At 39.7% G+C, this 70,376-nt stretch overlaps 6 protein-coding genes across 6 annotated transcripts in view; all 6 read right to left on the reverse strand.

Annotated features, from left to right (window-relative positions):
- Positions 1-15,627: 15,627 nt before the first annotated feature.
- Act79B (Actin 79B) lies at positions 15,628-17,472 on the reverse strand. Its single transcript, XM_064692948.1, has 3 exons — positions 17,387-17,472; positions 16,356-17,323; positions 15,628-16,240 (listed from the first exon to the last, which is right to left on the reverse strand). The coding sequence occupies exons 2-3, from the start codon at positions 17,278-17,280 to the stop codon at positions 16,035-16,037; spliced, it is 1,131 nt and encodes a 376-aa protein (XP_064549018.1). The 5' UTR covers positions 17,281-17,323; positions 17,387-17,472; the 3' UTR covers positions 15,628-16,034.
- A 3,891-nt stretch (positions 17,473-21,363) lies between these two features.
- On the reverse strand, positions 21,364-38,015 carry P5CS (Delta[1]-pyrroline-5-carboxylate synthase). The gene is made up of 12 exons (XM_064692949.1): positions 37,696-38,015; positions 31,207-31,371; positions 30,461-30,601; positions 30,289-30,396; positions 30,047-30,214; positions 29,768-29,956; positions 28,312-28,507; positions 26,408-26,649; positions 24,224-24,481; positions 23,936-24,161; positions 23,121-23,399; positions 21,364-21,712 (listed from the first exon to the last, which is right to left on the reverse strand). Exons 1-12 carry the CDS (start codon positions 37,780-37,782, stop codon positions 21,450-21,452), a joined length of 2,322 nt encoding a protein of 773 aa, XP_064549019.1. The 5' UTR covers positions 37,783-38,015; the 3' UTR covers positions 21,364-21,449.
- Positions 38,016-42,135: 4,120 nt separating this feature from the next.
- On the reverse strand, positions 42,136-49,919 carry Chs2 (Chitin synthase 2). Its single transcript, XM_064692951.1, has 10 exons — positions 49,833-49,919; positions 49,511-49,749; positions 49,255-49,424; positions 49,055-49,181; positions 48,686-48,892; positions 47,642-47,817; positions 47,010-47,576; positions 45,823-46,072; positions 43,677-44,906; positions 42,136-43,459 (listed from the first exon to the last, which is right to left on the reverse strand). The coding sequence occupies exons 1-10, from the start codon at positions 49,871-49,873 to the stop codon at positions 42,312-42,314; spliced, it is 4,155 nt and encodes a 1,384-aa protein (XP_064549021.1). The 5' UTR covers positions 49,874-49,919; the 3' UTR covers positions 42,136-42,311.
- Positions 49,920-52,313: 2,394 nt separating this feature from the next.
- On the reverse strand, positions 52,314-56,327 carry LOC135435758 (organic cation transporter protein). Its single transcript, XM_064692953.1, has 6 exons — positions 55,798-56,327; positions 55,474-55,723; positions 54,289-54,392; positions 53,459-54,228; positions 52,815-52,996; positions 52,314-52,760 (listed from the first exon to the last, which is right to left on the reverse strand). The coding sequence occupies exons 1-6, from the start codon at positions 56,061-56,063 to the stop codon at positions 52,560-52,562; spliced, it is 1,773 nt and encodes a 590-aa protein (XP_064549023.1). The 5' UTR covers positions 56,064-56,327; the 3' UTR covers positions 52,314-52,559.
- Positions 56,328-58,616: 2,289 nt separating this feature from the next.
- Positions 58,617-62,628, reverse strand: LOC135435751 (solute carrier family 22 member 7-like). Its single transcript, XM_064692947.1, has 6 exons — positions 62,197-62,628; positions 61,923-62,145; positions 60,628-60,731; positions 59,795-60,570; positions 59,183-59,364; positions 58,617-59,126 (listed from the first exon to the last, which is right to left on the reverse strand). Exons 1-6 carry the CDS (start codon positions 62,409-62,411, stop codon positions 58,944-58,946), a joined length of 1,683 nt encoding a protein of 560 aa, XP_064549017.1. The 5' UTR covers positions 62,412-62,628; the 3' UTR covers positions 58,617-58,943.
- A 113-nt stretch (positions 62,629-62,741) lies between these two features.
- LOC135435749 (uncharacterized) overlaps positions 62,742-70,376 on the reverse strand; it is a 7,920-nt gene continuing 285 nt past the window's right edge. Inside the window, exons 2-7 of the mRNA XM_064692945.1 lie at positions 68,546-68,906; positions 66,049-68,047; positions 65,503-65,907; positions 63,991-65,446; positions 63,833-63,926; positions 62,742-63,769 (exon numbers count right to left, since the gene is read on the reverse strand). Of these exons, the coding sequence (XP_064549015.1) occupies positions 63,429-63,769; positions 63,833-63,926; positions 63,991-65,446; positions 65,503-65,907; positions 66,049-68,047; positions 68,546-68,885 (4,635 nt within the window). The 5' untranslated portion in view covers positions 68,886-68,906 and the 3' untranslated portion in view covers positions 62,742-63,428. The remainder of the gene's footprint in view (positions 63,770-63,832; positions 63,927-63,990; positions 65,447-65,502; positions 65,908-66,048; positions 68,048-68,545; positions 68,907-70,376) is intronic.

The following is a 70,376-nucleotide window of genomic DNA, read 5'->3' on the forward strand; positions in this document are numbered from 1 at the left end:
AAATTAATAAGGGAATGGCTTGACATGAGCAAGCGTTCTTTTATGTACCCTATGCACAGTTCATATGCTTTAAAAAGACATGATATAGATGTGCATGTGGTATATATAGTATATATCCTAATCAGCATGAATAGCTAAGATAAAGTCCTTCAGACTGAGTGGCCGTCTTGGGCTCTTCGAGCTAGAAAAAAGGTATTTTTTAGTCGAGCAATCCCTCTAGAACTTTACATTTAAGAAAGAAATTAAATTAAATTAGAAAGTAATAAATTCTGAAACTGTTAAACTATTTTATAATTAAGAAAATAATATTAAAGTAAATTCAAACTTTCTGCAATTTCTTAAAATTCTTTAACTTTTTCACCTTTCAAAATGAATAACTTCAGCAATATTTTCTAAAATGTTTATTTTAAACTATTTTTTAATCAAGTAAATAATTTTAAAGTATACTCAAAGTTTGTGCAATTTCTTAAAGTTCTTCAACCTTTTCAAACCTTACAACTAAGAACTCTAATTTTTCCGAGTGATGTCTGCATTTGATATTTACTCGATTGCACAGGCGAGCGGCGTTAACGTTTTGCTTAGATTTTCCAAGAACCAAATTGAGTTAGTATCTTGACCTACTCAACGGATGAATTCGTTTGTGATTTGTGTGGCCAGCGGGCAGAAATCTTTGTTGTTCTGCAACTTGCAAAGAGAGCACCGCCAGAGTAAAGAGCATTTCGCGGAGCCAAGCGAAAATTGTCGGGTCGATAAAGCAGTGCAGGCGAGAAAGTTAAGAGAATTAAGAAAGAGTTCGCCAAAGTCGGAAGTTTGATTTGATTTTGGTTTGCTGATTATTTTTTTCTAAGAAGTCGCATCATTAATGCACTGAAAGCGAATAATGGGGGAAATACTAAGTTTTGGGTGTACGAAAAGTCGCAAAAGACCAAACACCAATTAAAGTTTCGCTATGCGGTAAACTTGGCTGCTAAGCTGCGGTTGCGGCTGCTGCTGCCGCTGTTGCTGCTGCTGTTGCTGTTGCTGCAGCTGCCACTTGACCCAGTGCCGCAAGTTTGTTTTCAAAACACAATAATCCGCTTGGCTGGCCGCCCATAAACACCTCGAATTAATTGCTTCGCTTGCAAAGTGTGTGTGTGTGTGTGGCGGCAGCCGGGGCGTGGCCGGGCAGGGAGCTAAATGCGAGTAATTTTGCCAGCTTTTTTTTTTAGATGGCCTCGCAAATGTGGCAATAAATGTCATCGCAGCTGGTTTATAAAAATTTTGAACCTTAGGCCGCGCTAACTTCCCGGCTGGGTGCGTTGCACTCGCCGTGCAACTAGGCGTATGCGTTATATGGCGCATACGCCACGTTGCCTGCTGTCGCAATTTGACCTTTCCTCTTTGTTGCCGTTGCTGTTGTTGTGCTTGGGGTGCGACATTTTTCGCAATTTCATAAAACAATTAAAAGCCATTAGGGCTAACAAAAAGGCATCGCTAGCGTTCACATCTCAGCATCTTCTTTGCATTTTCGCTCCCTTTGTTGTAGTTGTTGCCGTTGTCGGAATTGTTGTTATTGTGCGTTATTATTATTGTTGTTGTTGTTGTTGTTAGGGATAATGGCGTGTCATTTGCATTACGCGTTGCCACAACAACGATGATGCGCTTGTGTGTGTGTGTGTGTGTGTGTGTGTGTTGCACATGCTGCCCGCATCAGGCAGCAAAAACGTGCATTCTCCACTTGCTTCAACTATGCAACTTCATAGTTGGTTGGAAATTTACAGCACAAGACCCGTGTGCTGTCCACACAGGGATTGCACAAGCAGTTGGAGAAAAGCTAAAGCTATTCAAATTTATGTGAATGATGCATTAATGAGATGCACGGAAAGCAGACAACAACAATAATACAATGAGGGTACAGTATGAGAGAGAGACAGGGACAATTAGGGTCTGAACAACGGGAGACTCTTTAAATAGTTTTAATTAACATATGTGGAAGTATCTGCATGTAGGTAAATAAAAATCTTTCTATATTTAATATTCAATTAATTAATATATAAGTTTAGCCTCACAATTACATGTGTTTGGCAGAAAGTCGTATTCTAATTTCATATTTAAGGTTTTTAATTAAAACTTAACCACAATAAACAACAATTTCTTAATCAATTGCCAGCTATTTACTTAATGCTAAAATAATTATCAACTCAACACTCAGATTTAAATAATTAGTTCATTTAATTTCTAAAGCGATTTCAACTAATATTCATGGGCCAATTATTTTATATTTAATGTAATGGAATTAGTAATAAAACAGATAATCATGTCAAATGTTTAATTTGAAATTTGACTTCAATTTAGTTGGCAATAAACTAATTAATTTATAATTAGGTTCGTTTTTACTGCACCAACTAGATTTTTCGATCCACTTATCAATATTAATTTCCATCAATATCCAAACGATTCGCAAGCCCGTCAAGTATTTAGCAAATTTGAAATTCATTCAATATTTGTATTTAAACATTAAATACGGCTTTGGGTCGGATAATGTTGGGACTCTCAAAGCTGAAAATTGAAATCATTTAGTTTTGCGCTATGTTTACCCAAAATGGAACTGTTTGTGGCCAATTGCCATCCAATTTATTATAAAAACTGTGCTGCGCTTTCATATTAAAAACGAGAATCAGATTTGAGACCATTTAGATTTTAGCGCTTTGCTATTGGCCATATTCACGTGATTTGATAGCCACAGAAAATGAAAAAAAAAAACCGAACCACAATTGAATTAAAAAACGTCAAAACGTTAAAATTGGCGCTCGAATTGGGTTTCTGGTTGGCTTCGCTTTGTTTTTGGCTCAAGCGCTGGCTCTGTGTGGATATTGTGGATACTTCTGTTTCCGACAAGTGCGGCAAGTGTTTCTGTCAGTTACGTTAACCACCAAAAAAAAACACAGGACCCACACAGACATCCCCCTTTGAAAATCGGTTATTTATGACCAACAATGTTTCTGGTTTGCTCGCCATAAAATTAATAATCAAATTTTTCGCTGCAAATTAATTGCGTTTCATGTGCATTTATTTCCGCTACGTAACTAACTAAAACTGCATGACGTTCGAAATAATGTTTGTAAAAAAAAAAATTACCACCACTTGAGCCATAAAGCGAGTACTCGATTATTCAACACTTGATGGGTAATCAACTCGCAATTTGCGAAAGTTGTTGCAAATTGTTAAATCGCTTGTGCGATTGTTATAAATGTAATTGGCTGTTCTGCTTAAAGGGGCGTCACTAATAAATATTTAATGATATTTTCGCAAAAGTGGGTTAATTACAGTTTGGATAAATGCCTTGCAGAGTATTTTAAGCATTGCATCGTTTATAAGGGCTCAAAAGAAAACTGAAACCTTAAAACTTTTGAGTTCGTTTAGTTCCAATAGTAATATTTGTTTTTAATAAAGATGGCTACCAATATTTCTCTTCATAACTCACATTCCTTCATTTTTCTCCCTCACCCTCTCCAGCTTTGTCAATTTGATTTTTCCTAAAAATATTCGGCAAATATTTTAAGAACCTATTTAAGATTTATGAAAATCGCATAGAAAGGCGTAAGATAGATGGGCAGCAGTTGGCATGAAGATTGAAAGGAAGACACAGAAAGACAGAAAAAGGGGGAAAAGAAGAGAGATTGCAATACATTCACTCACTATTTCTCTCTCTCTTTCTTAATCTTAATGTCATGCTTTGAGTAACTCTCTTTCATAAACGTCGTCTTTCTATGCGATTTCCATGACCTTAAATATTACTTTTATAGACAGCACTTGGTAGTAAGATTGAGAGGGAGACAAAGTGAGAAATAGGAAATTTACAGAGAGGGAAATAGTGACTAGCTTGTACTCACTCACTCTTTTTCAACTCTAAGGTCATTTTATGCGTATCTCTCTATCATAAACGTACCCTTTCTTTCCGAATCGCGTGATTTTAAATATTACTTATATGGACTGAACTTAGCAATAAGATTGAGTAAAAGACGGTTAGAGAGAGAAAAATATGGTAATAGTGACTGAGAGAGAGAAAGAGAGAGGGAAATAATGATTAGCTTGCACTCACTCTTTCTCTAACTCTTTCTTAATCTTAATGTCAAGTTCCGCGTGTCTCTCTATGATAAACGTCGTCTTTCTATACGATTTTGTTAATTTTCATAATCTTAAATATTACTTTTAAATCAACAAAAATGTATATGTTTAACTGACAAATCTAGCACATATAAGCTATAAGCTTTTGATGGAAATAAGCCATCTTTCCTGCCCAGGAATACTCAACGTCTGACAATTTAAATTCACGTTCTCTTATCATGCCTTGCTTATTGCATTTTATTCGAACTCGTGATGAGTTTAGCCAGCTGCTTGGCTTTCTTTTATCGTTTATTCGTGATTTTCTTTGCGAAACATAAATCATGACCACAACTCTCGCATTACCAACTCGTTTAGCTAAGCTGTAGCATAATAAGTGCGGGAGGCAAACTGTTGCCACATTTTCTTCGACCTTTTCATCTCGTTCCTTGCCACTCGCTCACCTTGTGCATATTGTTGAATATTATAAGAAAGCCAAAGGCACAACAGTGAAAATGCTAACAAGCTGAGACGAACAAGTCAAAGCAGACGGGGGCAAGTGAGATCGCGAGGAATTTGCGTAATTTGAAAATATTGAATATTAAATTTAGGAATATTAATAAAAAGCTGCTGCACAAACTGTATTAAAAGTAAACAAAACCTAATGCAAATATATAACAAAATAATAATAAAAAAAAATTGAAGCCATCAAAAATGTTCAGCGAACACAACAAAGGCTTTCTAACCGAATTCTCGGGTTATTTGGCTGATTGGATTTGGCAACAAAAAAGATTTTCTTTCTTTCTGTTGCTCAGCGCAATTAAACGATGCCCGGGAAATGCTGAAGAGTTTTTCGCGGGCGTCGGGTAAACACTTCAAAAAAAAAAAAAAATAAAAGGGTTTTTGCAATTAAATTTCAAAAGGCAAGCTCAGCGAAACCAACGAGAGACCCTTCTAAAGTGCAACTCGTGGCTTTTTTTTGTACGTTTTAGCACAAAATTGTTTTTAAATAGTTTGAAGCTTCTTGCGCCTTCAATTCAATTCAATTTAGTTTGATTGGTCAATATTCATAAAATCACCGAAAACTTTTCAACTTTTCTGCGGTTTGAAGCTCAACGGCTCAAAAGTTTTTATTGGGGTGCACGGAAATACTTGACTCCCGTCTCGACTAGTTTGCGGCAATTGCGGCTTTGTTCGACTTGCAAATGAAAATAGTTTTGCCCTTGCGAGCCACAAAAAACCTTAACTGAACAGCAACCGGGGGCAAATATTTTCGCAATAGCAATTTTGAATATATGCGGCATGTTGTGCAAGCCAAATTAAAGGAATTCAACAGGGCGAGCGCCAGAAGTAGCCCCCCATGCAGTCAAGTCCTTCTGTCTGTGAAACTTTGCCATTTTTCCACTTCATATAGCATTATGACAGTGCAAAAAGAAATGCACAAACGAAAGAAAGGGCACAACAAACACAATATTATATATATCTATGTATATACAACAACTGTCAGCCCCAGCCATCAGCATCGACGACGAGCTGCAAAGCCAAATTGAGCAACACAACTGAAAAAAAAAGAAGACAGCCTGGACTCGCACTTGGCCAGCAGAATCGACTGCTGACTGCCCGGCGATGCAGCAGTCAATTTTGAAGTAGCCAGCAAAGCCAGCTGACAGCGCTGCAGTTGCCGCTCCTGGTACGAGTCGTGGAAGAATAGTTTACTTTCGCCATTTGAGGAAGTGAAGCTTTGAAACATAAAAGGTTTATTTTTTAAGTTGTTTTGTTTAAACTGAAACAAGAAAGAAAAACATAACGAACTTTGTAGAAATATCCTTGTGTACTTTTCGCATACGATTTTGCAAATATTTGGGGAGAAAAATGTTGTTCGTTGCTCAAGATGCCTTAAAAAACGCAAAAGTTTTCATCTCCCAACCGATTCCTCCTTAATCATATAGCTCGCTATAGTAGATTATTAAAAGCCCATTTTGATAAAACAAAACAGTTTTTCATACAACTTTATTTTCGATCGATCGTTCGCCGTTTGTAACGCCAACTACTGAAAAACGGACCTATACAACATCTTGTCGAATAGAGCATTAGAACTGAGCAACTGAGTTGCATAAGCTGTTGATACTTTCAGAGTATATATTCAATATATGGTTAAATATCTCCCCTTCTATTCCTCATACATTTCAATATTATGATACCCTCTAAAAACATATCTCAATGTAACCTTATGAAATTCTTAAATTTTCCTAAGGTGCCCAACTTTTAGAAATACAGAAGCTTTTAGCAGAGAACATTTGACTTTATAATATAGGCCCCAAGAAATATATAATTTTCTGTTGGGGCTGCCAGACAAACTTATATTTCTCTTATTAAAATTCTGACTGATTGACAACTAAGAATATATGGCTCTTTCTCTCTGAACATAACAATCGGACAAAGTTGAAAAAGGAACTTTTTAATAGACAAAACTTCAGTAAAAGTTTACTGAAGATTTACATTATTTTAGATACTTTTTGATTCTGATTCTGATTCTTTTCTTATATCCCAGTATATGAAGTATCTATAAAATTCTATATACAAATCTTACTCAGAGAAAAGCTACTTCCTTGCTTTACCCAGTTTGGCCCAAGAGCATAATTAACTGAAGATTCGCTGGACTATAGCTCATGGATTACTCAGTCGATTTTGAATACTTCTCAATACGCCCTCTGTAAAGCCGCGCGATTTTATTGTATTAGATGCAGTAGCTTCCGCTTCATCCTTAATCTGTGTGTGAGTATTTTTTTTGTCTCTTCAGTTTGCGAGTATTGCAATCACATAAATGGCGTCGGCTTAAAACAAATCCACATCGATATGCGAGGGGGGATAAGGCTTCGGCTTGAGCTGCGCGTGGCTGTGTTAGTGGATGTGTGTGTGTGTGTGTAACGAGCCCAACCTTACCTTGTTGCGTTTACCGCTACCCGAGGCGCCATCTTCGATGTCTTATGTAAATCGAGCTGGCTTTAAGCGCCAGATGTTCACATTCAACAGCCTGGCTGGCGATTTTATCGTCTCTCTCGCCCCTCGACCCTACGATTGGGCCTATTTAAACCTCGAGCCATATTGACTTGGGTGACACTTTATTTTTGCGCTTTGTGTATTTGCATAATTTTATGAAGGACCCTATTTTAAATATGTTAATTAAAATCGAAGATAGAAAGTAACTTAAATTTAATTAATGCAACAACTGTTGAATCTGTATGCCGAATATATTATACTTGAAGCTGACTTCCTACCTAAGTTTAAAGTTGCTTTAAAGTAGTCTTTATTTACATACATACAAATATTGATATACATGTTTACGTAAATACGTATGTATATGTGAAGCCCAAAACAACAGTTGACTTCTGTCCGCACGATTTCCAACTATTAGAAGGAGTCAGACAGACTTATACATTTATATACACACAAAAACACAAACATACACATACATATGCATGCACACATATGCACATCACTAGCAGATGCGCTGAACTAACATTCGGACTTTCTTATATTCATAGATTTACACAAACATACGTATATACTTACATGTGTATATATGTATGTATGTACATATGTACATATGTCTCGGACACTTCTAGAACAGCAGCATGTGCGTGTACGATTTGGCGCCAAACTTATAAAATGCACATATGTATGTACATACATACATACATATCTATGCACGTACATATGTATGTATGCACGTTTATTTATACAACATATGCAAATTTCTATTATTCAATAGGAATATTGAAATCGTAATGAGCATGCACTTACATAACAATAATTTAAAGATTGCACCTGCTTTTATTCTTTATAAAAATGGGCATTCTTCATTCAAATGCCGGTCGCATGCGCTGCCACACAAGTGCGTACACTATCAAAGATCAATTTAAATTCAGGCACATTACATTTACATAAAAAAAACACACACACATTTCACTTCACTCATTAGAAATTCTCAATAACACACAATTTAAATGCAAAAATAATAATAATTCACCCACGAAAATCGACGCTTCCACTTCTCATAAGACGCGAATACAAACAAACATATGAAAATAAACGGTAAAGCAAACATATGTATGTGCATACATAGGAAGGGGAAGGAATAGAGAATTAGGGCAAAACAAAATAATCTTGTCTGAGTTGTGCTTCTGCTGTTGCTGCTTCTTCTCATCTTCTTCTTTTTGATCTCGGTTTCAAAGCCGTTTAGTCTCTGACATTTGTGGTACAAATACACATGTCTTGTAAGCGCAAATTTGTGACGTCACTGCTTATCACTTTGTTAAGTGGACAGCTTATCAATTATACAATAAATCATTAAATAGGCAAATCTACGAATATTATTTAAGTGTACAAATGCATGGTTATTAACAAAGCAAAACAAAAAAATCTTGTGACGTCACAAAATATTAAATTGATGCAAGAAGCATAGGCAGAGCAAAATGCAGCCATGCATTTTGTTTTGTCTCCCTATCCACCTACATCGCATCATGTATGTATGTATGTATGCTTGTAGGTTTGCCTTACTGTTAATAATTTTATACATTCATTCATATTCTTTTTCGCTCGGCTAATAAGAACTGCCAGAGTTGATTTTTGTGGAAGCAACAGTGTTATATACTTATGTTTAAATAAAATATTCAATTCAAAGTTAATAATAAGTTGTGTTTTTGTTTATGAAGCTGAAAATGTGAAAGTGCGTGAATTTAATATTTGGTTTCAATTATTTAAACACTTGAGCTTGAATGTGTGAACTGGATTTCGACAAAGAATACCCATTTTCTTGCAAAGGACAAGAGCCTACACTAAAGTTGGGTAAGTGCATGCTCATTTCATTTAAAATGCACACATAAAAACATATGCCTAAGTTTTGTGCCAAATTATACATAAATTTGCTACTACATACATATGTACATGCATATAAATATGTATGCATGTATGAATTCCAGCCAAGGCAAACCCAGCAGCTGTTCTTTGACAGTCTCATCGCTGGCCGGTATGCGTACATACATACATGTGTAAATATATAGGTGTGTACGTGGCATATATGTGTGTATGAATGCATAAAAATTTGTCGTTGCGGTCATTCATGATTAGGCTTGTGGGTGAGAGAGGGGAGACAAAGTCTGGCTGAGAGATTGTGCGTCTTAACCGCTGATGATTATGCTTGTCTGGCCAAAGTGTATTCTATGTATGTAAATAAGTATATATGTATGTATGTATGTAGTGGCGGCGCCTAATATTTATGCGATTACATTTTTATACCCGAAAAGCATTAAAAATGTGTGAAAAAAGGTTAATTGGCTTGGCAAATGTATGTAACACATAAATATGTATGTACGTAAAATTTCGAATATACAAATAAATATATAATCGACTCAGAGGAAATGTTAAAATTGTTGAACCACGCCCAATGCATGGGCGTGTCTCCCATGTCTCCGACAGTTTTAAAGGTAGTCATAAAAATTTGGAGGTTAATTGCAATTATCTAGTCTAATGAAGTCTAATGTTTGTAATGAAGACTACTGATAACCTCGACTAGGAATCACTCCAAAAATATTTGGCAAATCGATATATTTGCGGGAATCATGCTTTAAGCTGATATCAAATTGTGAACCTGTATTAGGTAGTCAGCAACATTCTTAAAATTGTGACAAAACATTTATTTATCTAACCATTTAGATTTTAATCAAAACTTCCCCAAAATGTGAAAGCCTTTCTAAGCACGGAATCAGAGAGGAGTGAGCACACGATAACAGGCAGAAAACTTGAAAATAAAACTCGAAATAAAACCGAGGGAACAAGTGTCGGGGAGCTTAGTCAAGCGAGGTGGCAATTCGATGTAGGTATAATAGATGTGAACGAATGAGCATTGAAATACCTGAGCAGGTGAAAGAGATATTTGGGGAAAGCTTCTAATGCAGCAGCTTCACTCATGGATAAACTCTAATGTGGGCAACTCGCTTACAAATTTCGCTTTTAGCCCGCTTCTGTTCGCTGCCCGCTGCCCCGCGCCGACTCATCAGCTGGCTGGGAGGAGGCTCTACACACGACTGCATTGGCTGCTTTAAGGCTTATGGCTTGAATGAAGCGATTATCGCATCTCTGTCAATGTTGGCGCAGCCAGTGAAGTGTAACGAGCCACGGCAAACAACAGCCAAACAAAACCCAGGACGGCAACTCAACTGCCTGCTCAGCTGCCTCTCTCTATCTCCGCGCACCTGTTACTGCCTGCCTTATTTATAAAGGTAGAAAGCACAGCCTCCGACACAGATATGTGTGTGGGTGGGTGGGTGGCTTCAGAAACTTAACAGCAAGCCGCCTTGCCGATAAGCACGCAACCTACTGCAACGTTGTCCCTGATCCATATCCAAGGCAACGCAAAATGCCTCTGCGTTCGGAAAGGACAAGCACGAGAATGTCGACAACATTGATGGTATTCCGTCATTCACGTTTAGTTAACTCCGCGCCACTTCTCTTCCCCGTATTCTCACTGCACTTTTAATTCAATTAATGCCTGCTCATAAGTGAATGCACTGATTATTGAAAGAAAAAAATGCATACCAAACGTTACAATCAATTGAACAGCTCGAAGAGCTGTAAAAGCCGAGACAAATCCTCTCCAGCGTCATTTTTGCTGCTGTGGAAGGCCCAAACGAATTGAATATGTTGCTGCATCAGATACGCAATGTTAATGCGGCTCATGATGCTGATTACAACCAGGCTAATAATGTGCAAAGTTCATTTGAAAATTGTTGCCAACAATTAAGTGGCTGCAAGCATTATGATAATTATCAGATTATTACAAATTATTTATAGCTATTGAGATTTGCTTAAACTGCAATTTATTTTAAAATATTGTCCACATTCAATTAATGGAGCTGTAGATAGATAGACTTACATTATTTATGCTATTAGTTCTACTTGATAGTAGCAATTGAATGCATAGCATAAAATAAAAAGAAAATAGTTTTGCTGAATTGAATATTCTACTTTAAATCAGGGCAACAAATCGAAACGATTCGAGCCTGGAATTCCAATTAAGTTTTTACTATGAACCCAATCTAAAGACAAATATTTGTCAAATAAAAAGGCAAGCCAAAATAAAAAGGGCTTGACTTAAAATATAAAACTTGCTTAAAGTATGACTAACCAGGGACCCAACAATTCGATTCATCTAATCATATTTGGAGAATGCCAATTTTGAGTAGATAACAAATTTAGCCCGCAACTGCTATATGAAAATATGCAATATTTTCAGTAGAATGGGCAAATATAAATAAATAAAAGAATTTTAAATAAAATATTCACAGTTTTAATTGGACTTGAAGACCTGCCTTTAAATGAGCTGCGCCAGAGAAAGCTGTGAAGAGAATATATTAATATACAATATATTTAAAGATAAAAATGTACACTAAAGTTGTTCAAATCATTTGGAAATTTGGCCTAAAAATTGAGCTTCTGTGCTATAACAAAAATCTTTTGCTTCTTTGAAACTGCTTTTGGGTAGATTCGAATTCGATTCGATTCGTCAATCAAATAACACCTGCCTTACCTTTTTGTTTTGACACCTTCTGAATTTCCGTGTGTTTGTTATTTTCCTTTTGGCGCAAAACTTTAAAGTTCTGCCCTTTCGTGTCTGTGGCGGTTTCTGCTTTGGGCAGCATTAGTTACATAAATTTGAATTAAAGTTGAATGAAAATGCTGACGATGTTGATAATGATGATGATGACGGGGACGATGATGGAATCGAGTCGATGTCAAAGTCAAAGTCTGTTACGGTCAGCTTTCGGTTGGGGTTATGTAGTTTGTAGCTGGGGCCCTTTTATATATTAATTTCCTGTTTGCATGTGGTGCACCTCAAGCCGGAAAAACAATTTGTTAGCTTGTCAAAAGCAACGACAGCTCAGCTCAGCTCAACTCATGTCCACGCTACCCAACTACGTAGATGGCCGTGTCATGTCCAAGTCAGGTCCTAGTTCCGTTCCAGACTCGACACTTCCTGTGCGGGCAACTCGTTAACTTGGCTTTAATGTCAATATTTGTGCGCCTCGCTGGCAAAATTTACATAATGAAAATGGCAAATATTGCGATGCGTGTGCTTTGCGCATTAGCAGCAAATTATATTGAGATCAATGCCTGGACCGGAACGGGGCAGAGCCGACCCGGGCCGGGCCGGAAAGGGGGTGGAGCTTAAATTGAGCAAGTGCATTAAATTAGCATAAAATCAACAAGCTAGAATGGCCAGCAAACTGAATTGCCGGCCACTTAAATAATAGTTGCAAAATACAAAACAATTCTCACAAAACGAGAATTGCAAACAAGCAAAACAAACAGCAAAACCAAGCTTCGAACATTGCGCTGGGCGGCAGCTGCAATTAAATTCAATTTAATGCCCCATATAAAAGTGTTAAAAACAACAACAGCAAGCTCGATTGTGAGAATGAAGACTGATCAACTTAATAGATATCCTGTAGCAGCCGTGTAAGACACAGCTGCAGCCTTAAACAGCCTCAACAAAGTTAAAACAATTTCAATTTCATCAAAGTAAAAAAAATATTTAAGTTACAATGAGAGATATTTAGAACTAAACCTTTTTTCCATTTTAAGGAATAATACTTTTAAGGGGTAATTAGGTATTTTTAATAAATATTTCTAATTAATATTAACTTTTTTTACTATCAAGTCTTTCTGTAATTTTTTTTTTAATAATATTGATCTCTAAAGATAGAAATCCTGAATCAACCTTTCACATAACAATAACTTTTTTGTTGTTGCTATTCTTAGTAACAAAATATAAAACTAAATTTCCATTTAAAATAAATACAATACATGAATATACCAATATACCATGCACACACTCTCTTAAACAACTTATCTGTTGATCATCATCAACAAACCTTAGAACAAAATTTTCTTTTTTAATAAATACAATGAATATACCATTAACTAGCTTTGGATTCGAACTTGGATCCACGCTGTTGACCCACACTCTTAGACAACTCATCTATTGACGACTGCGATTATTAAAACTTTTTCGTCATCTCATCTCCAACACAAACATTGAATACTTTCCGATACTGTTTACCCTTTCCGTTTCATCTGCATTGAAATTCAATATGCCCACTTTAGCCCTACCTTTGTGCACTGGGTATAAATACAACATTAGGGACAGCGCCACCCACGTGGGCCAGGATTTCAGCAAAAACTAACGGCTTTGCAGCAGACTTTGAGCCATTTTATTAAATGCGCTACAGTGCAAAAACAAATTCAAAATGCAAGCGCCTGGCATTTGTTGATAGTCCCCACATTGAATGGCCCATAACCAGCTCCTCACCCCCGCTGTGGGCTGGCACTCTGCACTGATTGATTGAGTATCTGGCAACTGGCAACTGGCGAGCGGCCAGCCTGCACAGCCCAGCCTTCCTTTTGCTGACCAAGAGCCTTTTAACGTGACCCTATTGTTGGCCCTAATTTCTGTGATTCCGTTTTGGCTAAATAATGACACCGCACTTGGGTACGCGGGGGGTCATGTTGGGTTAATGGAACAACAATCACAATAGACACACGCACACATGTCAGTCGGCGGGGAGGAAGCAAGGGGAATGATAGACAGACAAATGCAAACTTTCTGGGCACACGCTGCGTATGCGCCATTTGATATCTGTACAAAATGAATGCAATTGACATTTTAGCTGTTGTTGTCCTGGCATTTATGATAGAATTTCATAGAAATTGTCAGAATGTATTAACTCTCAATTGAATGGAATGTTGCATTTTAAGCTAGTATACTGCATGCGAGTACATTTTGTATAGCCTGAGAGTTTATTATGATGTTCCTAAAATCAGTTCGGCTCGGCTTGCCTACATAAATAATGGAAAATAATATTAATATTTGTATACATGTTTCTTTGATTTTTCTCTAACTAATTTATCTGATGTCTTTTATTCGTAGATAAATTAAACATATGGCTCTGCCTTCTTTATTTGTTTATCAAAATGATACTTGGTCTTAAAACAGTAAACGAGATTATACTGTCAAAATTATTGTATTAAGCTTGATCGACTCTACAGAACACAAGTAGTTGATTGTATATTGTTTATAGAATCGATCATAAGCTTCGTTATAAGCCTGTTATATTTATATTTTAATCATATTTATTTGGTATAAGCTATAAGAGAAGCACACTGGAGGCCTGCGTAGAGTCAATCGAAATGCGATTCGGATACTCAAGCATTTAGTCAAGACTCAAACTTTTTTAGTTCGAGTTTAAGCTAAAAAAGCGTGAGTCGGTAGACTCGGCTAAAAGTTCGGCTAATCATTCAGCTCCTGCTGATCGGACTCTCTCCAAACTCGACTATTTGCATTGTGTTCGAGCGAATCGACTCGGTTGCGACAGCTCGAACATGTGGTTCGAACATGTTGCCGACTCGAACAGGTTGAACTTCGTTATAATGAATGTTTTTGAGTTTGGTAAATGATTTATTCGACCACTGCTCAGAACGATACTCATATGCAGGAATCTATTGGCTTTCGGTTAAATCAATTACCCAAGTTTAAAGTCAATGTATTAAGCATTGCAGGACTCTAATTTACACACAGATTGCAAGCAACTAACTATATAAAACTTGCAGTCAGCAATTCGATAGTTTAACATGACAATTAGTTGGTAAACTAAATTAGTTAGTCCCAAGCATCGTTTTCATTAAAAGTTTGGAATTGTCCTGGGTTTTTATAATGTTGTAAAAAGTTTACCTAACATGTTGACCATGTAATTACGCTGTGGTTTTTGCACCTAGCCAACCGCTCAGTTTGTAGCCACAAAAGTTTATGGCCAAGTGACAGGTACAGCACGTTTTTGACCAGTTTACTGTTGCTCTTATGTCTTTAGCGTGTTGTTTCAAAGTGACTGCAAAGTTTAGCTTGCACTTTAGACAAGTTGCAAATATATCACACGCGCACTCAGAGTCTAGAGTATATATGTATGTACATATATTGATATATGTACTTGTATAGGGAGGAAACATAACGAGCATTAAGTTGCAGTGCGCAGCTGGTACATGACAACACAAGACATATGTACACGGTCATATAGTCACTCAGTCGAGGCATAAATCATGGCTAACAACACAAGCGCTAGAAGATGCTCACACACAGGCACACCGAGCAAGTTGGAAGAACTTCCGTGAGAGATGCGACCAAGTTGAGCCGAAAAATTTGACAGCCAAGCAAAGAGCGTGAGCAACTTGGCTACCTACCATAGCAGATACACAGATACACGGATACACGGATACATAGTCTGTACGGATACGGATACGGGCAGATGAAAAGTTTGCCCAAGTTGCTGATTGACGTTTGGGCGTTCAAAGATTCCCCTGGTTATCGTAATTAAAAAACTTTTGCAAACCTATTGAACATGCGTCTGATTGTTTGATGGCATTTCAATGTTTCGCTGTCATTCTCGACACAAACATATATATCGTATATATAAATATATATATAAATATATATTGTTTAATTGTACATCCGATTGTCTTTTATTTATTTTGTCTTGGTCAGCTCCGTAACTTAAAAACAAATGAAAATCCAAATCGAAACTAAATATAAAAGATGCTCTACCTACTCGTTTTGGGTCTCTTGTCCTCTATTTCAACTTCATCTTCTGCTTCTTCAACTAAATGTAATTTTAAAGATACTTTTGCATGTAGCGCTTGGTAGGCGCCCAGATGCAGCTAGCCTAGCCATAGCTAAACATATACCCAATGTCAGATATAAGATATGTATATAAGATGTTCGCATATAGGCTATATATAAACGCCACTTGTTGTTGTTGTTGTTGTTGTTCTCGTTGATATTTGTGTCATTGTTGTTGTTGTTGTTGTTTTTGCTGCTGCTGTTGATTTTATGGCTTGGATGTTTAGAAGCACTTGCGGTGCACAATGCCGGGGCCGGACTCATCGTACTCCTGCTTGGAGATCCACATCTGCTGGAAAGTGGACAGCGAGGCCAGAATGGAACCACCGATCCATACAGAGTATTTGCGCTCAGGTGGGGCAATGATCTTGATCTTAATTGTGGATGGAGCCAGGGCGGTGATTTCCTTTTGCATACGATCAGCAATACCTGAAATTTGCAAAGCATAGTTTAGGTATTTAAAAAATTAGGAAGTATTACAAACAACTTCTCTTTAACATGGTTGATGACTTGCAAGAGTTTCTAGCAGCTAACATAAACTTACCAGGATACATGGTGGTGCCGCCGGATAGCACATTGTTGGCATACAAATCCTTGCGAATATCCACATCGCACTTCATGATCGACTGGTAGACAGTTTCGTGAATACCGCACGATTCCATGCCCAGGAATGAAGGCTGGAACAGAGCCTCGGGCGTACGGAAGCGCTCGTTGCCAATGGTGATTACCTGACCATCGGGCAGCTCATACGACTTCTCGAGCGAGGTGGATGCGGCAGCTGTGGCCATTTCCTGCTCAAAGTCGAGAGCGACATAGCAGAGCTTCTCCTTGATGTCGCGCACAATTTCACGCTCGGCCGTGGTGGTGAACGAGTAGCCACGCTCGGTGAGGATCTTCATCAGATAGTCGGTCAAATCGCGACCAGCCAAATCCAGACGCAGAATGGCATGTGGCAGTGCATAACCTTCATAGATGGGCACCGTGTGGGAGACACCATCACCGGAATCGAGGACAATACCCGTGGTACGACCGGAGGCGTATAGCGAGAGCACCGCCTGGATGGCCACATACATGGCTGGCGAGTTGAAGGTCTCGAACATGATCTGTGTCATCTTCTCGCGATTGGCTTTAGGGTTGAGTGGAGCCTCGGTGAGCAGCACTGGATGCTCCTCGGGGGCGACACGCAACTCATTGTAGAAGGTGTGATGCCAGACCTTCTCCATATCATCCCAGTTGGTGATGATGCCATGCTCAATGGGATATTTCAGCGAGAGAATACCACGCTTGCTCTGCGCCTCATCACCGACATAGCAATCCTTCTGACCCATGCCAACCATCACACCCTGATGGCGAGGACGACCCACAATGGAGGGGAAGACAGCGCGCGGGGCATCGTCACCGGCAAAGCCAGCCTTGCACATGCCGGATCCATTGTCCACAACCAAAGCTGATGCTTCTTCGTCACACATTTTGGCAAAAGATTGTTGAAATTAAGCTAAACGGCAGGCAGCACTACAAAAAGAAAACAATCCCAGACGTTAAATCCTTTCGACAGGCAGACGAGGCGCCACTCACGACGTGTATATACCACAGCGACAGCAATCAGAGTGATTCGCTCTATGGCCGACATCTGCATTTAAATAAGTTCTGTCTGTCATCTCAAAAACAATGGATATTTTTCACCATAGTAACATGTTGATGAATTCTGTCTGAATAGAGCGGCACAGGCAAGGGCAAGGGGATGGGGAGGGCGAAGGCAACGAAGGCATGAAAGCACAGCATTTATTTTGGCGTCCTAAGCGAATATGGGTACATTAACTATGTGTCTTAATTGGCAAGGCTGAAAAATCGGAAATCTAAATTTATTTAAATACTATCTACTTTTTAAGAGATTCTAATATTTTATAATATTTTATAATTCTAAATCATTTTATATAGAACTTAATCCATTAACATGAGCGTGTGTGGTTAAAAGGGATTAGGAAGCAGTTAAGGCTTTAATCGTTGACTAGTTTTTTTCGATTCTGGACACATTTTTGATGATGATTATAAAGGCCGGCCTTGAAATGGTTCGGAAGTTCAACTTAGTTTTTACTATGAGCCCAACCTGAAACCAAATAATTTTTCCTAGAAACCATCTTTATCCAAAAATTTTCAAACTTTTGCGGGACTTCCTGCCCGAAATAGCTTGGGACTTTGGATTTATCTAATCATAGTTTGGTAAAACTTTGTTTGGCTAAAAACTCTTAGCTTTTAGACTCAGTCCCAAAGTATAAATATCGCTGAACCCAACCATTGTATTTGTCTAACCTTATAAGCTAGATGCCAACTTTGGGTAAATTTCATATAGTCCACATTTTGCTTATGAAAATACGTATGGATTCACATATTTTCAGTACAACGGGTAATTGTTAAGTAAAATATTTATAGTTATATTAAAGTTATGAGAATATATGAAAAACGCAAATGAGAATCAAAGCCTGGTTTAAAACTCGATCAATATAAATTAATTCAAACGCGTCATCAATATGATCAAATGTTTGTGACTTAAAAACATTTGGGAAGTCCATGCTATAACTTTATAAGGCAAAGCTTTTGACATATACTTCATAAAAAGTAATGCTAGAAAATCATTTGGATGTTCAATACTCAACCTTCTTAAAGAAACACTTAATATATATTTACTCCAATAACAAGTTAAGTAATGCGTTATCCATTTGCATATCCATTCAGGTTATTCCTGGGAGTGCATTTCCTCACAATTGATAGAAATTTATTTGGGATAAGATTGTTTTTGAACAAAGAGTTCCACCCAGTATACCATTTTCATTTACTCTTGGTAATAGTTTTTTTTGATAAGTTTTTTTTACAAAAGTCTTTGATTGATATTTCTGTAATTGGCTTTAGACAACAAGATTTTCAGTGCCTTAAAATGTAGAAATCTTAAGAAATTCAATTACTAAGAATTGAATTGTTTTTGTTATTAGACATTTAGATAGAGTATTTAAAAGATCGTATAGCAAAGAGCCAATAATTGGCTTGTATCATTTCATGTTCACTAAATTATGCCTGCTGCATTTGCCAGCGGCGATGCTTTCTGAGTTGCATGAGGGCGAAGATGTGCCAGGACTTGTATAGGCATCCGTTGTTGTTATATTTTTAAGTTTTTATATAAATAAATGCAAAGAACTGAACAATGCATACTTGTACCACATACTTGGCCACATCAAGCAGTCAGCCTTTCTGTATATCACGAATTTTGTGCCAATGATGTGACAAAATGTTTTGAGTGCCTCGCTCACTCGGTCCATAGATGGTGCGGCCCGAAATGCCCAAACGACAAAAAGAAAAAAATAAAACAAAATAACAAACAAAATAAATAATAAATAGATATATAGTACAATATGGCACTGTGTGTGGATTACATTAAATTTAAATAAAATGATTATGTGAGTGGCATGCTCGAGAGGGCCCATTCCCATTCAATTGTGTGCGTAGACAGGGGCGTGAGTGCATTTCTCGACAATTTCTCGGTTGTCGGTTGTCGGCTCATATCGCCAGATCTTAACGTAATATTAGCTACGAGATTTATATGCCTGCTGTTTATTATTTTAATTAAGTGTAGCGCAAAATTTCGCTTTATCTGGCAGTGAGTTATTAGCCAAACCAAACAATAGATATGCAAGGGAGGCTCTTTCATGTTGAATAACTGCAATCTCTCAACTGCAATTCCGTGCTTCTGTACACTGTACACTGAACACGCTGGTAATAACTGCAACTGGCTCGCACATCTTCGAGCTAGTTGAAAAGTTGTTCAAGTGCTTGGCCAAAACTATTTGAAAACTACGTGACTGTTGCTACAGGCAGGTACTGCCACTATACGTATCATTGTCTGTACGTTTGTTGCCTTGCCTTTGAGCTCGGCGCCAAAAACCAGTTGAAATTTCTAAAAATTATGTTCGCCTCTACACTTCTGCCAACTACTCATGTCGGGCGCGCGGGCAACCAGACGGATTATGGGTCAATTTAAGAGTTTTCCACTTGTTTTTCCTGTATAATAAATTTCACCTTTTCGTTAGGCTCTGTGGATTCAAAATCTTATTTGCTTGAAAATATTTTAAGTAGGTCAAAAAAGAGCTTCAATTTTTGTTTTTCTAAATATAAATAAACTAGTTTGACATTTAGCCAAGTTTCAGCAATTTATTTTATGATTAAATTAACGTATTTTTCATTGGAATTTTGTCAGTTTCAATGAATAATAATAATCAATACAATACATAATATGCTATTATTTATTATTCTCCCTGCTATTTGCTCTTGCTACAAATAGATTCCAAGAACCTTCTTCCATTTATTTGCCAATCTTCCGGCATTTATGGGAATATGATGAAAATTGAAAGGAACAAATTTAAGGAACAATTAAATTGTTTGATTTTTAACTATTTACATAGATATACAAATTAAATTGTGTGCAAAAATAGTTCTCATTGATCTTGTGGGCGATCGTCTGCCTTTATTAGACAATCCAAAGTATTTTTCATGGCTTGCAATTTTACATTTGGGCAAAATGGCAATGGAAACTTTTCGCATTTCCCTAGCATTTATGCGCTACGGAAAATGAAAATGGCGCTAACCGAGTTTGGCATTAAAAATGGGCGAATTGGCGAAAACTGACCCAAACTCGAACTTCAAAATTTTAGCTAAAAGCGCTGCAGAGAGTCGGATTCGTGATGCGTTGACAGGATGAGACTGCACCTTAAATGGCGTTCCGGCTACCGGTGCGAGCAGCCTTGCCGTGCGGTGCGGTTCGGTGCGGTGTGGTGCGGTGTGGTGCGGTGGTTCTCTTGGGCCATGGTGGCTCTTTGGCACGCAATGCAGCGTGCGGCACTAAAATAAACTTAGCTAAAGTGCCAGACAGAGAAAACTGAAAACTGAGAGCTGAAAGCTGAAAACTAACAACTGAAACTTGCCTCAATGCGCATAAAAATTAAAATACTTGGCGACGCTGGCATACAAAGTGGGCGCTCGCGTTTCTGCTGGTTCTTGGGTTTCACAAAATTGTTCACGTTTTATGGCTAATTTATGATTTTATTTTCTACATTTTCTGCAAAGTATTTATGAAAAATTGCAACTTTAAGGGCTGCTTGAGCCATTTTAATTTAATTTTCACTGTCAACAACGTTGCTGCACAGCGTCTGCTGCAGCAACAACTATAGCAACAGCAACAACTAGAGCCGCAGCTTCCGCTTCAACTTCAGCGTTGGGCGTTGCGTGCAGCTTGTGGGCGTGGCTGGAGCTAAACTTTGCACACAAACTTTGCGCTCAAGACACGCTCTGACAGTTTTCCCTTTTAGCTCTCTACACATTTTATTAATTAAACAAGTTGCCCGCTCAAATAATTTCCACTTAAATTAATTTCTCCCATGTGCCCGCCACTGGCAGCTGTCATCATGCACAGAGCCACAGCCACAGCCACAGCCCGCAACAGCGTTAATTACACCTTCACAACGTTGATGCAGGTGCACGCACAACATGGCCAAAAACACACACAGTTTACTTTTCAATTATCGTTTAAATGCACGTATTTACAGAGTTTGTCATTAAAAGTAAAAAGTAAAAAAAAACATAGCCTATAAAACTAATCAGTGGGCAGCGACTCGTGCAGCCAAGTGCGTTTGCCGCCCTCAACAAAGTCAGCCGCCGCATGATCCTGGCCGTGGAGTATCCATTTGGTGGTCAGGAGACCCTCGACGCCGACGGGACCGCGTGCATGGATCCGTGCCGTTGAGATGCCAACCTCGGCGCCAAGGCCAAACCGGAAACCGTCCGCAAAACGCGAGCTCGCATTGTGGAACACACAGGCGCTATCCACGCTGTGAAGGAAATGCTTTGCTGCGGCATCTGCACGAAATGGAAAATGGAAAATGAAAAACAGCAAATAGAATATGCAAAATATACAAAATTGTAATATGCAATATGAAATATGCAAAGCATGAGTGCATGTTGAATAAAATTAATTTCCCAAATGATTTAAATTTGTTTTGGCAGCGAGTTGAGTTGCTTCACCAAAACCAAAAACCTGATCCCAACCTTGGTTTGAGCCACTGCCAATGACGCCACGCATGCAAATTGCAACGAACTTGACTTGCAAATGCCCGTGCAGTTGGCATGACATTGGCTTTTTTGTTGCTTTTAATTCAATTACCACACAGGTCAGTGGGCAACTGACGGGTCCAAGCTAGTCGAAAGTTTATATGAATTCACAAATTATATGCCACAAATCTAGACTACATAAATATAGAAAACTGCATAGTACATTTTATTTTGAATAATAAATATTACTTTTTTTGCTCGAAAATTGAAAAGTTATCCTGAATTGAACAATTCTACTGAAGAACTATAAAATTTATTTAAAGGAATAATCAGGTTGCACTCAAAGGACAATCTATTAAATGAGAAATGTTTAAATAGCAATATATATACATTATATATGAATATATATTTGGTATATTACTATTTAAGCATATAATCGATTACTAGCATAAGCGAATGATTTAATCATTGTTTAATAAGTTCTGTTAATACTCTATATATATATATCCATTTTTCTATTATACCCTAAAAAGGAGTAAATTGTTTCATTGGGAAATGAATGTAACAGGCAGAAGAAAGCATATAGTCTATATATATCTCTCTGTCCGTCCGTTCGTCTTTCCCTATGTCGATCTCAGAATCTATAAGAGCTAGACACTGAAATTTTACACATATGTAGGTGCCTTCTAGTGCCCTCGAGCTTGTTTCAGATAATCGATAAGCTCCCACGTTCCCAAGCAATCGATCAAAATCGATAACCAAATCCTGTTTTTTGAGCAAATCTCTCAGGTTTGAAGAGCTAGAGCTAGAGCTTCTAGATTAGTATATGCAGTTCGAGTATCTTTCATTTTATAGCTAACGAGCGCGTATCACAATCTGGATTTGGTGTTGATAAAAGAAGGTTTAGGGTATGACTTAGTCGGACACTGCCAACTCCTACTGTTTCCATTCAAATTGTCTGCGGTATGGCATGTTTATCCAAGTCCTGCATTGTCCTGCACTACTTCAATAATAAATAAATGCAAAGCTAGTTAAAACTCTACCTATTTGATAGGGGTACACAATGCGGTCGCTAAACAAATTTATAGCCCGCACATTGGATTGTCATTAGCTTTAGGTACCGCAACCCATCAGGGCTGGCAACTCTGCTGATGTTGGTCAAACAATATTTCAGCTTCAATTGCAAGCAATTGAAATTAATTTTCAATTTTCGTACCATTTTCCGTAACAATGACATCCGTGTGACCGCTTCCGTACGTATGTATGTGATTAATGGCCTCCTCCAGGCTGGGCACAACCTCAATGCAGCACTCCAGTGCACCATACTCGTGCCTGAGGCTCTTCGCCGCGGGCGGTCCAAACGTCAGCTGCTGATTTAGACGCGGTCCCGCATAGATTTTGACCCCCTCACGTTTCAGCATGTTGCAGACATCATTGAAAATCTCACCGCTCATTAGATCCTCGTGTATGAGTAGCGTTTCCATTGCATTGCAGGCTATGTCAAATACCGGGATGAGAACAAAAATGCAATTAATTTTTGTAAATCTAAACGCTTTGATGTGGAACAATTTCTAATTAAAATGAGCTAAGCATTATTTTCGAAGCGGGCCATTTAGGTTTTTCAATGCTGTTTGTCTACATTAAATATGAAAACATGAGTTTTGATCCACATTGGATTTGGAGGATAAATTAAAAAGTGTAAGACATGTCCCATATTAATTCTTACAAAGATTTTCGAAAATAATTTTTAATCAATCGAAAAAAAACAAAAAGGTTTCTTACAAAAAGATAAGATTTCCATCTATTTTTCACACTAGTGAGTGGAATCATTCAGCATTTATCTCTAAAACCGTACGGCAAATGTCTACAAGAGTATTAAATCTTCGGCCTCCCAACTTTCTCGTTTTGCTAACTATTGTAACTATTGTTAGTGACACCTGAATTTCAAATATCAAAAGCGCTTTACTACCACAGAATAAAGTCTGAATTATACAATCCGTAGCAGAAAAGTTATTTTAAGCTACTTGTTACCTGCTGGATAATCGCATTTGGCATCGCGAGCAATGTGCAATGCCTTGCCCAAATCGGCATCCTTGTCGACATAGACATGGCAGACGCCTTCGGCGTGACCCAAAACGGGTATATGTAGGGATTGTTCTTGAATGCTGCGCACCAGTTCCGAGGAGCCGCGCGGTATGATCAAATCAATGTGCTTCTCCATGGACAGCAAATCGCTGATCTCCTCGCGTGTTGACACCTGGTAAAGGTCAGTCGAAAATTGTTAAAGAGAGTCTATGCTAAAGGATTTCTAAAACGCACCAGAGATACAGCGTGCTCGGCACCCACGCTGACCAGCGCCTCCTTGACCAGCTCCATGAGAGCCTTATTGCTGTGCGCTGCCTCCTTGCCGCCCTTGAGCAGCAGACCATTCGCGGAGGCCATGGCCAGGGCGGCCACTTGAGGCAGCGAGTCCGGACGGGATTCAAAGATGACCAGCAGCACGCCAATGGGAACGGTTACCTGCTTCAGTTCGAGTCCTTCTGCCAGGCGAGTGCGGCGCAGGACGCGACCCACATTCTGCAATAGAATAAAAAGCCATTTGACAAGTCAGCAGTTAGTACATTACACATACGCCATGTGTGGCCATATAAAATAACTGAGTATTTATGTGGCCAAGGCGCCCAGTTGCCAATTCTAATCCCAGGCGTCCATTTTGAGGCATTGCAGGCGCACAGTTTTACATAAATCAAGGCGTTCCACCATACTGTAATCTTTATTTATATTTAATGGGCTGTTGCTGCCCTCATTTTGCAACCCAGCCCCGTTTGGCGCTATAAAAAGCTGCTGGAAATTGGCTGCAGATAACGTGCAGATTGCGAGCGGGCAGCCCAGGTGATACCGCCTTCCTCAACTCTGTTGTGCCGGGACAGCCAAGCATGGACCTCATGCCTGGTTGCCCCAGCCCCAGAAAAAAGCCTCAGCCTGAAACTCAACTTGTGCGCCGAGTAAATTTGGTTATATGGTCATTATTATTGACTTTGGCATCGTTGGGCGCAAAAACTTTAAATTATATTTACAAAGGGCAATTGGATAAGTCATGCCTAGCTTGAGTTCGAGTCAATTTACAAAATGTTTATTATGCACCGTTAATATGAAGCGTGTAATAACTGTTTCTTTTCGACTTTGCGGCCCCTGGGAAAAGTCTAAAGTTGAAGCTACTTTATATGTTTCATTATTGAAAATTGAAAACTGTAGCTGCAAATTTTAACTTTAGCACAGTTTTCGGTCTTACAAAAAAGTTAAATTATTATTTTTCCATTTTATATTTATATATATTTTTAATATTTTCTTAGATTTGATTGTAATTCAGTTTTTAATTCAAAAGCATTTTTTTTCTTACTCAGCTTATTTTTTTTTGTCTTAAGTGCAGTTCAAAGTTCTGTCTCAGGCAATGAAAACATCTTTTTTTGTTGGCAACTCTAGCTGGAGTTCATCAGCAAACTTCGGCTAGATCCGACTCCATCTTCACTCCCGCCCCCTCTCGGTGCACCTTGCCATATCAAAACACAGCTTGCTGTATGCTGCCCGGAGGCCAAAAAATGTACGCGGCATTTGTTTGCCGCACACGAATACTTTTTCCCATCCATCTAACCATTTATTGAGTGCGTTATGGGGTTTTATTCACATTTTTTTGTTGTCAAGGTTCTCTTTTTTCATTTTTTTCGCTTTTTATTTTATGATTTTTGCGCTGCTGCCATTTTGTGTCACAATTTCGCTGCCTGTTTTACAATATATGTAAGTGTATGTGCTTGGGGAAAAAGTTTTGCCGGCAAGCGGCGAAAAAAACTTTTGCGTTTCCGCACAATCACATCCAATAAAATGGCTGGCTGCAAGAGCATAGGGAGCAGAGCCCGCACTCAATACTCCATCAACTGTTGCCACTGCGTGCTGTGTGTGTGTGTGTGTGTATGCGCGGGTTAATGTCACTGCCAAGACACACACACACACAAACAGCTAAGGAGTATACTATATGGAGCTGAGCTGTCTTTTATTTCCACTTGCTTAGCTCTTTTAGTGCCCTCTCGCACGCCCAACTCTGTTCGTTCGGGTGTCAATTTTTGTTGAAGTGTAAAATTGCTTGGAGATTTCATAATGTTGTTAAAGCTTGAAAACTGTAGCTGCATAAGGACAACAGTTACCAGTTGTTGTTGTTGTTGTTGTTCTGTGTCATTGTTGTAGGTCATAAAATGACCACTTTGCACACAGAGGCCAAATCCCAGGGCACACACAAACACACACACACAGGCTGGATGCACAAACTAACTCAATTTTTCAAAAAGTCAACAGCATTTTGAACAACATTTTCCGACAGCCAAACAAATGCAATTTGCCTGAACTTTTTCAACGGGCTTGACTTTTTCCCTGTGTACTGTTGGGAGCTGCGATTTTTTTATTTTTTTTTTTTTGCCAATTAATTGAAGCTTTGCTTGAGGTTTCGCTCACCTTGTGACTGTCATCGGCAATCTGCTTGAGGCCAATCGAGAGGTTCTTCAGTTTGGCCGAGTTGAGCGACAGGCGCGACAACAACGGCTTAGCCAGTCCACTTTTCTGCGCCTCTTCCAGGTCCTTGGCATTCGCCTCCAAAATGAATTTCTCGCGGCTAACCAACAGATCCGCCAAATTGCTGACAGCCAAAGCGCGTTCTGCGGCGCTCAGCGCCTGCATTTGACGACTGCCTATGCGAGCTGTCGAATAAAAGAGTTGGGCAGGGTTAGATATATATCAACAGTTGGAGAAAGTTAGTTTTAGCGTTAATGAAACGGGCGTTAAAATTAGCTTTTTACTATCAAGACAACCCTTAAGCAAGCCAGTTAAAGAATACGATCTATAAAATCTGGCTACAGTTAAAAACTTTCGACCTTAAACCAGACAAAAGTTCGCAAAGCAAGTGCAAAAACATATAAACATCGCAAACAGTCGTAAGTAGGAGAGTAGGAGAAAAATCATTCTCGAACGTGTTGGTCTTAGTTTATTTGGGCCTTGCCTTGGTAAACTTATTGAGAATTGCGACCGCGCCTTTCTCTAGTTCGAGTCGCGAGCTGAACAGTCCAAATTTCTTTTTGAGTATGCAGCCCTGGTTAGCAGAAAAGTTGTAATTTGCTTTTAATGCGGATTGAGCATAAACTATCAAAAAGAACACGACGCCAGCTATTTCCGCTTAATGCATTCTCCACAATAACCCGACGGCTATTTACAGCTGTCCGAAAATGAGATTCAACAAGTTGCAACTAGCTAATTAACAAGCACTTTTGAAGTTGTTTGCCAGCGACGTATTTCAGCTGTCTCTAATAACAATTAAATTAAACTTGCTAACTAAAAATTGCAGCACAACATGCCAGTCCAGTCCGGCCAGGACCAGTTGGCGCCGCGGGGCCAACGACTAGCACTTAGTGCATTGCCACTGGGTGACGACGACGGTAAACCTCAACGGGCAGCCATTGTGACCTCGTTTCTCAACAGCGTCTACGCTCAGCAGCTACATTGGCGTATACTAAATGGCCACTATGTCAGTCAGGCACTTTTTGAGAGTGTTGCCTGCGGCATGTTAGCCCGAGCCGGAGCTCTCATTGAAAGCCACTTAACACTTAACTAACCCGACTGGTTGAGACTTGGCCAGGCTGCTTGTCAAGTGTCAACAAACCAGCCAACTGTATTGCACTCTATTTAACCAACTAGCTGAATCATTCGTCACGGCAAAAACATTTCCAAAAACCTAATTTATTTTACTTGGCAGCATTAACTAGAACTTTGCTCAGATTTTGACTCTCTCTCTCACTTTTGTGATCATTTGCATTTTAACTATTTAAGAACTATTAATGGCCTGGAAGATAGTTTGGCGATACTCTAGGGTAGATTTGGAAGAATGTTTTGCAATGTACAATAGAAAAAGACAATTGTGTTGTTATTTAATTTATCTATCGCCTATTTAACGCTCAGGTGATATTGATGTTTAAGTTATAAGCAATATGCCCTACAAGTAGCCCACTTCTTTTTCAAAGAAGAAGAAAAAGCGATAACAAAGCGATAATTAACCAATATTGCTGGCCTGATGCGAGTTGTTTTTGTAGCTAACATCGAACTTTTTGAGAAACTATCAAATTGTTTTAATATGTTTTCATAGGAAAAGTTTGAATGAACCATTTTCTGGTATTTGTCTGGTTGTCCTAGTCGAGCGCTTTAAAAGTTATGTTCATAGTTAATAACAATATCCTAGCCCTATTTAAGCCTCATCGCATGCCGTCTTATGCTTTTGTCTTGTCATTTGTTCGCTGCATTCTCTGCTGGCTTTTATGCATACACAAACGCATTGGACAATTCTTTCAGTCAGTCTTTATTATACCACTTACCATTCTCGGCCATCACCTCGACGGGCACTGTATTGCTGCCCTCCGTTGATTCCGTAAAGAATGTGCCAACTTTTCTGCCACCTATAATTGTCTTAATAGCCTTCTCTTGCATGCCGTTGCATATTACAACGCTGACGCCGCGATCCAGGGCCCAGGTTGCTGCCTTCACCTTGGAGTCCATGCCGCCGGTGCCCACCTAAAGAATGCAGAAAGTATTATAAATAGTTAGCCAAAGTGTGAAGGATGCAATAAACAAACAACCATAATAAATACCATTAAGTTGCAATACGGAACAACTGCAGCTGTAATGGCTTCCCCTACCCCTTTCCCTCGGCCCATTCCCCGACTTGTCAACTTGTTCAGAAATTATTGCGCGAGAATAGCAAAAGTTTCTAGGGTGTCAACGCGTTTTGTCTCTTAAATATTTAACTAGATTTGCACTAATGCAGGCAACTTAGAAGCAAAAAACAGATAGCATTCATTGTAAATGTCTGTCACTTGTAATAGGATATAAATAACGAATGGAGTACTTTCAAGATGCAGTGCTATAAAATGCATACAAGAAACCTAATCGTATTTGTCGTTGAAGCACTTGGGAAGTGCATGACACATTTCTTCAACTTTTGAAAGCATACAATTTAGAGAGATTTTACAAGATTGTTTTTTGATTGATTTAGATTTAAGAATTGAATATTAACTGCATCAAGCAATTAAGCTAAACTTCTAACTATTCGTTTGTTGGTTTAAAAAGACTTTCTTGTTCCTCGCGTAATTAATATATCTTTGTAGTTCTTCTATTATCTACTTTTCTTAACTTTTTGAAAATTTGAAACAATAGAAGATTAATTGAATAGCTATTCAAACACAATTCGGAGCTGTGACTCATTTTGTAGTTTTTCTTAACAGTAATATTCACTAAAATCGAAAATAATTTCCATAAAAAAATTAAGAATTTCCAAAATTATACTATATTTACTAAAAAAGTACAATTAATTTGAATAAAAATTTTCATAAAATAATATTTAATGGTTTATTTTATTCTAAATATGACAACTTGCACAAAAAAAAATGTTTTTGACAGCTAAAAATTCTTATTCTGGGTTATTTTTACTAATTAGGAGAACTTTTATTTTCAACAAGAAAAGTTTTTGATTGTAAGATGTTTTTAAGACAACTTGCTTAAATAAAAGAAAACATTTTTTGCTGTGTGATTAATTATAATTAGTTAATCAATCAATAACATTCGTATTGTGATTTTCCGACGTATGGAGGAACGTTGCTCAATTTTAATTATATATATTTTTTTGTGTACGCTTTTTATCAAAATATGCTCCTAATACTTCTGCCCAAATTAATATGGGCAAGTGTTGATTATATTGCAAATAAAATACTAACAAAAAGTAAAGCCGATTATCAGAAACCTGCAGTGGGACTAGACAGCCGAAAGGCCACTCACCTTTGACTTCTTGCCAAACTCGATGCTATTGATATCGTCGCTGGTGTAGGTGTGCATCAATTTGGCGCCATCCTCCCAGGGCGGCTTATTATAAATGCCATCGACATCGGACATAAGGATAAGCAGATCCGCCTGCACTTCAGCGGCCAGCATGGCCGACAAGCTGTCGTTGTCCTTAATAGGAATGCCCTGCAAACAAACAGAGCGAGGGAGAGAGAGAGAGAGAGAGGGATCTTAGTCGAGCTGGTTCACAGTCAAGTGGCGGGTTGAAGTACGCACCTTTCTGGCACCACCGGCGGGCTCATCGTCACGTATAAACATCGGTGGGGAGACGGCGTCGTTCGTGTTGATGATGGGCACAATATTTAGGCTAATTAATTCGGAGAGCGTCGAGAAGAGATTGTTGCGTGTTTCCTCGTTGTAGAAATCCGGCTTGGTCACCAGCACCTAAACGCATCATATATCAGAGTTTAAGTTTTTTTTAGTGTCCGTCATTCAATTAGGGTTAGCTCGTTACCGACCTGTGCAATCTTAACGCCATATTGCGCAAACATCGCATCGTAGAGTGACATGAGACCAGATTGACCCACCGCAGCCGCCGCGCGTGGCTCCAATGTGGCGCCATCGAACTAATGAATAGCCTCAAGCTTAGTGTTAAACTCTAAATTGCAGATTGCAGTGTGTATGTATCACCTCTTTGGTGTCCTTGGGGTTTAGCGTTTCGCGCATCGAAAGCGACATCAGCAGCTCCTGGGCCAGTTTCTGTTTACCAAATGCCACAGCGCCGCTGGTGACCATTATGACCTCACGACCCTCCAAATGGCACTCGGCAACCTAGAAAAACTGTACTTGTTAGTTGACATTAAGTGACATAATTGGGACAAGAGTTTTAGAGCAAAGATGTTTTCTTAGATCAAAAAGGAAGTGGTGAACGATGTCGTTATTTTAATGGAAATTGTACAGCAATACAAAAAGAGTTTGCCCTGACTGGTAACTGTCTGAGCCGTACGAGCTAGGAAACTACAATATTAACTAAAGTTTCCTTTTGGCTCGAAAGTGAGCTCTAAGACGGGAAAAATCATCCCAACTTGGTGGACAATTGCTGTCCAAGCTTGAGCAACAGCAACTCAGCCATATAAATGTACTTTGCAAACGTAACGTCAAGCAGGCGTAAAGTTTAAATATCTGAGCGTCGGACTAACAAGCGGAAAGTCGCCGGCTCAAAGCAATTTTCTATTTTGATGTTTTTGTATATAATTTGTTATGAGGTTAAGAAAAGTGAATATAATGAAAATGGATGAGTGTTAACAATAACAATAAATACATTTTCATATGCTTTGCTAGACGAGTGGAGGGAATTAAAGCGACTTTGCTTCTGCCGGGTAATTTCTTCTGCTTCTTGTTGAATTATTGCATATAATATCTTATCGCGCACTTACCTGCTCCACAATGGACGCCAAACGACCAAGTGCCAATCCATGATTGTCCTCGCGTGTGATCACCGCGCTGCCCAACTTGACGACCAGGCGACGGGCATATTTCAGCTGACTGCGTTCCGTAAACTGCGGATGGGCCTTCTCCAAGCGCTTCTCAATCGACAGCAGCTGCAGGCAAATAAAGACAAATAAGGCAAATATTAGCAAAAATCATGAGCACAGTACGAAAGTCAAAGGCGACAGCTCGAATGCACGGGAATGTCACTGGAAATGCAGCCTTGGGTGTGAGGGTTGTCGGTTATCAGTGTAACCATCGGCAAACACATAATGAGGTCGTAAATTACGACAGCAAAGAGCTTGGAAATAAAAGCAGCTAAGCGAGTTCCAAATGGCAATCCAATTAATTAGTCGTTCGCCCAGTTCCTGACTCTAATCTCTAATCATCGAACTTAATCAGTTTTGTGTTCTCGTGTGTGTAAATCATAATTATAATTGCCGTTAAGTCGGGGCTGTAAAAATATATGTATATGCATAATAAACAGCCAGCAACAGCGGCATTTACAGCTTAAACACCTAATTATTAAGTATTATGTGTGTTAATTGGTTTTTTGGCTAACGGTGCGTATGCGTAATATGCGCTCACTAATGGAATCCAGCAAATGCATACTGCAATTGCAATAATTGTTAATGAATTTTGCACTCGATATGCTTCGCACTCCTTATATAATAGCCCTACAGCCTACTCAATATAATTGAGCTATAAATTCATTGGCAGAAAACATGGAAAACCATTTGTTTTAACTCGGCATATGACACGTCAGTTTAAATCAAATACAGAATATAGACAATTGTGTGTGCTGCCTTCCGGGCAATAACAGCTAGCTCGATTGATCCCTGACAGTCGGAAATATCAGCTGAGCAAATGTTTCCGTCAACAATCACACGGACCGACACTTAATAAAAATAAAAACAACACAGCGTATGATTTATATATATATATATTCGTTTGCTGCAACAAACTCGATGCTGCAAATGCTTTATAAGGCGGAAAAATACGGAAAATCAAATTTAATATATTGGTCAACTAAAAAGATTGAAACTTGAATAATTTCGTGCGTTTTCCAATACTGGATTTCGATCAATTTATTCACAAGAAAGTGGGGTATCATTGGCAGGCCAAAAATTAATTACCCTCTTCTTCTTAGATAAGTGAAAAAGTTAAAGTTGAAAATGTAGAGATGTGAAATAATTATATAAAAATGAAAGGATAGGACCTACAATATCTATGGATTGACTTCTCGCTTATTCAAATATATCGATAAATTTATCGCTTATTTCTATATTGATACAAACATCGCTTGACTCTAAACTTAAGTATTTATTATGATCTTTACAATATATATTTATATATATTATTGTAACCCTATATAAATTAGATATTTCTCATATGTAAGGAGCACAGTGAATCTAGTAAAGACAAAATTTGGTCAAGATATGTGAAAAAATCAATAAGAAACTTTTATGCAAATTTATTCCTATGTCAGCTACATACATATGTATGTATATCATTTAGTGTTACGATCTAGCTGAATGAGTCTTATCTACAGCCTGCAACGAAAACCTCAATAAAATATTTACCCAATAAGTTCGGAGACATATACGCATATTGTGACGAAAATTAAAATACCCTGTACAGGAATGGCTTTGTCGTGACTGTGCGACTAGAAAATGTTATTTATTTAATAATTTTGCAGCTTATCAGTCTTTTTTATCAAAAGAAAATCTGCCCTTATCTAGTTGTACGCTTCCATTAAAGCTCTGCTCGACCATTAAGCAGTTCCTTACACGTTTGTTTTTTATTTTTAACAGTTCGCAATTCAATTTGTTTATTGATTGTTTGATCAGCGCCAAATGTCGTCGCCATAGCCCTATGCACACTTGAGTGAGTGTTAAATATTTTGTTTAGTCTTTATATTGATTGGCTGTGCCCAGGCGCAATAAAAACCCGGCAAATTACTTGTGCTCACATATTTTATAACGAAATCAAAGGCAACGGCAACGGCAACAGCAAAGGCAATGGCAAATTCAACGCCAATTATTGTACAATTGAACTGTAAATTAAATTGACGCGTAAATATTTTTATTTTTTCTTTACATTAAAACGTCAACATTATAAAGCTGTCAGCTGGCCGAGTAGTAAATGCCGTCCATAAAAATGTTAAGACGATCTAAAGGTGTCCCACACTAAGCAAAGCGAAATGGCAACAAATATTTATTTGGCTCTTTGTGTTTTCTACTTGACTTTTACTTGGCTATTGACCGTTTCGCTTTATTCCCATTGCTCAGTTTATTTTGCTATCATTATATTTTGCCAGTCGCCCAATATATTAACAGCAATCAAGCTAATACAATCTATTGTCTGGCTGTCAACGGGCATTTGCCTGATACATTGCTCTTTGACTGCAATTTGTGCTTTGATATAAGATATATGATAAATGAGTTGGGCTTGGATATTAGTAAAGATTTGTCTAGCATTAAATTCCCCTGCTCTGTCTAAACGCAAATGAAAATGCAGGAAAAAGCTCTTGGCAAATTTAACCAATATATCTTCGAATATGATCTAACGATAGAAAGTTAACTTTTTATCATGTTTTAGGATTAAACACGCTTCCATATCTAATGCAATTAATTTGCATAAATTTAGATCTGACCTTGGGCCATTGTTTAGTCAACTCAGCCGTCTGCTTCAATTCATTTGTTTATTGTTTGTTATCAAAATTGTGAGCAACGCATGTTGCTCAAATTGATAACATTTGTAGTTGCGTCTGGCAAGAGGTAATACTTGCGGCTCTCTGAAATCCAATTATCAAGCAATTAAATTGTTGACTGCCCAAAAAGTTTGGCTGCTCGCCGGCATAATTTACTGCGTAGGCAGAAACCATAAAACCAGCAATAAAACTTCGAAAAGAAAAAACCAGACTATGCGAGTAGGAAAAATAAATGGTAAGGGTTTGAATAATTAGAATATAAAGCAAATACAGTGGTATATATGAAAACTTTCTAATATATATATTACATTTTTTTAAATAACTAAAAAAATATAACACCTTTAACTTTATGAGTAGGGTGACATATTTCAACTAGCGAAGAGTACTCAACAGACACATAAGTAATTAATTGTAATAATTATTCATAATAAAACAGCTTTCCATAATAAGAAAATGTAATTATTTTTTTTGCGATTTGCGAACACGAAAAAAGTAGATTATTAATTTTAAAAAATAAAAAAAAAATAATAAAAAAAATATAGGAAAAACTCATAAAAATAAGCAAGGAATAAAAAAAAATAAAAAAATGTTTAAAATTTGTTGAGAGAAAAATACAATTTTTGAAAAGTTTTGTAGCACTTCACGTTAGATGAGTTCTCCAAGTAAGTCAATCACTTTGGCGATTAGACACTGAGGATCCGGTTTCGAATCCCATGCAAATTTGTATATTTGTATATGGGACATATTCTTAGCCGAAGGGCAGAGAGTCCCAGAACTATATCTTTATAGTTAAGAACTATATAAAAATATATATTTAGCAGAGCTGTATAGAATTATCTAAGAAAACTATTAAGCTATATTTTGTATACATAATCTTTGTCTTATGGGTTTCATTGTTCATCGTTTTGCCAACTAATGTCGCTATTTCCATTTATGGAAAAATTCCAAAACGTTTCTCAGCTGCCTCATCAAAAGACCACAACAGCTGTTTGATTCACGTGCTGTACACAATTTCTGCGCTGCTTTGACGCTTGCTTTTTGGCCATGATTTACGCTTGTTACGTACCATGCCATGTTTTTGTGCTCTCCACTGTTTCGCTTTTTTATGATGTACAGCACAGACACGCACAGGCACACACACATACACACACGCACTGGCCCCGGCTGCTATGGCTCGAACTGGCCCATAACTGCCAACACGTGTCAAACTGGGGCGACGATGACGCCGGCAAACTAGTCAGGCCGGGGCGTTGTTGGGGGGAGCTGACGAACTGACGACCCTGACCTAGCCAAATCGTTTTGAGTGTCAAAGGCAACGCTGGACTCTCCGGACTGCGGACATCGGACTGCGGACTGCGGACTACGTACTCCGGGTTCCGGACTACGGACTACGGACTACGGACTTTGGACTTTAGACATATGCAAATGCAGCTGTCGACCCTTGCCCGGGGCCAGGGCCGGTTGATGCATATTTAAAGGGATTTTAAGTTTATTGTAAAAGACGGCATTGAATTTCCACAGGCAAAACAAAGCCGTTTGCCATTTCCCCAACACTCGCTAACCCTCCAGCAGCACTCTCACTCTCTCTCTCTCTAGCTTTTTTTCTGACTGTACGTGCGTCAGTCTTGAAATACAATATTTACACTTTACAATTTATTTTAACACGTATACGCCGCACTGTGCCAGCAGCTGTCATGCTGTGAGAACGCTTTTTGTGACATTTTATCAGCTTGTCATGCACACAATATTTTTTCACGCTCTGCCACCCGCCTTCCTATTTATATGTTTTACATGTCCTTCAATCCGTACCCAAACTGCAAATGATTTACAGCATGCTGCCCCCAGGCCCAAGCCCTAAACATAAATCGATTTCAGCTGCCCATTCAATTAGCTCAACCCGAGCACTTTGATAGCCCACTTTCAGACCCAAGAATCCTTTTTGCCTTGCCAAGCTGTTGCCACTACGATTAGTCATAAAAAAAAAACAGCAACAACAACAAGTAATACGAAGCTGAAATCGTCAACTACATTTTGACGGTTGTTGGCTCTTTTATTGAGCCGACTGAGTGCTGATTAAATTTTAGTGCCAAGGAAAATTTTATGCCTAATCTATGAGTGTGCGGTATCCCCAATCAGTCGCTTACATAACATCAATATTGCAGATGGGCATAAAGAAAAAAGGCAAACATTCGACGCAGCTCTCCGTCGTCTGTTGTCGTCATGGGTCTCGAGGGTCTGTCATCAGCTTCAATGATGCCAGTAATTTTCCCTCATATTTAAATCAATTTTTTTTTTTTTATTTTTGCAAAAGAATTATCGCCTTATCAGCTCGCTCATGCATTTAATTCATAATTATGTTTGAAGACTTTCTCTTTTCATTTATTTATATTTTTTTGTATACACATTGCCAGAGTCTGGGGCATTAAGCGACTGACCTACGTTGCGCCGGCTTATATTCAATTTGTGTACAGTTCTGTTGGGCTTTGCATTGTGTTTGGCAATGGAAATCAAAGTCTAACAATTTTATGAGCTCTGTTTGATAAGACCAGCGCAGACAAATTCAGCTGTAGGCAGCCGGGTAATCACATGTTTATATACATTATTTTTCCTAAAACCTTAATTTGAAAATAAGTTATTCGTTTTTTTTAATAATTAATTATTGCTATCAATAAATCAATAAGCTAGAAAACGCCTTTTCGCAGTTTTAAGTTGGCAAATAAACAAATAAACTGACAGTTGACTATCAAATGTGACGGCCCAGATTACAATCAATGCCTAATCGAAAGTAGTCTTTAAGTTTTCATATATGCTACTCTATATATATATATATTGATAATAATAAATAATACAAGATAATATAGAGTAGCATATACATATATATGCTACACTCTCTGTATTATTTGAAATTATATTTTATATATGCATTGCTCAGTATATAATTACTTAGAATATTTAAAAGTCAGTTCCCTTCGTCAAATCTTGTGACAATAAAGAAAATTTATTTTGTTATTACTTATATAATGTTTATTTATTATTTAATTAATTATTTAACTATTTATTTAATTTAATTTATTTATTAATTAATTTCTATTTATATTTATTTATTTATTTGTTTATTTATTTTATTATTTGATATTTATATATATATATTATTTACCTATTCATAATTTATTATTTATTGTTTTTTAGTTAATAATTTATTTATTGATTAATTAATTAATTATTTTTTTTATTTATTATTAATTTATTTATTGATTTGTTATTTAGATTTAACTCTTCACTGCTTGTTATTTATTAATTTATTTAATTACTATTTATGTATTTATTTATTATTTGTAATTATATAAGGCAAATAATTATTATTATTATTATAGAGGCAAACACTGACTTCGCCATACTCTGTTCTCAGTGCAAAGCCTAATAAATCGGTCGAAAAGAGCTTTCTTGAAATTACAATGACTCTAAGACTTTGGCACCCAATTTTAAACTGTGGCTTTATATCGATTTTTGCAATTAACAGTTCAAAGTGTACATAATTTAAGCATCCTCTAGGTTGGGCTCTAAAGGTGTGGAGTCTATTGAAAATTCGGAGTGTAATTTGTATTTGTATTTTGCGAAGCGAGTATACAAGTAAACTGTTTGAATCCAACGTTTAATAACTACTTCACGTTTATATTTTTAAATTTAATTTTAATTATATGTATTATATTATTTATACACTCACTGGCTGTCTGGGTCCATGGCTACTGGCCGCCCTCCAGGCATTGCTTGCAAAACTGTTGCGCAGTGCCTTGCAGCTATTACGCAGCATTTTGTCTCGTTGTATGTGTATATCTCTCTATAAGCGTTAAATAAAGTTAAATTATTGTGTGAGCAGCGTGAAACAGGTCCGGCAGCGCTTGAACGAACACAGAGTATTATGTGTACTTAATCCTGAACAGGATTTGAGTACACGATTATCACAGAAATGCGGCGAAAGTAAGGTTTATGCGAAACAGCGAACGGAGCGGAACGGAACCGTACCGTCAAACCCACCGAGTTCTACTGAAATTGAGAATTGTTTTGGACCCGTGCACGCTCCAACCAAGTGACGGGATCCAAACTGACGGACTGCTCCGGTTCAGACTGCTTACTGATAATGAAGCGCAAACATGTGTAATTGTAAGTGCTCATTGCGATTGCGATTAAAATTGTTAGGGGCCAGCCCCTCCACGCAGCTCTCTCCTCCAGCGCCCAGGGTCGTGGCTCTTGTTGTGATTCAATTAGAAATGTTATCAATCACAGGCACAGCAACACACACACACACACGCACACACACACACACACAGTCTCTCTCTCGCACAGACACATGCCTCAGCTGAGTTTCAGATTATGGCAAACATTTACACTTTGAACACGGAGCAGCTCGTCGGCTGCTTATCATATGGGGCATGGGAGAACTTGGCTGTTATCAAACTGTTCTGTGTTTGCTTAAACTGCATTGTTATTGTTATTATTGTTGCCATTTGCAGCTTTGTTGCAATTCCTGTGTCACACGTAATGTTCAATAATTGCAGGTTACAAATTAAGTTTCAATTACTCAAAAATAAACGTTGTCTGCAGACCAAGAAAATGAATGAAAACCTTTTCTTCTCCCATTTATTTATAATTATATTTAAATAATATAATATGTTCGCTGGGTTGTGAAAAATGTCATTAAATTCTTCTGGTGACTTAGTCAGGGCAATTAAAAAGTAAAACGGAAAAGTTAAATTGAAATTCAAGCTATTTGACCTTACTTGGAAATTGAATGTGCTTCGAAATATTCTTTGAAATATTAATTAATTTCCATTTAAAATGCTGTACATAATAGTTGACAGTAAAAACGGTTTTCTTCTGCAGCAGCAATTTTTTATGAATTATTTAAAATGTACTTATTTCAATACTCTCATAAAAACAAACACATTTCTAAGCCCCTTAATTACTTTTGATTTAATCAACAATGACTTTATTCGCATAATATCTGGCATTTGTGTATGTTTAATAACACATATCTCAAATAATTAAAAAGGACATCACATAGAAAAACACAAATTATTATTGCGACAATAGAAAAAGTTTTTGCAACCAAAAATGTCACTCAACTGGCAAAAGGGCAATGCGAACGCAAAAACAAATTTGATTAAAAAATTAATTATCGTACATATTGTAATATGAATAACAAGTTGTGGCATTTGTAGGGTCAGCGAAGGGTTGAATCTGTAGGCCAAATAGAGGTCAGTAACAAAATAAACTTAATTAACTTATAAAAAAAACTGCGAGACTTGTTTATTCAAAAAGTGCACTGCGAGGCGGCAGCACAACAGGATAACAACACGAGAGTGCAATGCCGAGAGCATAACAGGCAACCGGACACGGTTCGTAATCAGTGCACATTGTGTGCAAATATCCTGCAGCTTTCATTTAATTATTTTCATTAACAACAACAACAACAGAGAACAGTTGTTGGACAAGTTGGGTCAGAAGCTGTTGACGGCCAACTGAGCCGCATCAACTCAGAATTATATTCATAATTAAATGACATTAAAATTAACAAAAGCAAAAATAAAGTTTTTGTTTTTTGTTTTTAGCTGCTAGCTTTTCCTGTCGTTGTTCTGGATTTCCAATTGCATAGGAAACCCCGTGAAATACAATAATGAAACCCAAACCGAACCAGTCTGCCGCCTGGGGTCAGATAAGTGCAAAATTATGTACCCGCCTGCGGGTTGCATAGTTGCTGGCGCAAAAAAAAAGAATTAATAAATAAAAAAAAGTGCAAAGTTTTTCAATTGAATTTTATGTATTTTATGGGCCGATGCCGTTTCCGTGCTACTTTGTTTTATGGGTTCGTCGAGCGGTTTTTTTTTTGGTGCACCCGAGAAACTCGGCTACATAAATATGAAAATGTGAATTTTGTGTGCTTGGCCCCAGGCTAAAAGGGGGCTAAGAAAAATAATATTAAGCATACGCCGAGTCGGCCAAATTCCAAACAAAAATATGCTCAATTCTATAGATTTTCTACTTGGACAATATATAATAGCAAAAATATGAAACTTAATTGGATATAAGCCAGAATTTGTTCTATGCAGATTCTTTATAGTTTTCTATGCTTATTTGTTGTGCTCGGCAAGGCCAAAAAAACCCATTGAAGTCTGAAATTGTTTGCATTTCATGAAATGTGAATGCTTTAAGCCACTGTCCGTATGCCAAACTGCACTATTGAGCTTTAGCTTTTGAATTTCTGCTAAAGGCTAACCAATATATATATAATATATCTGTATAAGCGAGCCATTAAATTGGAACGTGCTGCTATTCGTTGCGATTGGAAATTTTTTTAAAATCGACCTTTCTATCTCTATCTCTGAGGCTATGCACTAATTGATATTCTCATTCTATTTTTTTTTCAAAAAAAGGTACAACATTTTTAATTTGAAACGAATTTGTAATTAGTATTCCTTACTTAGTGCTTAAATATCTTTACCGAATCAAGCCGATTGCCTTTAATACACTTGCAGTGGGCATTACAAATGTGTCAAGAAATTAAAATACTTCTTTCTATAGATATAGATACATACATGGCATATTTCTCGATCGGTTAATCATTTAATTAAACTCTTAGCTGTAATATCTCTTCATATAAGCAGCGTCTTGTTTTAATAGATATTACAGCCAGTTGCTTGACATTTTTGCTTAAATCATACTATTTTCATAATTTGATAAAGAAATTTACATAAAATGTTGCACATTTCTAATCAAATCGCTTGAGAGCGAGCTGAAGGGTATTTCAAATTCGATACACCGAAGACAACTGTTGTTTTTAGTCCAGCTAAGGTATGCCATTTTACCTATAGCATTTCCATCTCTTCTTTCGTCGGCTTTTATATGTATATACCACACACTGTCCCTTCCGCCTTTCGATACCCACAATTCACTCGCCGTCAGTTGGTGCCTCGTTTAATGTATGCGCATTGGCAAAGTAGCTTCCTGTCCTGCGTTTCATTCTCTTAGCTAACAAAAGAAAGTAAGTAACGCCAGGACGAATATGAAATACCCTTTTTGACATATTATCATGTTTCACTTTGAACAAAAGCTTTACTTCAGACAGATTCTTCCATATAGTATAGTAGTCCCATTTGAGGAGAATATTGAAGTTCGTATAGCTGGGTTTGGTCAAGATGTCTTGAAAAATTAAAAATTCCTATGGCAGTTATATGATATATAGCCTGCCTATATATATAGTCGATGCCAACCTTTGCTCTGTCTGTAACTGAGTAGTTAAAGTTTCATGGCAAACTGAAGTTTCCGTTAAAATTTGTTTATATTTCAAGCCGAATTTACCCTTAAATTGAAAACTTTTATATGGCTTTTTCTAAGAAAATAGAAACTCAGCCTAAAACCTAGAAAGGGCGCCTTTCTTATAGAAAAATAGTTTCGTGGAATTAAGAAAAATAAAATTATAAATCAATCTAAAATGTAATAAAATTATCCTCTAATTAAGAAATTCTATCTGAAAATTGGAATATTTACTGGAATAATACGAATAATAGCTAAAAGCTAATTCTTTTTGTAGAACAAATATCGTTTATAGATTTAGGTAAATATCTAGCTGCCGGCTTTATATATGCAGAGAAATGGGCACGTACCTGGATATATCGACTTTATTATATCTTATGAAACCGAAAACGTTTCATATTTGTTACACATTGCTTGAAACAATTTGAATACCCTCTAGAAGAGCATGACAATAAGAACATTCACTTAAAAAGCAGTTATGCCAACACCTAGGTGCAACAAGGCACCGCCACACACACACACACCCACACGCACGCCCACACACACACACACTCGTGTGTGGGAGGCAGTAAAAAGTTGTGCATTGCAGCAGAAACTTCATCAAATCCCAGCTAATCACACTTTGATTTGCATTTTGCAGCCAGAGGGGCGAACTTTCTTAGATGGCGGCACAAAAAGCGCAGCCAAGGAGCACACTTAACTCTAAGCGTCGCCGCGACATTGATGAATGACGCCCAACCCAACCACCCACCACCCGCCCATCCACTCACCAGCCCCCCATCTTGTAATTATGCTAATGAGGCGAAAGACGTTCCGCTCCTGCAGCATGGAAGTAAGCTTCGCTGACTGCCACTTGAGTTAAATGCAATTAATTATATTTTTTGCCGCAGGGCTTTTAGGTTTAGGTTAGGTTACAGACTCCTATAGTTAGGCTACAGTTAACAGAGATAGATAGATAGTTAGACGTATATTATATATACTCGTATACATATAGCTTGCAGATTCACATGGGTAATACTGGGTTTGATTTTATTCTGTGTTGCCATTATTATAGATTTGCATGTTGCTGCTGCTGAAGCTCACTTTTTTTTGTGCATTGATCACCAGAGGCGGTCGCTTGCCCGTTTTGGGCGTGGGCGTGCCGCCGGGCGTGGCAGCCGCATTGACCTTGGCCACAGAGCGACGCTCCTGGAACAGTTTCATGGACTTGCGGCTTAAGGGCAGATTCTTCATGTTCAGCTCATCCTCGCTGAAAAAGCGCTTCTCAAAGTTTCGAACCAAATCGCTATAGTCGCTCTGCTGCTTATTCCGTGTCTCATGCAGCCTGAATATGGTCTGTCTGCGGGCCAAGCTCTCGCGATGTGCATCGTCCGGGCCCAATTCCAGTTCATCGTAGTGATGGGCATCCACATCGTCGTCATCGTCGAACAGTCGCCTGGGGCGTTGCAGCCGACGAGCTATGTGCACCGCGCTGCCATTTAGCTCGAGGGCGGCATCCTCATCGCTGAGCTGACCATTGGAGCGAAACCAGTCCAGCTGTGTGGTGGCCAGCAGCTGTGACATTGTGGCGAAGCGATGGAAGAACATGGCAATGAACTGTATGACCAATATGAAGCCAAAAAAGATGACAAAGCAAAGTCCAATGGGATCCAGTTCCTTGTACTGCCTGTAGATGCCCACATGCAGATTGTCGCGATCGAAGGACACAAAATCTGTGGGATCTATGGGCCACTTCAAGTGCAAATAGTCCTTTTTTAGCTGCAACAGAAATACGATGAGCACAAAAATCGCATTGACCATGACGAACGCAAAGGCAATCATATTGCGCAGCTCCTTCAGATCATCAGCCATGGTTTGCTTTTGCTCCTTGCTCAGCTCGAGTGGCTTTAGATACTGCTTGATCAAATCCTTCCAAAACCGTTGCTCCAACAACGATATTTCACCCAGCTCTGAGTCGATGAGCAGCGGATCGCTTAGCCAACCGGGCAAATAGTTATCGGGATCATTGGGCGACTCCTCGCCATCATCTCTGAGCACGGGCGCTTCTCGCGTGCCCCAACTGACATCGTTCATATTGAAAACCGAATAGATCATGAGCAGCATGTACATCGAGGGTATTGTTATATAATAGATAACACCGCACAGCAAAGCCCAAAATTCCTGAGGATGCATGAGACCTACATGAGAGGAAAGAAAGTTAAGTTCGACTCTCTAGGTATCCATAAAAGTGAAATATGCATAATCTATGTATATTATATTAGAGCGTACGATATAGGATAATATATATCTATGATCCGACCTCAGACAACGGACAAATAGACCTTAATATACCTATATATTTTACGGAGGCACTTTCCTCTGCCAGTTTCAGAATGTGTAAGGCACAAAGCTTACCTGCAATTGTGATCTGAACGGCAACCAGGAGAAAGAAGAGCGATGCAGGCGCCAGCGGACCATCCTCGAGCATTTGAACAATGATGCCGATGAGCACAGCCATCATGACCAGGCAATAAAGAGCGCTGATCACAAATGCAATGAGAAGCTGGAATTTCTGTTTCAAATAAACGCAGCTGAGTATAAAAATGAATATGGGAAAGAAGTTCCATAGAAATGCCGTCCAAATGTTAATGGTAAAGACGGCAACCAGCGCGCCGACCATCATCAGGAATATGGTGCCAGGGCCGAGGACAGTGCCAATCATGAGCATGGCCTGGTACATGATGTACAATGTGGATATGGAATTGTTCTTCTTCACCACAGTGCTGGCATCGGCCAGTATATCAAAGATATTGGCAATTGTCGAGGGCACCCAGCGTCGGCGTTGATTGTAGAACTCATTGAAATACTCCGGCGAATGGGTGAATGCATCGGAGGCAGCGCAGTATTCCACGCGAGAGCCCTGCTTTAGCAGCAGTGTGCAGAGCCAGCGATCCTCGCCCTGATCGTATTGCACCATCTTCATGGCCTCCGAGCTGACCAGGGTGTAGCGTTTCATGACACTGTTCTCCATTAAGGCGCTGGCGCGGAAAAGGCTAAAGCAGCCCGGACTGCACAGGACACAGCCAATTACATGCTCTGTGGCCTTTTGCAGCCAGTGTCCAATCGCATACTCGAATTTTTGATACCACACCATGGGCCCGCGACCGACAGGATGTATGCGTCCGCAGGCAGCGCCCAGCTCATCAATTGCCTTCATGCGGTCAATGAGCAGCTGCACGGCACGCGGCTGAAAATCGATATCCCCATCGAGCGCCAGCAGAAATGTGTTCTCCGCAATGACAGCCTTGCGACGTGCCGACAGCTGCTCCGTTTCCATGATGCGAAAGCCCAACAGGTAATACATGTACATGACCTGCGACCAGCGCTTCTTGTGTCGTATCTTGTCCTTGTTCTTCAGATGTGCCACCATTTTGGTGCGTCCCGGCAGTGTCCAGACCAAACGGCCTCCATACGGCGTTTCAATCTTCAATGGTGGCTTGATTTTAATATTAACCCCATAGATTTCGAAAGCAGCCTTGTCTATAGTTCGTGTCAGCGTTTTCACATACTCATTGAGCGGAGGATTCCGTTTGTTCTGACAATGTTTTTCGTCCAGTACAAAAGCATCGTCAAAGAATATGTTAGCTACAAAGTGAAAGATAAAGAGGGGGTTAAGGCTTGACAGTGTGGATTAGCGCTCTGTTTCTGTTAATTCAATAGAATCAAACTCGAATGCTCAATCGATTGAACTGCAAACCGTTAAGCAGTGTTCGAATAACTCATTCAGCAAACTCGAAGACATACATAAACAAGAAGTTTGACCTGCTTGAGTTAGCAACATGTTCCAGCCACGAATGTCGACCTGCTTGAGTAAGCAACATGTTCGAGCTACATGTTCGAGCTGTCGCCGCCGAGGCGCTCTGACTTGTGTTGTGCCAATGTAAAATAATACAAGTATGCCTAAACACACAACCTAGTTCGATTAGCTAAAGCTTATTTTTAGGAACGACTCAATTTATTATCTGCAACTCGAACAGCTTGAGCCGAAAAATGTTGAATCTTGACTCACTCGACCGAGTGAGTGAATACTCTACTGAACTATTCAAAGACTTAAGAAATTGATATCCAAAAAAAAGGTTTGGCGAGAACTTTTGGCTAGACGCCATTTTGGCAAGTGAGTCCGGAAATGAAGACGCCAAATGCTATAAATTCGCCAAAACTATTCTCACTGCACGGCTGCAGCTGCTGAATACTTTTCGGCAGCACTGTATTTGGCTTGCATAGATTTATAATTTGACAGGCATTTTTTTCTTGTTGAGAATTTGAGAATTTATGTGGCTAGGCAAAGCCAAAGCAAATACATTTTCCATATGCATATCAATGCAAGACCAGGACAACAACTGCCGACGACAGCGGGGCACTCAGAGCTGTTGAGTGTTGCGGTGGCAGGTCGAGGATGCGTTGCTTATGCAAAATTTGAAATATTTCTAGTTTCGTGGCAAGAGAGAAAAGAGTAGAAAAACTTGAAATACAGCTGGATGCACTTGGCATATTTACATACTTTCCAATTCATAGTATTCATCATCCGCTTTGCCACCGTTTAGATGCGTTTTTGCCATTCGCCGTGCGCATTGATCCTCATCCAAGCGTACAATTGATTTCAGAAATTCTATCATCTCCTCCTCGGTCTCGTGCCACATTGTTGCACAAACAATCAGTTGCGGTATTTTATCCTGCTCCTGTATATCGCGACTGGCATTAATGTCAGCAGCCAGGGCCAAAACTGGATCTCTGGGTGTCGTTAAGTCGCTCTGATATGCAAATAATAATTATATATTTATTAAAATAGTTATTAAGCATTAATCTCTTACAGCCAAAAAATAAGTTCTATCTTTTTCACGATAAATTTGAAACTGAGCAACTAGTTTGCATTGAAGCAGAATGATGGACAGTAGAATATGACTATCGACTCGGCAGTTGATATAGATCAGGAATATATATATACCCCAAATTGAGATATATTGACAAGAGCATAAAAGTGGATTTCAGCTTTAGTTTATGGCTGAGAATTTAAGTAAACTTCCAAGTTCCTATGAACCTATATGACTTTAAAATTCATTGCTCAAGTCCCTACGTGACCCCCTTAAATAAATAATTCGCAGCTAGTCATATTTATAATTATCAAAATCAACATTTGCGACTGGATTTTAATTAGTTTTGCGTATTTCTGTTATACTTTTAAGTCAGCTACATTGACGTCTAGCAGAAACACAGCGTGAACCGCACGCACAGACCAAATTTGTAGCATATTTAATTAAGTTTACATTGACAAAAATTTTGACTACAACCGCATATGTTTGCATATTTATGTATATGTGTGCGTGTATATGTAGGGAATGGGTAGACACAAATACACCCAGAACTTTGCAAATTCCCCGTCATTTAACTTAATTACATCGCCTAACACTTGAAGCGTAACACGACACAGTCGAAAAGTCCTGTAGATGTGAGATTGAAGATGACGGAAGACAGAGAGGGAGGCGAGGAGTGTGTGTGGGTGTGTGTGTGATAATCAGCAGCAAGGCTCTGTAAACAGTTGACGCCTACAACTCGAACAGAATGATTGATGTTAACGCCTGATTACAATAATTCATTAAGATTCAAGTTCAAATCACAATTTGGATTCGTTATGCGCAATTAATTGCAACGCGTACAATACAGGAAACTTCCCAGCAGGACTCTACATACCTTGATGGCCAGGTACTCATCGCTCCAGTCGAGAATGCGGCGATTCATCATCGAGCACTGATCCACGAGCAGGCCACAGTACCATGGGCACACGTACAGCTTCTCGGTGGGCGCGTTCTTATCATTGCGCGGCTGCCAGATGTGCAGGCACGTCCAGATTTGGGCGAGCCACCAAAGTGGCCACAGCCACAGCGCATACTCCAGACTCAAGGCGCCCAGCTCACCCAGATCCTGGCCAAGTGCCTGCAGCGTCATGTAATCGGGCATTAGGCCGTGCAGCGAGCACGGATCGGCTGCACGCATCTGCGCCAGCACTGTGGCCACACAAACGGTCACTGGCGCAGCCAGGTTGAGCGGCAGCGCATAGCTAAAATGCTGTATCTTAATCTTGCACGCGAACTTGCCGAAAATGTGGCACAAGTAGGCAGCGCCCACCTGCAGCAGCAGTGCGTAGACAACGGCTCTGTTGCTCGATTGTAGCGTATACTGTCCCAGTGTTGCGGGCCTGCTAAATGAGGCATTGGTCGTGTGTGCCAAATTTACCGTATCCAGCAAGCCATCCGTGTGCTGGAGTCGGTGTCATCGGTGGGAGTCAAAAGTCAACACATTTCCATCTAATGAGCATCACTTACCGTTAGGGTTATGGAATGCGATTGCCAGGCCTTGTGAAACAGCGTAAAGTACTCGATCAAGTTCTCGCCGTGCAACAGAAAACCCATCAAGCCAAAGACGACAATTTTAAGAGGTGCCAGATAAAGGTACGTGTGGTAGCGGGACCGAGTGCAGCGTATATTGCGTATTATATAGGCTAGAGAGTAAATTAATGGAATAATAGTTAGGATATTAGTTAACTTGAATAATGTTAACAACTATATACAGTAAATATATAGTCAAAATTGTATATTCTATAACCGAAAAACAAATTGGCTTGAAAATTAGCTCAGGCACGTTTTTCCATGTACATTGTAAAGTTCGACGCAGCTAAATTTATCATGAGGATAAATTGTGGCAAGAGTTACTGCACAAATTGGTATTAATAAATTAGTTTGACAATTAGCTCAGACATATTTTTCAAGTAAATAGTAAAGTTCGAGGCAAATAAATTCATCTTACTGCTCCTAGCCAAACAGCTTGCCAGCTCTTTTACCCACGGGGGCGTGGTATATCTGGAAACTATATCGTTTACGCTTATTAATGGCAGAGTGGACAAAATTGTGAATAACTCAGTTCTGGAAAAATATACAAATTATAATAACCGAAAGCTCGCTTACTTGTTGATTTTTTCAATGTAAATATTAACAAAGTAAATAAACAGAATCAACAGAAATCGCGAATCGCTGCGTAATTTGAACCAGCAATCTTTCCGCTTGTTGGTGGGACGCTCAAAATACACTTATTGGTTGTTTTGCTGTTGGTTGTTGAAATTTTTCTTGGTTGTTGATGTTTTTTACACAGGTCGTATATTCCTAAGCCCCACTTTGGTTAAATTATACCCCCATTTTGAATCACAAGAAAGCTTCAGTAAAAGTATCAGTCTCGTAGCTCCCGCTCTCTTATTTATATAGCTTAATTGTTTAGTTATTATCTTGAAATGTGATGTCTATAAAAACGTACAAAGTGTGTACCACTGTGCCGCGTATTGTCTATTAGAACTGTGATTCATTCAGTTCACTCACCTATCGCCTCGTGCGTATTGGCAAAGTTCTCCCACCAGCGGAATGAGACCAATAGCAAAGGTATTGCCAGCAGCTGCACCTCCAGCTGCGTGGACATGGCTGGCCAAATGAGAAAGACGCTGCCCTGTGATATTATCGCCAGTATGGAGGTGCCGTATACAAACATATCCGCAGATTTCCAATGCAAACGTGTGCCAGTCAACAGGTCTGGGAAGAAAAAAATATATATATATGTATAACATATAGTGTTAAGCGGAACGGAATGGCAATCAATTTAATTGCTGTCAGTCTGGCCGACAAAGAGGCTGATAAGATGACAGAGATTCTAGATGCCAGATGCCAGATGCCAGATTCTAGTGTGTTACTCACTGAGGAGCGCCGGCACGAAGCAGACACAGCAGCCCAGCATTGCAGCACGCGTCACATCCAGCTGGGGCAGCACGGTGAAGGTGAGCAGCGCCAGGCCAACGACGTGCAGTAGCTCAAAGAGTGTGACCTGATTAGCGACAACGGCAGTGTGACCTTATCAATCATGGAAGCACAATAAATACTACTAGCACATTACTCACCAGCGTCACTTCCAGTCCGCTGGGCCGCTGCTCACGCTTGAACATGGTGATGCGCAGGGAGCGCAGAAAGGTGAACAGCTCGGGTGCGGCAAAGGCAAAGATCAGGGCCCACACCCAGGCAATTTGTTCCAGTTTGCTGCGCACTGCCGTCACCTGGCCATCGAGTAGAACTGCATAAAGCGGGGGGGACGAGGGGTCAGGGGGCAGCTTATTAAACTTAAACCAGAGAGCATAGCTTGTCCTGTCCTTGACTTACGGTATTTGCTGCACACTCGAACCTTTGTGTCGCCATTTGTGTTGCCAGCCATATACAAATAAATCAGATTGGCTGCCACGCTAGAGGCCAAGACCACTGCAAACACCAGGAGATAGGTGAACAGCTTGAAAAGTTTCAGGAAAAATTGCAACTTCTTCCAGTAGGCATCGGAGCCACTTGTCCGCTTCGCTGGCGGATCTTGAAATGAGTCCCACAGCGGCGGCTTATCGCGCACTTTCCTAGGGGTAATATAGTCGTGTGTGTAATTAATTAGTAATTAAATTTGTTCGTTTAGCCTCTTCTTTTGGCCAGAACAACTAACCGACTGCGCACAAAATAGTCACTCTCGTAGTCCGCACTCATGTCTATAGGCGACCAGGCACGTTTCCCAACTGAATCGCAATGCACTCTCGCCCCATTATTGATGAGGCAGATAAGTTAAGGTTACGAATCGGCGATATCATCGGAGTGCGTAAGTTGACAGCATGTCAACAAGACGCTTCCGATAAGGCCCACCATGGCACAAAGATCTCTTGGCGCATGAGCATGTCACTCTCATCAAATATGGCCATTAATGGTGGCTTTTACAAATTTCAAATATCTTTTTTTAAATATTTGCCATATTCAATAGCATTCGATGTGTTGCATTCTAGGTGTGTTCCGCTTATCAATATGGCTTTGTGAATTCGCCGATTTCTTGTAAATGCACGCAAATAACTCATAATCTTTAATGTGGTTGGACGATTGCAGCTCTATATATATTAATTATGTAAGCCCAACCAGTATCAGAGCCTTCTCAAGTATCTCAATGCTTAACGGAAGTAGTTGCCCACTACTTGAGAGCTATCAATGAAATAAGCTAGCTCCTATAGTTGAAAATTCAAGTACGGCCTCGCGTGTTAGAGACTTTCTTTACGTTGGAGTGCTTCGATTTATTTATACTTATTATATTTTACTGATTGGAAATTTTATTGAGGCATAACATTGAAAGTGCATGGTATAAAAAACATTACAGATAATTGATTATTTGCAAACTTTTGAACCGTTTTTAGCTTTCTTCTTTGTATGCAGCTTGAGAGTTGTTATTATTTAAGAAATTTCAAAGTCCTTTAAAATATAACATGTTCTTTGAAACCAATTAAAGGAACTCACAGTAGTAAAAGGAACTTGAGGAGATAATGGAAGTACAACAATTAGAAACAAACCTTACGGACTGAGATTACATTTGAGTCCACAGGTGACCCTTTTACCCAGCCATCAGTTTTATGTAAGACTTCTTACAAGCTGTCATAAGGGTTGATCTGTTGCACTGATTATTACGATTATTACGATCATGATATGTCTTGGAATTACACGTCTAATACAAGGCAACAGCAAACCTACTGTTTTAATTGTTTAAAGAGTATCTAGTAGAACGTGAAGTTTGCCTTTCAGCATTTTGTCGGTTGCCATACGATATATATATCTATCACAAGTTGAGCAACAATAAAATGTAATGCCTAATTTTATTAGTAGGCAACTTTTTTAATTGTCCTGCTAGCAGCTAGCAGTCCTGCAAAGCTGCAAAAAAAAAACCAAAAAAAGGTTGCGGCATCAAAAACTAACGGCTGGCTGCCGATATTTTTCTTAAAATCAGCCAAAACACCAGGGGCTTTATAGCCATTTATAGCAGTTTGTAGCGGTTTTTAGCAGAATTTTAGTATTTAGTACTGCATACTTTCGTGCTGTCTACATAATACGTTGAAATTAAAATTAAAATTGAAATTTCTCGGGTACCATATGTCCGATTTCGAAATAATACCTCTTTCTTCTCGTACGGATTCCGACTATCGACTGACACCAAAAAATCGGAATTCTAAGAAATGGCCCAATTTGAGAAAAAATACTATGTTTTTTGCAAAAATAACGATGTTGGCTGAAAATGGCTGTGATCACGAGTCGAACGAGACCAATCTTTCCAAGATCGGGGCTTAATTGGCCGAGATACAGCGATTTCAAAAACGTGAAAAAATGCCGTTATAATTTTCGTTTTTCGTTTCGTTTTTTTCCGATATTTCGGCTAAAAATGGTCCGATTTTGGAAAGTCATACCTTTTTGAACTCGTACTGCTCTCTGAAATCGACTTGCATACCACATTTTTTGATTTCGTTTGGAAAATCCAAAATTTGTGAAAATTTTGAAAAAAAATGACAATGAAAAATAGGTTGTAGTATAAGATAGTATAAGATAGCCATGCACAAATTGTAGCACACATTAGGCAAAGCCGAAAAGGTTTGACACACAGCTAAGCGGCTAACTACTTTGCATTGCAACAGATGGCGCCACTTTAAATTTCGGTTGGCTCTTTTCGACTTGATATCGATATTGCTTGCTGCTTGCAGAAAATAAAAAATATAAAATATAAAATACATATAAAGTCAAATAATGAGAATCGTCTTATTATTTTAAATATATATATATATATATAATAAAATATTAAGCCATGTACATAAAATATATTGTTCTGCTCACCATGGCAACCTCTCTGATCCGAGCTGCAAGTCCAACTAACATCGCAGCTCCCTGACCCACTCAATTTGTACTGCTGGCTCTTCTTCTTGCTCTGATTTTCTTATTTACGATCTTAATGCTCTATTCATACAACTGTTTCGTAGTATAAAACTATATAAAATGTACACTACCTAGAAACATGAGTTGGGATTCAAATACATGAGCTTAGTCCTGTGCTTATAATTAATTGTTAAGGTAGTTTAATTACATTTAAAAAGAGCCTCCTTATACATAAATAAGAACGTGTACAGTATTTGTTTCTTCTAGTTGCTCGCACAAAGAGTGAACGGGCTAATTTTAATTAATATACATTTAGTTTTATATTCAATAAAAAAATACTATACAAAAATAATCGACACTTTCACTTAATACTAGGAACAGTAGAAACGTATTAAAACTCAACAACAAATGCATTCGGCTTGGACAAAATAAAATCTTTGGCAATCGCAAAATTGCTAGCAAACATGCGAACCGTGCAGTTCGTTAAAGTACAAATTGATCAACACAATCTTCTAGGCGCCTCCTGCTCCTCCTCATTCTCATCCGTGCGTATTTGGCGTGCGGTATCCAAGTCGCGGGCATCCTCCATCGTTGTGGGCAGTACTTTGTCTGCCGTCTCGGGAAAACCAAGCGTCAGAAAGCCGCTGACCAAAGCAAAGGTGGCAAATAATATTGAAGGCGCATGCTCATAGTATTTGGCCTAAAGAGAACAAGTGTTAGCTGTGCAATACGTAGACTGTGCCCTGGTACTTACCAGCAATGGGGTTTGCGGCGCCAGCATAGAGCCAATGCGGCCAACCATGGAGCAAACGGAGAGCAAACTATTTCGCACATTGGTGGGAAAGATTTCCGAGGTAAAAAAGTACAGGATCTGAAAACTACACGTAATAGCCAACTTCCCAATAAGGAACAACGTCAGGGAACCAGCATAATCATCTGAAAGAAAAACAACAAATTTGAAGATTTATAAAAGAGAATACACTTTCCTTTCTTTTTATAAAAGAGTTTGTCCTGACCGATTGGATAATTTGATCTCCAAAGTTGGTCAAAAAAAAGTGGGTCAGGTTTTGTAGATAAAATATCAAATGCTCAGGTATCTAAGCGTCGGTCAAGCAAGCGAGAGGTCGCCGGCTCAAATTAAAATTGTTCTTCTTGTTATTCACAAAAAAAAAGGAATAATAATGTATTAAGAAATACCTCAAAGAAACGGAAAATTAATGGAAGTGTTGAACGTTTAACTGTCATAAATGCAAATGTTCTTTTGAATGCTTTTTTTTTGCAATTTCAACCGTGTCTTTGGCAAGTGCCGAGCTTAAGGGGCTTAGGCCTATCAAGGCATACATCTTGTTAAACATAAAATAAGATAGTTTGCTTTTATTTGAATATAAAGAGGCTTACCTGAACCGACAGCAGCCGAGGCGCCCATACAAATGGCGCAGAGCAGCATGGAGGCGCATAGCGAGTACCTTCTGCCAATGCGATCCATTATGATGAGTGGCAGCAGTAGGCCGGGAATTTGCACAAAGCCATTTAGCATGAAATTGTTATATTTGCTGCCACCCAGATTGACCGAGTTCAAGCTCAGTCCCAGGGCAATCAGCGTGTGCGTGAACCAGCAGAAGCAACAGTTGGCAATGCGCCAAATGAAAAAGCGAGCGGCCTGCCTGATCGGATACGGGCTTTCGTTGGCCTGATGCAGTTTTTGTCGATTGTTGGCTAGCAGCTCATCCACCTGCTCCTCCGGCAATGGTCGCCGATTGATTCGGGCCGCACGCCTCAACACTTCAGCCGCTCGCTTCTCCTCGCCCTGGCTGAGCAGCCAGCGCACGCTCTCGGGCAGAATCCAGAGAAATAGTATCTGCAGTATAGCTGGCGCATAGAGCCAACGCAGTAGCCAGCGCCAGTTCTGCACATGTGATGCCAAAATGCCCAGGCACGCCTCTCCTATCGCATAGAAAATGGTGATAATGGTGGCAGCGGCTACACGACGCTTCGGACCCACCAGCTCGATGGCCAGCAGGAAGGCCGTGGGAAACAGGGTGCTGCCCACAACCATGTCGAGGAACTCGAAGCTCAGAAACATATAATAATTGCTGGACAGTGAACGTATAATGCCCATGAGAGCGCTCAAAGCTCCCGCAATTGCCAACATGTTGCGACGACCATAACTAGATAAAATATAGTTCGATTTAGTATTCAATAAAGGATTGAAAAGTGCGACCACTTACCGATCTGCAAAGTAGCCACCCAAAGGTATGCCCACAAACTGGCCCACGTTGTTTATGGTGCCCACCAAGGACAGTTTCCATTCGTCTTTGCAAAAGATGCCAAACTTAAATCATTTAAAACCAAGATAAAGAAAACATAAAAATAAATAGATAAATAAAGAACGGTATTTTATTTAAGTTACATTTAATTTTGCTATAAGAAAAAATTATAAACGAGTCAGTCGCATGCAAAGCACGTTTATTTAAATTGAAAAGAAAAAAAACAACCGCATATTGTAATTTTCAAATTCGCAGAAATGTGTGGAATTTGTTTATAATGTTAAAAGCCGTTTGTTCAATTAGTCATAGACAATTCCTGGAAATTCAACAACTATACAAAAACTTCAGAACTGTAAGTCATTTTAGTCGATTATCTTTGAACACTTTTTTTTTTTTTAGTTTTTTTCGATTCCAGTCAACACAGCTTTCAATATTTTAAAAACATATTTCAACGATCAAAAAACTAAGTTAAATTATTTTGCAACTTAAATGTTTATTTCTTCTTACACTCACTATTTCATAAGAAAGCTTGAATAAATTAGCAAGCACGCCGAAGACTTAATACCCTTGCAAACATTTGCCTTACGGCTTTGCATGAGAATAGTGTTGCTCGTAAATGGTGAGCTTGGTGAAACTTTCTTGAAATACAAAATATATTGCCATTCAAAAACTCATTTTTCGACCGACCCTACCAATAGAGCTAGATTATAAAGTACTGCGATCTTGATAGAATTTTACTCAAATATAAACAGCATAATTAAACCAGTAAATAAATGCCGAGCTTGGTCTAGATATTTTGATAAACAAAAAAGAGCCTACCTTTCGACTGATCATTCGTACGGCAGCTATATGATATAGTCATTCGATCCGACCAGTTCTCACCTATGTACTGCACTATTCTATGTTCTATGCAAAGATCCAAGACTATAGCCTTTATAAAGCTGAGAGACTAGTTCGTATAGAAACAGACAGACGGACAGGCGGACATGGCTTCATCAACTCGACTGTTGATGCTGATCTAGAATATAATTAATCATTATAATATACTCTGCAAGAGTTTCAAAACCAAAGCATAAACAAATCCCAATAGATTAATCGATACCTTTTTAAAAATAATAAGTATAAGAATTTATGTAAAATATTTACCTCAGTCGATATGGTTTTCTCTTCGTCTCGAAATTTAAAATCTGTGCCGCAGCTTTCGGTTGAATTGCCAAAATACTCAGCGGCACACACATCGCTCGAGGGATCGCTAAATACACTACTAGACTTCGATTCCGATATGTTCACGTAACGATTACACGAATCCCAAGCGGAGTTCTTATAGGGCACTGTAAAATTCAGCCAGGATTCCTCGTACAAACTGGCCGGACTGTCACATTGCGTTATATTGCATCTAAATCGTGTTTGGATTTGGTAATTAAACAGTCGAAAGAGACACGGAGCGAGAGAGAGGGAGATGGAACATACCTGTGCACCACTGAGCTGGCGGTAAACACATATGAGATCGAAAAGAAGGCATTGAACACCATGGGCACACATAATAACACATAATTGATTATCTGAAATCGTCCGAACTGCCCGATTCGCACCAAAATGGCATCCAGCGAGTTATCTTCACCAGCGGCTGCCTCCACATGCTCAGCCTCAGTCGCAGTTCCAATCGCATGGCCATTGCTTCTTCTCGGGCTGTCGTTGCCAGCGGAGGCGGCGCCACTCCTCTTTTCGCCAGACATGTGCCCGACTATTATATGACAAACTGATTTTCAGTAAATATTTCTGTTCCTTTATTTTGTACTTTAATTTATTTTTTATTTCAACATATCCGCGTGTTCAACTGCACTTTTTATCCGACGCGCGATTTATAAATATGCCTTAAAAATACGTGAGCTTTTTATAGCCCAAATAAGTATAGAAATTCGAATAGTTTTTAATAAGCTTTTTTTTACGTCTCCGTCACGGAGCGTCCGACCGCGAGCAGTGCCGCTCATTGACTGATTCCTTCGCATCAACCTCTATTTAGCCAAATCAATTCAAATGGATTTCCAACCTGTGATAACAATCGTCTTTCAATTTATGAAAATCTTTTACAAAACGAGATTCTACAGTAATCTTGAAAACAACAATTTGTGCTATCTTTCCAAAACTCTTTATAAACAATGATTGGACAGAGATCATATAAAAAACTTTTGACAAAAATTTTAAAAAAAATTTTTTATAAATTTCAAACATTCTATGTATACCCTATATTTTTATTAATTCTCTTTTTTTAAGAATAAATATGGGAACATATTAAAAAAAATAACATTTGACATAAATTTAATCATGATAATATAAATTAGACACATATAGAATAATATATTTTTTATTTTATATCCCATTTGAATCTCTCTGAATTCTTTAAGAGCAACGATAAAAAATCTAATATATTCGCTGTGATAAATATCTTTTCGAAACTCCGCATGATCACTGATAAAACCGGGCTTATGTAAATAATATTTTACAAAAATTAAATAAGTTTCCCAGTTTTATCTGAAGCTGTATTAATAAGCTAATTATGTTCTACAAGATTATTTGTTATGCGGTCTACATTGAATGAATCATTGTACACTTGCAGAGGGTGTTATAATTTTGTAATGAAATGCGTAACGCATAAAAGGAGACATCTCCGACCCCATAAAGTATATATATTCGTGATCAGTATCGTCTCTCAGTTTTAAAGCTATCGTCATGAAACTTTTTCAGAAGTCCCTGTTTTTGTCGCACGCAGTACATATGGCGGAACCGGCCGGATCGGCCAACTATGTCATATAAGCTACCATAGGAACGATCGGTCGAAAAGTAGGTTCTTGTATGAAAAACTTTATTATTTATCAAGATATTAGGTATTTATTATTTTTACTATGCGTCTCATATATGTATATGCAAAATCATTGAACCATCGGTCGTAAGTGAAGTTCTTGTATGAACAACTTTTTGTTTTTCAAGATATCTTAACCATACTCGGCATTAATCATGAGCATATGAACATTATGAAAAGTTTGGGTGTGGAAGGGTATTAAATCTTCGGCCTGCCGAGGATAGCCCTTCTTTTTCGATTTTTATTTGTCTTTCTTCTCTCTTTCGTTCGTTATTTTGTTTTTGTTCTGTTTTGGTTCGCTCTTGCCTGATTACGACACTTGACGGCGTGCCTGCTTTAGATACGAGATACGCTCTCCCTCATGTTTACTACGTGGCTTCAATCCTCTGCTCTCTGTGCCCCTCTCGCGTCTGCTCTTATCTTGGCCTTATCAGCTAGTTGCTTAATTTCGTAGCTGATTTTGTTGGCTCACCGCATTTGCCGTCTGCACCGAAAACCCTAAATGGCTTCAACGCATGATTATTGATTGATATACAATATAATGTCAATTTACAACGTTATTATCGCCGTTTATTGGCCCTTATCAGTGGGCGCCCCCCGACATAATGTCTGGCACAAGCAGCTGCTGCTGTCTGTATTCTGTATTGCTCTGGCCACAATTCTGAATGGGTCATTCAGCATTTTGGCTTACCTGAGCTAATTGAACTTAGTGCCTATTCAGGATTATAAGAAGCTACATATGAACATAGGTATTTAAAATTTGCGGTTATCCAATTAATGAAGAAATTTTAAGCACAAATCGGGCATCCCGCCCGAAGAAATTTCAAATCTACCCACAAAGGAGTTTCATAAGTTTCATTAAGTTCCCATAATTGTGCGAAAAGTGTGAAATATGTCTCAAATGAATTTACACAAAGATCCTTATATTTAAATTTGTGCCCGAAATCTTACACACCAAATCCGAAAAATCCATTTCCACCAAGGAGCCGTGAATTTTGCGAAAAGTGTGAAACACATCACTTTGGAAAAGAATTTTTCGAACGATATGATGTTAAACAAAAAAGTTTCAACCGTTTTTTGCAATTTTTTCAAAATTTCTGTAGGATTTTCGTGCACTTTCATTATGAAAGTTAACTGTATTTAAAATTGCTTCTTGGTTCTTACGATTAGAACGTTGATCAAAAATCATTCAGTAAGTCCGGACATAGTTTTATACATGCATAGAAATAAACATTAGTAAATAAATCATATATACTGCGTAATACTAGTTTACTAGCTGTAGTACATATATCTTATACTCTGAATAGTTTGATAAAATTTTGGAATTTTTCAATGATATATAGTGGCGCATAAAGATAAGTCTAGATTGGCATTGATGAATGAATGGATAAAATCAATAAAATATTTATTGGAAATCAATAATAAACAGTTTATTAATGAAATAGTCGCTGCTCGTTTTATTGCCTAATTTGACTGCCATTTTGTATAATGAATAATTTGTTGATCGACAATCCAATTTGAAATGATAAGATTAGCAAGTAATTGAAAAGATTTGTCGCCAATTTCGACTGGCGTCAAGTGCAGGCATTATCTTATTACAACAAACACGAGCCGAACAGTTCCAAGTATTCGACACTCTATACACAATTCAATATTTTTGCATGTCATTCAACGCGACAATCTGATAGACAAATATTTACAGCAACTAATTGAACCCAAATATACCCCAGACCCAGACGTTGCTATTTTCAACTGATTAGACAGCAGTTTTTGTAGCTGCCGAAACTTTTGGCTGTTGACTTCTGTCCAGGGCGCGAGCCTCCTCCAATGTCGTGGGCAGCACTTTATTGGAAGTTTCAGGGAAAAAGAAGCTCAACACCGAACTGAGAATGCCAAATGCGGCGAACAGCAAATGCGGCGCATATTTGTAATAGTATATCTAAAAAGAAACATGTCATATTAATAATGCATCAGCCGAGCAATTGTCACACCCACCAAGAGCGGAGTTTGTGGCGCCAGCATGGAGCCAAAACGACCCACCATGGAACAGAAGGAAAGCATACTGTTGCGGCAGCTGGTGGGAAAGATTTCGGAGGTGAAGAAATACAGTGTCATAAAACTGCCCGTTGAGCACATTTTGGCCAGAAAGTACAGATACCAAGACAATGTAGCATAATCTAGAAATAAAGGAAATATTAAACTTTATATTATACAAAAATTAAAATAAACGTAACAGGACTGCAAACCCAATAAAAAAGGTTACGCTGGAACGAATGTTTGCCTTGAAACAATTGAATTTGTAATTTAAATTGTCCGTTTTACAAAAAATATTGCAAGTCAATCATATTTTCATAGAGAAATTGCGGGCTAAATTTAATCTCTGCCTAAAAATGGCATATACTCTGGAGCGATCCAATTGTTGGGGCCCAAGTTTGGGGACCAAAACATTTTGTAAAATAATATGTTTTAATTCGCGTTGCGGTTGAACTCTTTTTTTGACAACACGTTTGAATGAAAGATGGGAATATGTTAACAAATAAATTGGCTTGCAGTCTTGACAAGTAAATACATTGTAGAAAATTCACAACTATGCCGACTGGTACTCACCGTTGTCCAGAAGTGCCATCACAATTAGTAGAAAAGAACAAGTGCTCAGAGAGAGACTCAGCGCCCAGCGCCTGCCAATGTGATGCATCAGCAGGGTGGCAACCAGAATGCCCGGCAGTTGCATTAATCCCGTCATGCTAAAGTTATCAAACTTGTTGCCATTTAATTCGGTTGCATTCAGGCTTAGACCCAGGGCTATAAACGTGTTGCTGAACCATAGAAAGCAGCACTGAGCAATGCGCAGGCCGAGTGCACTGAAAATTTGATGGACTGTATAGTGACCGCCAGATGTCTCGGATTCGGCCAACAACTGGCGATTCATAAGGACCATTTCACTGAGCTGCGTTTCGGGCAATGCCCGTTTGTTAACACGAGCCACCTTGCGCAGTATCTGAACGGCCTCCATTTCGCGAGATTGGCTCAGCAGCCAGCGTACGCTCTCGGGTATATAGCAGATGAAGAGCAGATGCAGCAGGGCCGGCGTGTAGAGCACGCGGAGCAGCACACGCCAATCAAGAATTAAGCTGGCCATATAGCCCATTGCCGCCTCTGCCAGGCCGTAGGTCAAACTGATGATCATGGTGGCCACAACGCGTTGCTTGGGCCCGACCAGCTCGATGGCCAGCAGAAAGGCAGTGGGAAATAGTGTGCTGCCCACGGCCATATCCAGAAACTCAAAGAACAAAAAGCTGTAATACTCGGGCGCCTGGGAACGTGCGAGTCCTGCCAGAGCGCTCAGAACGCCCGTCACAACGAGCATTGCCTTGCGTCCATAACTGCAAATGAAAGAGTAGAATTTGAGACGGTTTTATGATGTAGCTATAATGACTCACCGATCCGCTAAGTAACCTCCTAAGGGTATGCCCACGAACTGGCCAATGTTGTTCACTGTGCCCACCATCGAAAGTTTCCATTTATCGGAGCAAAAAATTCCAAACTGTAAACCAAAAAGAATAATTGATTAATATTTTCTTTCGAGTCCAAGAGATTTTTACTACGAAAGCTTAAAATTCTTGCAGACGAGCTAAAACAAATTTAAACATTTCAATTAGTAGCTTAGAAGTTGATCCCCAATTCAATTGCACGCTCATGGTCGTGAGCCTGCGTGTCTTAGGTTTGAGTGCAGGTCTAAGCAGGTCGCTGGTTCAAATTCAGCATCAATTTTAAATGTACATATATATACAATTTGTTGTTGCTCACAAATAAATTGGTAAATTGAGGTACTTTGTAACTGATGATGGCGCATTTGTACCGGGTAGCCAGTCTCTGATTCTTGATATTCCGAATTTTTAAATCAACACTTTATTTATATTTAACGAGAAAAAAGGGCTATCTTCGGCACGTCGAAGATTTAATACCCTTGCAGACCTTATCTTTTCATAATGTTCATAGTGGTTTGCCCGTATCTAAGAAGCACAGGAAAAGCAGTTAACGCCGAGTATGGTTAAGATATCTTGAAAAACAAAAAGTTTTCCATACAACAACTTAATTTTCCACCGATCGATCCTATGGCAGCTATATGATATAGTCGTCCGATGTATATAATATTTTGCATATATGGAGGAAGCATTGTAAAACTAATAAATGCCGAGTTTGGTCAAGATATCTTGAAAAACAAACAAATTTTCCATATAACAACTTAATCTTCGACTGATCGTTCCCATGGCAGCTATATGATATAGTGGTCCGATCCAGCTGGTTTTTGCATATGTACTGCGTGCAACAGAAAGAGGCACTACTGCAAAGTTTCATAAAGATAGCTTTAAAACTGAGAGACTAGTTCACATACTGATACTGATACTGATACTGATCATGAATGTATATACTTTATAGGGTCGGAGATGTCTCCTTCTATGCGTTATACATTTCACGACAAAATTATAATACCCTCTGCAAGGGTATAAAAATAAATCTGAAAAGCTAAAAGATCTTATTATCGAATTTTTGACTTAAGAAATCCCTATATCTGTTAGACGAAACCTAACAATTTATCTTTACTTTACTCCTATTCTTTTTCTAACGATGCCTCCAGCTTTGAACGTCAAATAGTTATTCATAATTACGTATCTTTATCTTGCAAAATTTGTTTTTTAACTTTGCAAAGTTAGTTTCTCCAAGTGAATCTTACCTCTGAGGCAATGGTTTGCTCGTCACCTCTCAGCTTATAGCCCGCTTCGCAGTTGACGGGATGACTGCTATTGAAATGATGCTCCTCACAGAGGGCTCCATTTGCCGGCGTTGCCTCAAATTGGTTACATTGACCCCATGCTCCATTGTGCTGAGGTATCGTAAAGTTCAACCAGGGCTCAATATAGCTGCTATTTGCAGTATCACACTGACTGATGTTGCATCTAGAATGAGATTTATTTAAGAGTTAGCTAAGTAGACACCAATTCACTTACCTGTGCACCACAGGGCTGGCTGTAAACACATAGGATATCGAGTAGAAGGCATTGCATACGATGGGCAGGCTGAGCATTATATAGTTGAACATCTGGAATCGTCCGAATTGTCCAATGCGAATGATGAGCGCATCCAGATGATTATCCTGCGGGGAGGCTGCATCCGCTGCCTTTTCCTCCTCGGCCGTCTCTGAATTGAACTGCGCTTCTCCCATGCTTCAGTCTGAGACGTCTCTAGGCAACTGAATTGCTCCGTGCCTCAGTGAGAAACTAGGCGCGCAAAGCGCTTATTTAATTGACCGCATTATGCATGCCACCCAGCTGATTGGGGGTGGGCCGTTGGCGGGGTTCTGCTGTTCCACAAGTTTTTCACACGTTTTCAATTACCGTCGTCAGACGGCCGCAGAAGCGTGTCGCAGCATCTGAGACTTAATTGCTGGCTACAAATATTTTAGGCAATGCAGCTTAGCTAAGCTTCCATGCAGTTCTACTAAAGCTGCGGGGCTAACGAACTTGCCAGCTGTATAAAAGAATTCAATGGGCTCTTTATTATACAATTTATGTTCTTTTATTGTTAAACTTTATGAAAGAATTTAAAAAATATCACTTGATGTTGGAGTGTGTGTGTTTATGTGTTTAATATAGAGAGACTGGTTAGCTAAAAGTACAAATACAATATCATATTTAAGATTACTAAAGCTTACTCGAACTGAGAACTTAGAATGTACATAAAGCAAGTGCCAGAGAACAAGCAATTTACTCAAGAGTTTGTTCTTAATAACAGTTTTGTTTATTTTTGTTTTTTATTTTTCATTTATTTTTTTCTGCCGTTTAACTGGTTTCAGGCGTGCTACTAGCGAATACTGCATAAAAGTGCCTACTTTTAATATACAACCTACAAAAGTTAGTTGTAAATCTTTTTTAAAAACCACAATTATAAATACCGATCGAAATGTTGCGTTTGTGTCTAACAAAATATCAATAAATATTACCTCGCTAGAGAGGCTGCAATAACTAAACTCATTTAACTACGCATATAGAGTGCTATATATATGCTATATATATATATAAACTGATACAGTATAAATTTGCAGCTGTCGACCGCAACTACAACGTTTTTTTGTCTATACCCCTAGTTAATATCAATCAATCTTCTGAATTTGCAATATGATAAGTTTTCAACTAGTAAAAAGAGGAATGCTCCAACCAATCTAGACTGAAATCCAGATTGTTTACAGATTATACATAGGATTACTGGTGGCATCGAACAGCTGAGTTCCGGTTGACTCGATCATGGAGCGCAGCGCAATGCTGCGCTGTTTGGCCACAGCCTTACGCAAAGTCAGCTCAAACACATTGTCCTCATCAATGTTATCCATGGGCAAATGCTGCCGGCTATCCGGTGGCTGTTCGGGTGTCTGGAATACCAGTTGTTCGTGCTCGTACAATACGCATGTTTCAGCAAATTCCTTGGCAAAGTATTGTGCTGTATTTCGGTTTTGTATGACCTCGCTGGGAAAGCATTGCAGCAGCTCCTCGAAGCTCAGCTCCGCTACCAGATTGTTGAGTATTTCTGTGAGAGATCAATCAAGATCTATTGAAAGGACCACAGAATTAATTAACAGCTACCACAAACCTGCAATATGTGTTTTCCAATTGGGCAGCGCATCCTGTTTGCTCAGAATCTTGCGCAGCAAAGACTCCCAATGCTTGGGCGTAAATCCACAAGACTGTAAGCAGAAACAGGTTTAATAAGTATAAAGATATAGTTTATAGGAAGTAGATCATCATTACCTTGCCATATTGCCACAGGAAGGCGGGACAAAAGCTCAACATATAGTTGATAGCCAAATTTTTGGGCAATATTATGACCAAGAAGCTATCGATGCCCATTAAGTGGGGCGATTTCTGTATAAATGCCAAAAACTCTGAAATTATCTCACGATCCACCTTGCTGGAGGCCAGTAGACTTTGGATCTTAAGAGTCAGAGTCAAGAGTTCGTTGTGCCAGCCTGTAAACCGAACCTCGAACTCGCCCTCATCCTTTTTGGGATAGCTGAAATCGCTGCGCTCAAAGGGGGGTAAACGGTTCAAGTATTGGGGTCGTTCCAGCAAGCACGGTATGGGTCGTATATAGGCTTTGATATGCTGTTCATATTCCTCGCCCTCGCCCAGTTTATAATCGGGAATGTAGGGTACAAATATAAGCTTGTTTGATTGATTTGGTTCGCTGACATGGCGTACGCTCGGCTTGTTGCAATAATTGGGCGCCATGCCAACCATATAGGCAATGCATTCCATTCGCAGATTCAAGAAATCCTCGCGGCTGCTTTGCTGTTCGACATCGGCGGATTGCAGATCGGTAATGAGATCACTCAGAGCCTTTAAACGGCCCATATACATGCGAAAGAGTATTTTCAGGCCCTTCAGATTTGTGGCAGCCACATCATCGTCGGGTTGCGGTTGCGAAAGCGAAGCATTCGAGCTGCGCTTTTGATAGGGCGATCCGCCTTGTTGATCCTGCAGCTGATCATACACAATGCGCTGCTGGCGTCCACTTAGCGAACGCTCATCGGGCGCGGAGCTGGCGCAAGAGCTAGACAAGGATTGGACATCCGCCTCACTGTGCAGCGAGGGCGCTCGCGAGCTGCTGCATTCATCATCGTAGTCATCGTCCAGCTGAGGCGGCGTTTGCGAGCGCACCTCAAGCGGCTGCAGCGAAGAGCTCACATCGTAAAGATCATAATAGTAGACCTGCAATATGCTGACGAACACCTTCTGCGAGGTCTGATAGCCCTTCTGGCCAATGTGCGAGGCAATATAGTTGAGGAACAGCTGCAGCACCACGTCCAGCGTAATGCTATGCTCAATGCACAGGGCGTGAATGAAGGCATCACTTATCGCCTCGATCAGTGCGGGCTGCTCATTGGCCAGCAGAATGGTCTCACAGAAATCCGAGAAGGAAATAATGGCACTGGGCGTCGATGCGCAGCCACCTGAAGACTTGCCCTTCGTTTGGGTGGCGCCACGACGGGAACGCTTGCGAGCCGTAAGCTGGGACTGCTGCTGCTGCTCCGGTTGCTGTCGCCGCTGATAGAGCACTGTGCTGTCATCAAAGAGCACGTTCTTGTGCTTGATCAGCGCCACAGCCAAAGTGCGACGCGTGCACTTGGATATTATTTCCTGGGCCAGCAGATAGTTTGACATGCGACAAGCAGTTACAGCTAACAGAAGAGTTTCATCAGGCGTGCTTAAAGGAAACACAATTAGCTTGAGATTTGAATTTCGAACGCATTATTAGCTTACAGCGTCGTCAAGTATTTCAGATAGTTGATTAGCTCACCGCTCATGGCATCGGCTACCACCGGCGAGCTAAGCATTATCTGTGGTATATCCGCTGGGGCATGTTTGATGAACATGTTGAGAAATTCCAGCGAGAGCGGCACCTGCTTATAGCCCTGCTGTAGCACCCGGGCGGGTGTGAAGTACGGTGACACGGTCTGGTGCAGAAACGAAGACCGCAGACGATCCGTGCCCAGGCCAAGCAGAAACAGTTTTACGGTATAGATGAGACCAACCAGCTGCGCTGTTTCCACCACCTGCTCGCTGTCCATAAACTCTTGAATATAGTTGTTGTATATGTCCACCAATTGGAGCTGGCACATCTTGTAGAAACCAGTTGCTTGTAAGTAAACCTCTTGTTTATTGGAGCTGTAAATGGAATAGAAGTGGGGAATATCTTTGAAAAACTCAGGAATCGAAAGCTTCACTATTCACATCTGCAAACCCTATCTACAAGGTTAAGACTTTCTTTCTTGTTAAATTTTTTGTGTGCACAGAAACCGTTCTTACCGTATTGAAAAGTCCGCCAATTTGCGACAATTGGCCATAAACATTTTCCGCAACTCCTGTTCCCTGTCCACACCGAGACGCTCGCCCTGCAGTGTGAGGCTTAGTCTAAGCATGACATGCGCCTCCTCCATGAGATCATAAAAGTTAGAGCTGCTTGCGCTGCGATACGATTCGGCAATGCCTTCGAGATCCTCGACAATGTGCTCCACCTTGGGCACCTCCAGATTGTAGAGCGTCCACTCGTTAACCACCGAGGACTGGACAGCACTGCTGCTTCTCAGCAAGCTGTTGTGCTTGGCCTTTGCCTCTGCCAAGAACCTGGCTGCAATGTTGCGCTTAACAGCTACCACGGCGACCTCGCCAGTGCTGCGACGCTTGTGCTGCTCCAGCGCTGTATTTGTGATCAGGACGAGCTGCTCCCGGTTGACGCAAACGAACTGTACGTGCATAAAGGCGGCCAGGCCAATGACGGCAATGGCTGAGCTGACGTCTGGCGAGGATTCCTCTGGGAACAGACCGCCAATGCTCGGATATTCGAAACGATTATGAAATAGCTTGTGGCCGATGCGTGAGGTATGCGTTTCCACAGACTCCGAGGTGACGGCATAGACGACATATTCGTTTAAATGCACCTGCAGCACGGGCGCCGTAAAGCTATAGCTGGCCACAGGCTTCTCGTTCTCGCTGTACCACTTGCCCTGGCCGCAGAACTGAAACAAATAGCCATCCACACTGCTGGCCACGAGCAGCGCATGTCCCACACAGCGTTGATGCTGAGAGGATTTAAGCGTGCGCCGATTTGCATGCTTGAATGTAGTCACTGCACTGGGCACCTGCTGGTTGCCCATGTCATACTCGTCATCCTCCTCCAGCTGCTGCTCGCTGCTGCGCTGGTATATGGCCTTTAGGTCCATGCAGCGCAGTATATCCAAGACCCGCGACTGTGGCTCTGATGTCCTCATGCATATTTGCAGCAGCTTGCGTATGTCGTACTGTACGGATACATCTTCCGTCGCACTGCTCCCGCCGGCACCAATGCCTCTCACATTCATAGCCTTCGCCTCGTTGATAAGTTTGATTTTGATGTCGGCGGCCCGTTGTGGCGTTATGGTTATCTCCTGTGTGTTATCATCCTGGCCGCCGCAGCGATTGCTGCCATTCTCGCACTGATCCCACTGCGAACGCAGCTCGGGCTCAAATTCACGGCCGTAGGCGGTGTTCACCAGTCGCGCCACATTGAAGTCCAGAGGCGTACGTCCGGCCAAGCCCGGACCGCTTACCAGCGCTGGCTTGGCGCTGCTCGAGGATTGCAGGGAGTCGCTTTCACAGCTCTGCTGGCTATGCGTGCTGCTGGCGGCCGCTGCGCTCGCCTTGCTGCCCAAGCTTAGAGACTCGGACAAGGGCTCATCGCCCGCATAATCATTGTCCAGGCAGCTGTGCTCGTGCGCCGGCGCAGACGCAGTCGTGGTCTTGTTGGCCAGCGCATCCACCACCTTGAAGGCCACACAGTAGCGATGACTGAGGCAGGCTATGACATTCTCGGCCAGACATAGGCGCAGCGGCACAAAGTTGAGCTGCACGAAGAATTTGAAGGGCAGAAAATCGATGAAGGAGAATCTCGGCTGGGTATTCTCATGCACGCACTGCGTGTACTCATACAGATAGATGCGATCCCTGCTGCTCACTATGATGTTGCCCGACGTTTGGCAGCTCTGCACCAGATCTGGCGGACTGCGCAGCGGCAGCTCAATCACATCAATGCTCTCCACCAGCGGCGTCTTGGGCGTCGTCATCGAGGCAATGCGTATTGTGATCGGCAGCTCGTTCAGCTTGGCATCGGGAAACTTCCAAAAGTTTGCATAGATGCGCACAAACATCTTGGTATCATCCTCGGAGCAAACTGTGTTGCTATTGCTGCTCGATGTGCAGCTTATGCTGGTGCTATTCGAATGCACCGGACTGCCAGCCTGTTCCTTTTCGAGGGTCAGAAGGTATTTGCCTGCATCAGAGTAAGGCAAGAAAATATTAATTTCACTTTTCAATTAATGGTACCTAACTAATCTATGGAAATATTTATCCTAAATGAAACCAAACAAATCTGTTTACCCTATTCCACGCGAAACTGTTGAAAATAGGTGAAAACGTTGATTTGAAAAATGTTTTTTAAATCTTCCTCTCCTCGTGGAAAATATGCTGTATGAACGAATTTTTACTTTTGGTCATAAGGCTTATTTTAAATTCTTTACAATATCAAAAAATTTGTATCTTAATTATTATTATTTTTATTATTTATTATTATTTAAATGATTGATTCAAATTTATTATTTTAAATGATCATTGTAAAATTTGAAGCTTGGGGTATAACGTAATACGCGTAGATTTAAATTTCACACGGGTGGAAAAGTGATCGAAGTGATTAAAGCAAAAAACTGACGTAAACGTAAAACCACATAAGACATAAGACCCTAGTTATATATCATATAATTTGTATGCTTACCAGCCTCGCAGTAGATAAGCTGCACCACCTCGCCGACCGTGGCCAATGTATACCTGACGGGCATACGTTCATCAATCGCTGGCGTCGGCGTCGGCGAAGCTGCATCTCCCATGCCACCCGCCGCTGTCTGATCCTCCTGCACTGCATTTTCCTGCTGCTCCAATTGTGGCTGTTGCTGCTGCTGCTGTTGCTTGCCAGCTATGTCATAGATCTCTATGAACTGCTCGGCGCTGCTGATGGCGATGCGATTGTTGCCAATTAAGGTGGCTGCCAGAATGTCGCCATTGAGAGCAAACGTCTGCTGCCTGGCAAAGTTGTAGGCCTGCAGTATCTTTACCATGGCGACGCTGTCGGCTGTCGACTGCAGGCGGAAGAGTAAACGAACCACTTAAAAGCAATCAAATCAAATGGAACACTGCACTGCGATATAACGCCCCAGTGACTTCATCGTCCGGCGTCCGACAGAGACTATCTGGCCGTGTGAGTTGTTCGCTTGTGAATACCCCCGAAAAGTGACGACGATGACGAGCGTCTGAGTGCCGAGACTGAGTGGGTTGCTTTCAGCTACTGGCGGGCGGGCGGGCGGTCTCGCTTGCTCGGTCGGTCGGTCAAGTGGCTGTTGCTGTTCTCGTGGGCATGAGCCATTAGCATAATTGTGCGTTTATGCTGGAGACAGGGAGACAGGGAAACAGGGAGACAGGGTGACAGGGTGACATGGAGACAGGGCTGTAGCGTAATTCTAGCAGATATAATTGAGGGTTTGTCATCTTGGATTACCGCAAATTAATTTAAATGAATTTTAATAATTCATTTGACATAAATAAGCGGGTATCAAAGACGGCAATTTATGACTAATTTTTAAGAGAAGCTTTGAAAATAAATTGTGACCAACCCATTTTTAAAATTAATTATTTGTTAAATTTTATTTTTGGCAAATTACATTATACATATTCAAATTTTAAGATTGAATAAATTAATCTTGTCAACGTTTCTTCTCATTTCAGAAAATCCTATTGTACATATTCGAACTAAAACTCCTCATTCCGATGATGCATGTAATAATTTACCGTTACCAACCACCCCCCCCCCCCCCTTGGTTAATAACTGACACAAATCGTTAAGTGATTTTTGATGGCATGACATATTAATAGAGGTCAGTGCTGCACCTGCCACTTCCTGTGCCGTTATTCCTTGAACGCCATTAATAATACAAAATTAGGTCACAGTAATACACACACACCCACACACTCACACAATACACACCTGCCGCAAGCAGCAACACCATCAGCCTGGTCAAATCGCTTGGCCAACAAATGCTGTCACAGTATTTGGGCATGCAATAAATATAACTGCCGCTTGACTTGGGCTGGGCAGGCTCTACGTGCGCTTGCCTAATTAAGCCATAAGTTGACACACGTAAAAAACACTGGATAAATCAAGGCAGTCAAGGAATGAAACTTTTGAATATGACGCACCCATGACGTAAAGAAAATGCCCGGAAATAGATCCAAGCACGACACGAAATATTCTATTTTTGAGCACTCTCTGCCTCTGCCTCGGCCTCTGCCTCAGGTCAAACGCCAATCGATAATTGCGCTGGCAATAACTGCGAATGCGTGCATTAGGCCAAACGAATAAATATATATGTGTGTGTGTGTGTGTGTGTGTGTGTTTGGCGGGTGTTGGTGTTTGGCGGACGTGTGTGTGTGTGTGTATTGTATATGCGGTGCACTTCGCAGGCGGTATTTGAAAAAAATCAATAGCTCTGTGGTTTGCCAAAACTTTATGTAATAAGCCGCAACTAAATGCAATTGCTTATAAATTTGCTATA

The sequence above is a fragment of the Drosophila montana genome, unplaced genomic scaffold (genome assembly GCF_035044405.1).
Source record: "Drosophila montana isolate Dmon_TW-CO22-7 unplaced genomic scaffold, ASM3504440v1 contig_3684_1, whole genome shotgun sequence".
Taxonomy (NCBI): Eukaryota; Metazoa; Arthropoda; class Insecta; order Diptera; family Drosophilidae; genus Drosophila; species Drosophila montana.

Bases quoted from the DNA above. Each gene is read 5' to 3' on its own strand.
- Act79B (XM_064692948.1), bottom strand. From the start codon at position 17,280: ATGTGTGACGAAGAAGCATCAGCTTTGGTTGTGGACAATGGATCCGGC. The intron at 16,241-16,355 runs GTAAGTTTATGT...TGCAAATTTCAG, and splicing joins CGGCACCACCATGTATCCTG to GTATTGCTGATCGTATGCAA.
- P5CS (XM_064692949.1), bottom strand. From the start codon at position 37,782: ATGCTGCGTAATAGCTGCAAGGCACTGCGCAACAGTTTTGCAAGCAAT. The intron at 29,957-30,046 runs GTGCGTACTTCA...GTTTGTTTGCAG, and splicing joins CCGCCGGTGGTGCCAGAAAG to GGCATTCCTATTAAGGACAA. The intron at 23,400-23,935 runs GTAACAAGTAGC...TATTTGACATAG, and splicing joins CAAATGCGATTATCCAGCAG to CCTGCAATGCAATGGAAACG.
- Chs2 (XM_064692951.1), bottom strand. From the start codon at position 49,873: ATGAGTGCGGACTACGAGAGTGACTATTTTGTGCGCAGTCG. The intron at 49,750-49,832 runs GTTAGTTGTTCT...TATTACCCCTAG, and splicing joins GACTATTTTGTGCGCAGTCG to GAAAGTGCGCGATAAGCCGC. The intron at 47,577-47,641 runs GTAAGTGATGCT...CACCGACTCCAG, and splicing joins CGCATTCCATAACCCTAACG to CACACGGATGGCTTGCTGGA.
- LOC135435758 (XM_064692953.1), bottom strand. From the start codon at position 56,063: ATGTCTGGCGAAAAGAGGAGTGGCGCCGCCTCCGCTGGCAACGACAGC. The intron at 55,724-55,797 runs GTATGTTCCATC...AACACGATTTAG, and splicing joins GCCAGCTCAGTGGTGCACAG to ATGCAATATAACGCAATGTG. The intron at 52,997-53,458 runs GTAAGCCTCTTT...TTTTTCTTTCAG, and splicing joins CTCGGCTGCTGTCGGTTCAG to ATGATTATGCTGGTTCCCTG.
- LOC135435751 (XM_064692947.1), bottom strand. From the start codon at position 62,411: ATGGGAGAAGCGCAGTTCAATTCAGAGACGGCCGAGGAGGAAAAGGCA. The intron at 59,365-59,794 runs GTGAGTACCAGT...CTTTATTTCTAG, and splicing joins GATGGCACTTCTGGACAACG to ATTATGCTACATTGTCTTGG. The intron at 59,127-59,182 runs GTGGGTGTGACA...GTTTCTTTTTAG, and splicing joins CGCCACAAACTCCGCTCTTG to ATATACTATTACAAATATGC.